Source organism: Bufo gargarizans, chromosome 2, assembly GCF_014858855.1.
Source record: "Bufo gargarizans isolate SCDJY-AF-19 chromosome 2, ASM1485885v1, whole genome shotgun sequence".
NCBI lineage: Eukaryota > Metazoa > Chordata > Amphibia > Anura > Bufonidae > Bufo > Bufo gargarizans.
The window spans coordinates 693,423,360-693,491,528 of record NC_058081.1 but is presented as its reverse complement, the minus strand read 5'-3'; the positions used below and the strand labels follow the sequence as shown (position 1 = coordinate 693,491,528).

The window sequence follows — 68,169 nt, the reverse complement described above, 5'->3', positions numbered from 1 at the left end:
GGATGGCACTGTTTAGGGGAGGTCTGTGGATGGCACTGTAGGGGGATCTGTGGATGGCACTGTTTAGGGGAGGGGAGATCTGTGGATGGCACTGTTTAGGGGAGGGGGGGATCTGTGGATGGCACTGTTTAGGGGGGGATCTGTGGATGGCACTGTTTAGGGGGGATCTGTGGATGGCACTGTTTAGGGGGGAGATCTGTGGATGGCACTGTTTAGGGGGGAGATCTGTGGATGGCACTGTAGGGGGATCTGTGGATGGCACTGTTTAGGGGGGAGATCTGTGGATGGCACTGTTTAGGGGAGGTCTGTGGATGGCACTGTAGGGGGATCTGTGGATGGCACTGTTTAGGGGAGGGGGGGATCTGTGGATGGCACTGTTTAGGGGGGGATCTGTGGATGGCACTGTTTAGGGGGGATCTGTGGATGGCACTGTTTAGGGGGGAGATCTGTGGGTGGCACTGTTTAGGGGAGGGGGGATATGTGGGTGGCACTGTTTAGGGGAGGTGGATCTGTGGATGGCACTGTTTAGGGGGGGATCTGTGGATGGCACTGTTTAGGGGGGATCTGTGGATGGCACTGTTTAGGGGGGAGATCTGTGGATGGCACTGTTTAGGGGAGGTCTGTGGATGGCACTGTAGGGGGATCTGTGGATGGCACTGTTTAGGGGAGGGGGGGATCTGTGGATGGCACTGTTTAGGGGGGGATCTGTGGATGGCACTGTTTAGGGGGGATCTGTGGATGGCACTGTTTAGGGGGGAGATCTGTGGGTGGCACTGTTTAGGGGAGGGGGGATATGTGGGTGGCACTGTTTAGGGGAGGTGGATCTGTGGATGGCACTGTAGGGGGATCTGTGGATGGCACTGTTTAGGGGGGATCTGTGGATGGCACTGTTTAGGGGGGATCTGTGGATGGCACTGTTTAGGGGGGAGATCTGTGGGTGGCACTGTTTAGGGGGGAGATCTGTGGGTGGCACTGTTTAGGGGAGGGGGGATCTGTGGATGGCACTGTAGGGGGATCTGTGGATGGCACTGTTTAGGGGAGGGGGGATCTGTGGATGGCACTGTAGGGGGATCTGTGGGTGGCACTGTTTAGGGGAGGGGGGTATCTGTGGATGGCACTGTAGGGGGATCTGTGGATGGCACCCCACATCCACAGATCCCCCTACAGTGTCATCCACAGATCCCCCTCCCCGACGCTCACAGCAGTATATTTATAAACTAATCAGTAACTACTTTAACTTTATTCATTGCTCATTGCTGAGCTCTTAACTTGGATTATTTGGATATCTCTTACTTGGTCTTCGCTCCGGTAACTAACAGCAGGCAGTGCAGGCGGCGCTCACTCACTGACGTCACGCGCCTGCGCCGCCTAGTGGGAGGAGCAGGCGCCTGACGTCAGTGACAGTGAGTGAGCGCCGCCCCCCGCTGCCTGCTGTTAGTTACCGGAGCGAAGACAAAGTAAGAGATATCCAAATAATCCAAGTTAACAGCTCAGCAATGAGCAATGAATAAAGTTAAAGTAGTTACTGATTGGTTTAAAATATACTGCTGTGAGCGGCGTGGCCCTGTATATTCTAACCCCCAGGCAAGCGTCCCCGTCACCATGGGAACGCCTGGGGGTTAGAATATACCATTGGATTTGAGTTTTTGCGATCTCACTGAGCTCGTAAAACTCAGATCCGATGGTATATTCTAACCCCCAGGCAAGGGGTTAGAATATACCATCGAATCTTCTGAGTTACTCTGTTTGGCCCCGTCCAGCTCGGGGCCCCAACCAGCTCGGGGCCCCAAGCAATTGCTTGTTTTGCCTGTCCCTTAGCGACGGGCCTGGTCATGTTTATTCAGTGCTGGATGTGAATGTGACTCCTGTTCACACGGGGACTCTGGAGACGCTGCGCTTCAGTCATTGCTAGATTGTTTCAGACTTTTTCTGAGGGAAACATATTCCCAGACACAGATGTAACAGGATGTCTGCTTCTTGTTGGGAAAAAAAGTTGTCAACTTAACCCTTTAATGACCCAGTCAGGTTTTTTTTCCCTCTCTCTTCCTTCCCACCTTCCAAGAGCTATAACTTTTTAAAGTTAAAGTTTTTGGTCATTCCAAGACTTCTCTTTTACAGGACAAGTGGTAGTTATCTATATTGGCAACATTCAATTTACCATAGCTCGCGTTGAAAAATGGCGGGAAAAAAAATATTCGTGGGTTTTTGTCAGGGTTTTTGGGTTTTGTTTTTACGGCATTCGCTTGGTGCTAGTAATGACACGATGACCTTATTCTGCAGGTCGGTATGATTAGGGTCGGGGTAATACCAAATTTATATGGTTTTTATGATGTTTTGAAAACAAAAAACCTTTAAAATTCTGTTTTATATCCGTCGACTTAGGCTACTTTCACACTTGCGGCAGTGTGATCCGGCGGACAGTTCCGTCGTCGGAACTGCCTGCCGGATTCGCCGATCTGGATGTGACTGAAAGCATTTGTGGTCGGGGCTACCCCTGAACTGGGACCCTAACCAGTAGTTAACTAAACGGTTTGATTTGTGCCGTAACCGCAACGTCATAGAGATGACTGAAGGAGGCCATCCCCTGTGGTGAGATGATGAAAAGGAGGGTGGGAAGGGTGGGTGTGTTGAGCAGACGTAGGATGTAGGGGAGGGGGAACAGAGCCTAAATAGCGTGGCATAGCCCCTCCCACAAATACAGGCCAATAAATCGGCCTTAAAACTTGTGGTCGGGGCTACCCCTGAACTGGGACCCTAACCAGTAGTTAACTAAACGGTTTGATTTGTGCCGTAACCGCAACGTCGTAGAGATGACTGAAGGAGGCCAAAAAGCAAGCTACCAGAAAACTTTATTAACGAAGCGCATTCATAGTACCAGATTCTGACAGGCGTGAGACATTTCAACGTTCGGGTGAGGTATGTATCGTGAATAACAGGAGGAGTGCCAGCGCCCTAACTTTCTGATGACATGAGCAGGAACTCGGTTCTTGGATGCTGCAGAAGCGGCGCCAATCCGAAAGGAGTGGCCGCAGACGGATGCCGGGTCTAAGCCTAGGTTGGCCACCAGGGAGCGGACATGTGAAACAAATTGGGAGCTCGTGAGGTGTGCTGCATTGAAAGGCAAAAGTGGCCTCTGAGGTGATGAACTGTCAATACTGCTTAACAACTTGTGTAACACTTGAACGGGGCACCAGCGGTGAGTGGTTGGGTAGTACGTGATCTGGGTAGGAGGGCCTGTCTGTGAAGTTTTGGTGCACACGAGCGAGAGAATGAAATTGACAGTGTCAGTCTTCAGTTGTCCGACAGTCAGATACCTGCGGCTGCTACGGGCTGAGGTAAACTCTCCTGGTCTCAGGAAGCCATAGAAAGCCAGGTATATGGCTGCTTTTATCACTAAACTTTGCTGGGCTCCGAAAGGGCTATGGTCTAACATGTCAGACAACTGACGAAATATTTGCCCGGTGACGGCCTGGCGGCCCGGCCGCGTGTTAGGATTGCATTTCTCAAGTCCCCTAAGTGTAGCCTTGACTACGTGAATGGAGAACAGTGAGGGAGCTACTGGTAGACTGGAGGCTCGGAAATGCTGCACACCGGCTAAGTAAGACTTAACTGTGGAGTGCGACAAATTCAACTCAGAGTGACAATAACCAATGAAGGCCAGGATGTAGTCGGTGAAATCAAGGACGCCTTGGGGAAATTTGTCTTGAAATTTAAGGAATGTTCTCCAACCTGTTTGATAAGCCCTGGCCGTGTTGGGTGACAGGGACTTGGCCAGTAGAGAACGAGCTGTAGCTAAGTGAGAGTTTATGTCCAAACCAGAGAAGGGAACGGAGGGACTGTGGCTCCGCTGGCGTCTGCGTCGGGAGATACCTGCGAGAAAAGGCCAAAATTAGCTCTAGACAGCGCATCAGCAGCGACATTCTTCTGTCCTGATATATGTGAGCATGTGTAGCGAAACTGGTATTGTAATGAAAGAAGCACTAGTCGTCTGAGGAAGGGCAACACCTGCGGGGATTTAGACGACCCATTGTTTAGGACATCCATAACTGCTGCATTGTCGGAAATGAACAATACCGTGTGACCGGTCCACTCATGACCCCACACATGAGCTGCTGCGACCAAGGGGTAAATTTCACAGGAAGCTGAAGACTGAAGAAACCCTGGCAGTATCTTGACTTCGTCAGGCCATACGTCCGCTAGCCAATGAGTGCCAAAAATGGCTGCGAATCCAGAACTGGGAGCTGCATCAGAGAAGACTATAGGGGAACTATTGGACACCACCGGGATGAGGAGAGAAATACCATTCCAGCTACTGAGAAAATAGTCCCACATGGCTAAGTCGGCTACTATTTGCTCGTCAAGGCAAATGAGGCTGTCTTGGGAGGGAGCTGAAGGAAGGAGAGCTAGTAGTCGTGACACGAACGGCCTACCTTGGGGCATGACTCGCATAGCAAAATTTAACATGCCTAAAAGAGATTGTAACTCAACTTTTTTAATGGTTCTGGTCTGCGTGAAATTGTGGAGGGTGAACCTAATCCTGTCCAGTTTGTCTTCCGGTAACTTAGCGACCATGTTTACTGTGTCCAGAATGATACCTAAGAAAGTAATAACTGGGGACGGACCTTCGACCTTTTTTGGGGAAACGGGAATGTCAAGTTGGTGAAAACAGTTCAGCAGCGACTGCAGTGCTATCGGATTGGACTCGGGGCGTTCCAACAACAGAAAGTCGTCTAAGTAATGAATAACAAAACTACAATGGAACTCGTGGACTAGTATCCAGTGGAGAGCCTGGGCCAGTTTGTCAAACAACCAAGGACTGCTTTTTGAACCGAAAGTGAGCTTAGAGGCAAAATAATAAAGATCTCTCCACTTTATACCATGCCACTGCCACAAAGTGGGACTGATGGGGAGTAGCTTAAAGGCATCAGATATATCAGCTTTTGACAGAATGGAGCTACGTCCTAACTGTAATATGATAGCGATGGCCTGATCTATGGAGGAGTATTTCATGCTGACTTCTTCGGAGGGTATGAGAGAGTTAATGCTGGGGGTGGAGTGACCGTGTGGGGCTGAGAAGTCAATGATCAACCTTTGTTTGTTACTGAATTTGCCTGTGACTACGCCTATGGGGCTGACTCTCCACCACGCAAAAGGAGGAGAAGAAAAGGGCCCTATTAGGAACCCCTTAGTCAACTCGATGGAAATCAGTTCATCCACTGCCTGAGGGTGAAGCTCCGCTGACAATAAATTCCTGCACTCGTGAGACGACTCAGGCAAGGCGACTAGGCCAGTGTGGAAACCTGATCTAAACCCTGACATGAGGAACTGTACGAAGCTAGGGTCGTGGTGGTTGCGTAGGAAGTGCAGCAGACAATCAACGTTAAGGACACTCAGATACGACTTATCTGCTTTTAATGTACAGACCGACTTGGGATGGGCTCTGAAACATTTCACACAAACATGTAACAGCCTACACTGACTATAATTACAGGAGGAAAAATTGAAATTATTACAGATCTGTGATCTGCCGAGATATTGAATGGGCCTTCCCAATTTGTCGACTAAACCTGAGGTATTCTGGGGATCAGGGTGCCTAGACGGCTGTGCGGGAGGGCTAATATCGGCACTTGAGGCAGCCCTGTGACACCATTCTGCTGTGTGGTAGATGGATTGACACAGAGAACAAGCGGGAGCCCTAAGACCAGCAAAGTGTCTGCAGAATATCTCAGTGTCGATATTAGCCCAATTTGTGAGAAACTGAAATTGACTGAGGGCCGCCGCAGCCTTAGCTGAGAAAGAGCAGTGATAATCATAGAACGAACTACCACCATATTTGTACCCCAATTCGGTCACCCTAAACAAATAAAGATCTAACTCTTCCCTACGGTCGGGCCGTACGGAACAAATCACGTCTCTATACAGACTGAAAGCTAAAAGGAACTCCGGGATGGTAAGCTTCCTGTTAAGCCTGAGATCGCGGCCCCTGAGTACTACTGAGACGTCACCGCACGCGATGACTTTGCTGTCAGAGAAATCCCGAGTAGCAATTAACAGGGAAGCCAAATTGACGTCCCTGCCTTCCAGAATATCTTTCCTGATGTTGGCCGGTATGAAATGAGCGGGGGTGATATTAGGAACCGAGACTGTCGTACCGGTGCATCCCGCTGCGGATGTGGACGGGATAGCCAACTCTGGACCCGGAGGAGTGAGAACAGCACCCCGGGACTCGACTGTGTCCAGTCTGGATTGGATGTCCGTGACTGATGATGTAAGATTGTTTAACATGAGATGAATCTGAGCGAGCGAGGTCTGGACTGTGGCCATCGAGACTTCCTCCTGAGGTTGAGGACTCGCAGAAGACATGAGAAGACGGTATAATTCCGCCTTTCTGGCTGATGCTGTAAATGGGATACCCCTCTTGGACAGCTCTGCCATCAACCTCGGTATGGTCCAACTCCGCAGTGACGGGATGCTACCCGCTTCGGACAACCTGGCGGTATTTTCATTGACCGAGGCCTCCACGATGTCAGAGGCATGAGACATGATCCTGTGGATACAGTACATGAGAATGAGGCACCACACGGGACCCGGGACTGGGCACCAGTGACAACCCTGCCACCGAACGACGTGGAGTGCGTAGGCATGCCAACATGAATAACGTAACCCCGTGATCAATGAATACCGCCACCGACAAACTGAGCTGACTTACCCACAGCGCGGAAGAAGCAAACAGCGAGAATGAAGAGGATATCTAAATAAAACCGTGAGATTTTTTTTATTTTTATTTTTTTACAACAAAATGAGAAGGTGAAACTACCACTGAAAACTGCCCTATACTACCTGTTGGAAATGACGCTGGACCTGAAAAGAAGCAACGTCCCTAGAGAAAAAAATGGAGAAAACATACATAAACAGACAAGGAACGGCTGAACATGACTGGAGATGTGAACGAGATTGACGAACAAAACGTGCGTACGATGCGTAAGCTACGGAGGTTTGGAAACGAAATGACGTAGTGAATGCGTACTAGAGGTGATTGAACCTACCTAATAAAGTGTGCAGGGCACTTGTTTCATCCGTGATATATATATATATATATATATATATATATATATATATATATACATACACACATATACATACATATATATACCCATACACGCACACCATTGTGCCAATTCAACCTCTTTTTTTTTTTTTTTTTTTCACTGCAGTAGCAGGAGTGACCACCAGAGGGTGCTCACTCTCAAGACCTGCTACACTTTGTGTATAGAGCTCCTCGTGCTGCATTCTCAGCTGTGGCCACCGGGGGCGAATGGAGCCAAACAGGAAGGAGCCTGGGACGCCGACTGAACTGAAGCAAGCGGCCGGTGACAGCAGGAGAGGACACCACACAGGGAGGCCACGGAGGTAAGTACAACAAATCCAACCAAATAACCTGCCTCACTAATGGCACAGCGGCCTGTGCCAGACATTTGTGAAAAAATTCGGGACCACGCTGACCCCTGCACCCTGCCTAAACTGCCGCGTGGGAGCCGATGCATCCAGGCAGTTCGCTCCGGTGCAGCGTGACTCCCCCTTACCTGGGGAGTCGGCGCTGCCGGCCGGACTTTGAGCAACGGGCCGCTGACTGAGGCGGCAACTTACCTGGGAAGGCGGGCGACCAAGTCAGAAGCGAAACGGAGTACACGGCGCACTGTGTGGATAGGGAGCAGTAGGGCAACAGACCAGACGCACACCGATATGACCACGATCTGTGTTGAGCAGACGTAGGATGTAGGGGAGGGGGAACAGAGCCTAAATAGCGTGGCATAGCCCCTCCCACAAATACAGGCCAATAAATCGGCCTTAAAACTTGTGAGACGGATCCAGATCCGTCTCACAAATGCATTGCAAGAACGGATCCGTCTCTCCGCTTGTCATGCGGACAGACGGATCCGTCTTGTATCTTTTTTCACATTTTTACCGGTCTGCGCATGCGCAGACCGGAAGGACGGATCCGGCATTCCTATGGGGAAAAATGGGGACGGATCCGGCATTCCTATGGGGAAAAATTCCTATGGGGAAAAATGCCGGATCCGGCATTCAGGCAAGTCTTCCGTTTTTTTCGACGGAGATAAAAACTGTAGCACTGAGTTCCGTCCCAGGGGCTCTATACCGTAAAAGAACTGATCAGTTTTATCCCCATGCATTCTGAATGGAGAGCAATCCGTTCCGGATGCATCAGGATGTCTTCAGTTCAGTCATTTTGACTGATCAGGCAAAAGAGAAAACTGTAGCATGCTACGGTTTTATCTCCGGCGAAAAAAACTGAAGACTTGCCCGAATGCCGGATCTTTTTTTTTCCCCATAGGAATGTATAAATGCTGGATCCGTCCATGCGCAGACCGAAAAATTATAATTTTTTGACTGATCAGGCATATTTAAGACTAATCATGATCCTGATCAGTCTTACTAATGCCATCAGTTGGCATATGTTTTGCCGGAACTGCTTGCCGGATCTCTCTGCCGCAAGTGTGAAAGTAGCCATAGTCTAACATCCATGACCTTTCCTCCTTTCGTCCACAGAGGTGAGGGGCTTGTTTTTGTAGGGCTAGCTGTAGTTTTTATTTGTGTCATATGAGTTTTTTAACATATTTTATTTAGTTTTTTTTCTCTTTTATTTTATTTTTGTGAGGCTCAAGGTGAAAAGTAATATATTTTAATAGTTTGGGTATTTTTGAATGCAGCAATACCAATCATGATTTTTTTTTGTTGTATGTAAAATTGGGAAACCCCCTTTTAAAAATGTTATTATTTAACGTGTTTTATTTAATTATTATTATTATTATCATTTTTTTGTTTCTGTACTTTTGGCGTTAGACGTCTCTGGCAGGCTGGTCCTGCCGGAGGTGTCTGCTTCCGGCATTGCCGGACGTGGCCTGATAACTGCAGCCGCACAGTGTCATATTTGCCAGGTCTCAGCCAGATCTCCGCTGGTCTCCCTATTAGTTAACGGGGCTGGACTGCAGAATGGCTGCTTTAAAAACAGGAAAACGATCAATTTTTAAAGGTTGTTTTTCTTTGGATACCTTTCTGAAAAAGAGCCATTGTCAGCCCCTGAAAACAGACGAAATTGGACATGTCCTATATTTTGGCGGCCATTATTCACTGCTCATTTAATAAAAAAAAAAAGGATGTCCATATAGAAACAAAAGACTGCAATGGTTCTGAAAATAGCCATCACATGACTGTTTTTCACATTGTGTCAATCCTCTGATCGCTTTTCCCATAGACAGCAATAGAATACTTTCCCCGGATGCCTGTCAGACTGTGCCTCGTGCTTGGCTTTTCAGGCAGCTTGCTATGACAGCACTGGGAGCCTTCAAAAGGCCGTAGGCCATGGATGGCCAACCTGAAGCTCTCCAGCTGTTGCAAAACTACAACTCCCAGCATGCCCAGACTACCTACAGCTGTCAGCCTACAGCAGGGCATGGTGGGAGTTGTAGTTTTACAACAGCTGAAGAGCCGCAGGTTGGCCATGACTTTCGTAGGCTGTCGTAGAAACTGATCTGAGCCCCCCCCCCCCTGATTTTGCTGCGGAGGACAGAGGGAGCCTTGGAATGACTAAAATTTTTAAACGTTATAGCTCTTTCTTCTTTATCCCTCCCAGACCACTATTGAGACTTCTCCTAAAGACCGCAGAGCATTCTGCAGACTCATCTTTGGCCCCTCGTTTCTGTAGCCATTTCAACCTGCTAGCAACACAACCCTGACCATCCTGCTGCCCCCTCTCAGGGTATGTTCACACAGTGAAAAGGAAACAACAGAAATCTGCTGTTCATTTGCAGATGAATTTGTGGCAGAAATCCAAGCCTAATCCTCAGATTTCTGCTGCGAATTTAATAGTTTGAAAATGCTACGGACTGGACCATAGATCATCCCCGTTCTGTTTCTGACATATCCCTTCTTGATGCTGTTCTGGTTCCAGCAGCACAGATTCTCATTGGAGAAAAACGGGAAGCGGAATAGACCCTGGAAACTCCACCGTGTGAACATGCCCTAACACCGCCATCCTTTTTTCTAGCAAAATAGACGTTTATAAGGAATGGTTTTATAAAACTCTGCTAGATTTATTAAAAAATTGTGTGTAAATTTTACACAGTTTGCACAATTTCACTTAAAAAGGCTGAAAGGGGTTAAGCTGCAGTACGTCGGTGTCGGAGACTAGTCGGTGTACGGAGCCTTCTGCTTCCAGCTTCATACACTGTATGGTGTCCGGTGCTGCAGTAGCCCGAAGCAGACCCCGACTGATCTGATAGTGTTGACCTATCAGAGGATAGGTCATCAATATCTGTAGCTCAGCGAACCCCTTTAAAATCATGGTTGTCAGATAAGTGCATGTAATCCACACTAATTGTAATGGTAATGTGTCATCAGAAAAAAAAATTTAATCACGTTTTTATTTTTAACATATTTTTAAAGATTTTTTGATGATGCTATTTTTAATTTTCCATGTCAATATCTATATTTATTCCTTTCAAGACCGGGTGATTTTCAGTATTTTCGTTTCCATTTTGAAGGAGGCACATATAAGAGGCACTATACATAAAGGGGGCACATATAAGAGTCACTATACATAAAGGGGACACATATACAAGGCCATATACATAAAGGGGTACATAAAAGAGGCACTATACATAAAGGGAACATATAAGAGGCACTATACATAAAAGGGACACATTTAAGAGGCACTATACATAAAGGGGACACATATACAATGCCATATACATAAAGGGGGCACATATAAGAGTCACAATACATAAAGGGACACATATATGAGGCTGTATACATAAAGGGGCACATATAAGAAGCACTATACATAAAGGGGGCACATATATGAGGCTGTATACATAAAGGGGCACATATAAGAAGCACTATACATAAAGGGGGCACATATAAGAGGCACTATACATAAAGAGGGCACATATAAGAGGCACTATACATAAAGGAGTCACATATAAGAAGCACTATACATAAAGGAGTCACATATAAGAAGCACTATACATAAAGGGGGCACATATAAGAAGCACTATACATAAAGGAGTCACATATAAGAGTCACTAAACATAAAGGGCACATAAGAGACACTATACATAAAGGAGTCACATATAAGAAGCACTATACATAAAGGAGTCACATATAAGAAGCACTATACATAAAGGGGGCACATATAAGAAGCACTATACATAAAGGAGTCACATATAAGAAGCACTATACATAAAGGGGGCACATATAAGAAGCACTATACATAAAGGAGTCACATATAAGAGTCACTAAACATAAAGGGCACATAAGAGACACTATACATAAAGGGGCACATACAAGTGTCCCCTTTATGTATAGTGCTTCTTATATGTGCCCTTCATGTATAGTGCTTCTTATATGTGCCCTTCATGTATAGTGCCTCTTATATGTGCCCCCTTTATGTATAGTGCCTCTTATATGTTCCCCCTTTATGTATAGTAACACAAGATAGAACCGCGCTGCTCCTCAACTAGTTCCGCTCCGACCACTTCGGCAAATGCAGACTTTCAGAAATGCACCAATCACTGTTTAAGGGTCCATTCACACGTCCGCATCCGTTCTGCAATTCTGCGGAACAGGTGCGGAGCCATTCATTTTCAATGGGGCCGGAATGTGCTGTCCACATCCGCACTTCCGTTCCGCAAAAAATTGCGGATAAGAAAAGGCATTTTCTATGAGAGTGCCGGTGATGTGCGGTCCGCAAAATGCGGAATGCAGATTGCCGGTGTCCGTGTTTTGCGGATCCACAATCTGCGGATCCGCAAAACACATATGAATGTGTGAAAGGACCCTAAGTGCGCTGATAATTGTCTCTCCTATAGGTATCAAGACTAAAAAAGCAAGAAATAGTGTAGCACCGCAGTAGATGTTCAACGTCAGCTTTTTATTATACGCACAAAGATAAAATGAACATTGGCGCATCAAATTTTTAGACCACTTTCCCGTCTGTCACCTGACCCGGGTTTCACCTTTGCTTTGTCAGGGGTGCATGTCCCGCCTTTCTAGGGCGTGCTTTTTATACAAAAAATTTTGTTCCTCCCATCATTTACATAAATATCTATCTATCTAACTATCTAGTAAACTAACTGTCTTTCTCCCCGTTTCATTCACAAGGTAACGCTTTCAATCCATGACCGCAGGTCACAATATGGCCAATTACAAGTCACTAGCACAATCCATTCACAAAAAAGGCTTTCACCTCTCTCCTCGATCACATATTTATATCCTCCAATCAATATGACCCAAATATCTTCACTTTTAGTACAATACTGCCATAAATCCAATATTTTATATCTCTCTTATATAACACGTGGTGCCTTCAAAATAAAATCATAAAATATATTGGGAACGCTTCTCTTTATGTTAAACAGGGTTTCAAATCAAAATCCATATTCAACCCAAAGGGCTGTAAAGTGCCTAGTTTAAAAATCCATTCTACCTCACGGCGGTTAATCCTGGCTATGGGGTCTTCTCCCCACCATTTATTTTCCACTCGGTCCACTCCCATAAATTTCAATCCAAATGGATTTTTATTGTGCACTTTTTTTTTTTATGTAGATTTTTTTTAGAACCGACCGATTTTTCTTTATAGCAGGGGTGCACAACCTTTTTTGGTTTGGGGGCCGCATTGTCACATCGTTCTATTTCAAGGGACCGCAAATAAAAAAATGTTGATTGGCGCTCATCTGCCTATTACACAAGCCAGTGCAAAGTGACTGGGGAGAAGTGATCGCTGCCACAGTCGTGCTGCAGATAATCGGACATCTTTCATCCTGATAAATAATGCAAATCAGCCGACAAATGAGCAATTCCTTGTTTATCGACTGATCAGCTGCAGGATTATACCGGCCAGATATAAGATATAAGCTCTCCTATGAACACTTGTTCCCAGTAATTGTCCCAAATATCGTGCTGCAGCATAACCCCTGAAACCGAAGAGTTATACTTACTTGCTCACCGCCTCTCTCGTTTTTCAAATTGCCTCCGCTGTTTACAACTGGCAGTGCATGGACATGGTCATACACCACTCCAGACAATGACTGGCTTAGGCGGTGATGTGGCCACAAGCAGCGTGTCACTTCTGAAGCTAGTCATTAACTGGAGCCGTGCAAGTGACCATGGCCATGCACTGACAGGTGTAAACAGAGCAGGAACCGGAAGATGGAGGCAGCGGGGGCAGTGCAGAGGACCAGAGCGGAGTGGAGCAGGTAATCATGAATTTTCGATTTCAGGGGCCATGCTGCAGAAACTTGTTAAAAATATTTTTTTACCAGAAAAGTGGCGACATTTCCTTCCATCCTGCCTCCTATTTCTAAATCTGCGTTTTCCTTCACTGCAGAGGACGGAGCTCACTGGTTACTACCATCTCCTGCCAATCCAGTTATAGGCGCCCTGCAGTAAGCACATTACCTTGCTAGTGGGGAAGGCGCCTATTGTTTAACGCTTGAATGACCAGACCCGAAAAGGCCTTAGGCTACATGCACACGTTCAGGATTCATGTGCGGAGAATCCGCACTGAAATCCGCAGGTGTTCACAGGCAAATCCGTGCGGTCAATCCGCATTAATTGGTGCGGATTTGCATGCGGATTTGCGTGCGGATTTGGTGCGGATTCGGTGCAGATTTTCTGCATGCGGATTTCACTAAGTGACTTAAGAAAATCCGGTCAGGAAAAAAAAAATTTATTGACATGTCGCGGATTTTAAAATCCGCACCGCAGGTCAAAATCCGCGCGGAAAAAATCCGCATCGTGTGCATTGAGAATTTGAAATTCTCATAGAATACAATGTACATGACCTACGGTGCGGATTTTCCGCACACAAATCCGCGCGGAAAATCCGCACGCAATCCTGATCGTGTGCAGGGGGCCTTAAGGACCAAACACTTTTTTGTGTGGTGTTCAAATGGTTGTAATTATCTTATTTGTTGGACTACCAAAATAATTTTTGCAACAATTTTTATTTGGGGGAAACTGTACAAAACGTTTTTAAAAAGTATATTTTTTTCAAACTATAGCTCCTTATTCTTTCAATATGCAAACTGACACCAAAATAAATTATTATAATTAGTTCTCTATTTTGTGTAGGCCATTTTGTTATATAATATGAAAAGTTTCGCGTGAATGGGGCTGTAATGGTGACTGTTTTGATTGGTGTGGGTGTTTTTTCTTTTATGTATCTTTTTTTTTTAACTTAATATATTTCTGCTACATAATATGTCCCCCAAGAGGTCATAAAAAGACTTTGGGGCACACTGTCACTAAATTTTGCACTTTTTCATAAAAAGACTGTGGTGGGACAGTGAACACTCTTTTATTAAGCACTTTTTCCTTTTTATTTAATTTTTTAATTTATTTAGTTTTCAAATTTTTTTGAATCAATTTTTAACTTTTTTTAAAATATATTTTTACCACATAATTTGTCCCCAAGAGGTCACTGAAAGACCTTTGGGAGACAATAAGTGACTTTTTTTTTGTACTATTACCACTGTAGCTGGAGCATCCAAAGGAGCCCCAGTTTTAGGGAAACCAGCCTGCTGCGGAGGCTTTGTACCAGGGCAGCGCTCCTCTGTTCCCGAGACACCCAGCGATCACATAATCGCTGGGTCCACACTGCAGAGCGCTCATAGAGGAGAAGGCAGAAGCGCTAATAAAGCGCTTCTGTCTTCTCCTCGGCTTCCCCGCTCTCACTTATAGCCGGGGACCCTTTCTGCTCCTGCTACAGGAGAGGAGCAAAACCTGTGATCCATCTGCTGTGCGGCGCTCTGTGCAGAAACACAGCTGATTGCAGGATCAGCTGTGTTTCTGCCTAGCAGGGCGGGGGCCGCAAACCATGGCTCTGGGGGCCGCATGCGGCCCGCGGGCCGCAGGTTGTGCACCCCTGCTTTATAGCATACTTAATGGGCCCCACATTACAGTTAAATTGAGTAATAGAAGAAAAACTAAAATCCCTTTCATTTTTTTTTGGTGCTCCTTCACGACTCATCCACACATCATTTTCTTTCTCTATTTCCTTCCTGCACTCTTCTAGATCTCTCTTTTGGTAACCTTTTTCCTGTATTATAGCACTCTGTTCCCTGTAGGCTTCTACTTCTGTGCCATTACAGTATACTCTTTTAAATTGCCCCCTAGGGATATTTTAAATCCACGGACCGTAATGACAACTTGTATTGTCTATATATGCATTAACATCCATGGGTTTAAAAAATGTCTTAGTTTTCAGACTATTATTTTCCACATAAATAGTAAGATCCAAAAAGTTTATGCTATCTTGACTTATAGTGCTAGTGAATTTCAAATTCCATAAATTAATATTTATATTATGTAAAAACTCCTCTAACCCAGATAGTTTACCTTCCCAGATCAACAAACATAGTTTTCCATTTTCCTGTTCCACATTTAATACCAAATCAATGAATTCTTTCTCCCACAAAGCCATGAATAGGTTTGTGAAACTGGGGGTGAATTTCGCCCCCATCGCCGTACCAGTCAACTGTAAAAATTCTCCTTAAAGGGAGTCTGTCACCACATTTGACCATATTAGACAGATCCTATAGCGTTATATGTGCCACCCAGCAGTTAAAAACGGTACCTTTGTTGCATATAACCGAGTCTTCTTTCTGCCAAAAATGAACTTTGAAGATTGTGTAAACGAGCCCTCTCAAGTGCCCAGGGCGGTGTCTCAATCTTCCGAGCCCAAGACCGGACCTCCCTAACGGCTCATAACCCTGCCCTCCTTGTGCCTGTGCCCGCCCGTTTACTCCCCTCCCCTCGCCTTTTCCATTGCGGCTGCGCGGACAAATTCGTAGCCGGCGCATGCGCAGTAGGTATTGCGATGCCCTGCCAGGACCGGGCATCGCATTGCGCATGCGCCAGCTACGAGACTTGCAATACCTACTGCGCATGCGCCGGCTACGAATTTGTCCGCGCAGCCGCAATGGAAAAGGCGAGGGGAGGGGAGTAAACGGGCGGGCACAGGCACAAGGAGGGCAGGGTTATGAGCCGTTAGGGAGGTCCGGTGTTGGGCTCGGAAGATTGAGACACCGCCCTGGGCACTTGAGAGGGCTCGTTTACACAATCTTCAAAGTTCATTTTTGGCAGAAAGAAGACTCGGTTATATGCAACAAAGGTACCGTTTTTAACTGCTGGGTGGCACATATAACGCTATAGGATCTGTCTAATATGGTCAAATGTGGTGACAGACTCCCTTTAAACCAAAAATAATTATGACTCAAACAAAAATATACACACTCAATTAGAAATTCCCCCTGCTCTTCAGAGACCCTAGAGTCACTTTCTAATTGTTACTAAATGGCCACTATCTCTTTTTCTTTTGGAATGATCGTAGAAAGTGACGTAACATCTACTGTAGCTAAATACATATTTTTTGTAAATGGCCCAAAGTTTTTTAATATTTTTATCACATTTCCTGTATCCCGCAAATATGAAGTTGTAGCAGTTGCAAAGCTTTGTAAGAAGAAAGCCACATATTCTGTTAACCTACTCGTGACCGAATTTATTCCCGAAACAATAGGTCTTCCCGGGGGGGGGGTTTATGGATTTTGGGGAGTTGGTATATGACCGGTATTACAGGATACTTTATCATCAGATATATAGTATATACAGCAGTGTACTGATATGTGAGGTATGAGGTATAAATTACACTTCGTATCTCACATGAGTACACTGCTTTATATACTGCTTTGAATGGGCAAGTCTAGCAAGGAAATTGGGGTCGGGCCAAAGTAGTATAAGTGTTGCAGAAACTGGGCATGTTAATTGGCCCATTTGCGATAATGAGTCAGTGCTCAGTCCCTTCACCATTCACCTGTCTGAATAAGCCTCAAGATATTTATCAGTGCGGAAATTTGGGACATTAAAAATATATTTTTAGACATTAAAAAATAGTATTTGAGGGTGGGCGCTCACCTGGCTATTTTCCAAGTACGCAGAAAACTCTCAACTGTGGGGAAGGATTTTTTTCCCCTTAAGTGGGGAAAATAGGCTTCTACCTCCCAGTTTTTTTTTTTTTTTGCCTTCCTCTGGATCAACTTGCAGGATAACAGGCCGAACTGGTGGACAAAGGTCTTTTTTCGGCCTTATAAACTATGTTACTATCCTATTCACACCAACACAACTGGTAATTCAGTAAAGATGAGAGGAAACAGACACTGTGTCTAAGGAAAGCAGAAATAAACTTGCCCACAAAGTTTGTCTTTCTCCGAGAATTTCTGCATAGTCTTGAAGAAATCTTGCACAGTGTTTCATTTCTTTCTAACCTCTTGCAGGCAGATGGCTGAGGGGTGTTGTCAGGACAGAGAGACTACCGTCATACACAAACGGGGATAGTGCTGCCCTACAACTTCCCAGAACCCACTATCCCTACGTACTTCCACAGTCACCCTAGACAGTGACCCCAAAACTAATTCCTACGCTAAAATACGTGCATGGACAACACACAAACAGGGAACAACTAAGAGGCAAACAGGCAAAGAGTAGGCTCAAAAACCAGACGGACAACGAAGTGCCTAAAATGCCAGAAGCAAACAAGACAACCAAAAAGTCAAAAACCGGGAGACCAATACAATACCAAATCGCCAGAAACCAAAGCGTTGTCACAAAACCAGTCCAGAAAATCACAAGCCAGAGGAGTCTTCAGAAATACCACAAGGGAACAGCAAGGGAAGACAGAGGACAAGAATATCACTGGCACCTGCACCCACAGGAGCCGGCCTTATATAGTGTGCTGGCAATCACTAGCTGCTGGCGGTCAACAGCTGAGCTAACGCCCCAACGCGGCCCTTCATTAGCCCGAGGCTAAGAGGGCTGCACCACAGATTTAGTTCCCTTGGAAACTGGGGACTGCTTTCTGGGCGGGCCTCTCTAGAGGTTTGGTTCTCCTGGCAAGCGGATGCTGCTGCCACGCAGAGGCTGTGGGTCTTACTTTAGGGGAGCAGTGTAGCATTTTTGTAAGTTGAATAATGCCATACGCCTAGTCTCATATTCTTCCTGATTCTCCCCATCGTATGTATCCCAACATGGTACTGATAAAATACTAAGCCCACCGATGGAAAAATAAAAAGTTCTATGGGTGTTGGAATATCACAAGTGGCGACACTAAAAAATATTTTCTTGTCCAGCATGGACGATCATGGTGTCACCATCTATCGAGGATCTGATACTACACACACACATATCGCACTATGGTTCCCCGAATGACCCAAACACTGGATGAGGAAATGCTTTGGACCCTGGAGGGCGTGATGGTTTTTGGTGGTTTTGGACAATTCGAGGGACTAGTCACTGATAAATACTTCTGGATCAGAGTACACAGAAGGGACGTACCAGGTTTGACTGATCCCACACCTCCCCACTATATCGACTCATTTTTAGGTTGATCCTTAAACCGTAAGTTAAAAAATATTGGATCGCTTTGTTGCATTAACTATCGTGCGTTATATTATTGCAAATTGTGTTTATCTTTATCTAGTATCTAGAACATGAAATATCATAGAGGCATCTGTGTGTTGTCTATTGTTTGAGCGTGTTTATTTCATTTTGAATAGTATATTGAATTGTATAAGGGGTGGGATAGATATTGGCAAGTAGTAAAATATGAAAAAAATTAATAAAAATAACATTTGATATTATCATAATTGTACCCAGGGGCGTAGCTATAGGGGGTGCAGAGGTAGCACTCGCTACAGGGCCCAGGAGCCTGAGGGGCTCAAAGACCCTTGTGCCACATAAAAAGACACCAGTATTATAGAAAGTGCATGCTGGTCAGGTTACACCTCTGACTGGAGGGAAGGGGTTAGGTCAAGAATGGGGGGGGGGGGCATTTAAATTTTTGCCTCAGGCAGCACGAAGCCTATGTGCTTCCCTGCCCCTGGCCACAGAGCACTGAGGGCCCATGAGCCTTTAGCTACGCCCCTGATTGTACCCATGTGCAGAACAAAGTTACCATGTTATTTATACTACAGTACATGGTGAAAGCTGTAAAAATAGAATTCCAAAATTGGAATTACTCCCTGCCCCTAAAAAAAATGATATACTGTTTGTTGTATTTACTCCAAAAAGGTGCTATTAAGAATACTTGTCCTGCAAAAGGGGAAATAAATAATCAAAGGGGGAAAAAAAGTTATGGCTTTTTTTGATGAAAAATATGATTAAACATAAAACATACTGTATATTATACATCTTCCCCTCAGTGCAGCGGTAAACTGGCAATGGATAAGAGGTCTTATCAGTTGTCTTGACTGCTACAGAAGGACAATATTTTGTGGTATGCAATTTTCAGTGGCATAGTACTGCTGAAATGAAAATGAAGACCACCAAAAATTCTAATATTGAGTTTGAAATATACCTCTTTCTGATAGAAGTGTGCCTTCAACACTTTGGCGATGCATAAAAAAAGAATTCACTTCTTTAAAGGCAGGCATTTGCAGCATCAGGAGGAGCGTGCATTTCATGCCGATGACATGGACACAGCAAGTGTTCTGACGTCATCAGGAGCAACCACGCCTACTCTGCAGAAAGATCAGCAGCTAGATCGAGGCCCATGTCTGGTAGGGGAGACAGCCCTGGCTCTATTAAAGGACCTCAGTGCTGGCTGAACATATTTTCCCTTGTTAGGGGATACTTAAAGGGTTTTTCCAGTAATAATGGCTTTTTTATGTAATGGCCACACCCTGCCTTCTGAAAAAGAAAATTCCTACTTACCTGCTCCTCGCGGGTGTGGTCCTCCGCTCTGCCTCTGCTGTGTCCATGTTCCAGTCCCTGGAGTGTTTACATCCGGTGCTCAATGGGCATGGTCACATGCTCCTCTGCAGCCAATGGCTGACTTCAGTGGTGATGTAAACACCAATGTTAACATTTCAGGGACCAGAACATGGACACAGTGGAGGCAGCTCAGAAGACCGGAGCGGCAGTGAGAAGGTAAGTACTTCTTTTACAGAAGGCTAGCTGCTGGCATTACATAAAAAGTCATTATTACTGGAAACCCCCTTTAAAGGAGTTGTCTGAGGATTTTGGCCTATCCTCAGGATAGGTCATCAAAATCAGATTGGCGATGTTCCGACTCCCGGCACCCTCGCCCATCAGGTCAAGAAAGCCAGCGGCGTGCCTAGATCATCGGTCACATGGTCTAGGACCAGCTCAATCCCAACAGCTGATCAACACATGTGACAGGTTTTGGACCGATCTGATATTCATGACCTATAGTTCATTACCAGGAAAACCCCTTATGCACAAATGCATTATTAGTATACTGGATGATGTACTGATAGTAATAAAAAGATGTCAGTACATTATAGTTAAGAAAAAATAATCAAAATTTTTAATAATAAATAAATAAAATGTAATAAATATAACATTGAATAACACCCACGTATTTCATATAGTTAAAACTCTAACAAACTCTACAGTGGATTTATAGCGTAATTTATGATGAACAGTGTATGATGTAAAAAGGAGGTAACTAAAACCTGCAAAGAATAGTTTTTAGTTTTTTTTACATTTTCCAAAAGAAAAATTAATATTAATTAAATGTTAAGGTATATGCATCAAAAATTCCACCTAAATAAATTACAACTCATTCTGCAAAAAATAATACAGTCCAGAAATATTGGGACATCGACACAATTCTAGCATTTTTGGCTCTATACACCACCACAATGGATATGAAATGAAACAAACAAGATGTGCTTTAACTGCAGACTGTCAGCTTTAATTTGAGGGTATTTACATCCAAATCAGGTGAACGGTGCAGGAATTACAACAGTTTGCATATGTGCCTCCCACTTGTTAAGGGACCAAAAGTAATGGGACAATTGGCTTCTCAGCTGTTCCATGGCCAGGTGTGTGTTATTCCCTCATTATCCCAATTACAATGAGCAGATAAAAGGTCCAGAGTTCATTTCAAGTGTGCTATTTGCATTTGGAATCTGTTGCTGTCAACTCTCAAGATGAGATCCAAAGAACTGTCACTATCAGTGAAGCAAGCCATCATTAGGCTAAAAAAACACAACAAACCCATCAGAGAGAGATAGCAAAAACATTAGGCGTGGCCAAAACAACTGTTTGGAACATTCTTAAAAAGAAGGAACGCAGCAGTGAGCTCAGCAACACCAAAAGACCCGGAAGACCACGGAAAACAACTGTGGTGGATGACGGAAGAATTCTTTCCCTAGTGAAGAAAACACCCTTCACAACAGTTGGCCAGATCAAGAACACTCTCCAGGAGGTAGGTGTATGTGTGTCAAAGTCAACAATCAAGAGAAGACTTCACCAGAGTGAATACAGAGGGTTCACCACAAGATGTAAACCATTGGTGAGCCTCAAAAACAGGAAGGCCAGATTAGAGTTTGCCAAACGACATCTAAAAAAGCCTTCACAGTTCTGGAACAACATCCTATGGACAGATGAGACCAAGATCAACTTGTACCAGAGTGATGGGAAGAGAAGAGTATGGAGAAGGAAAGGAACTGCTCATGATCCTAAGCATACCACCTCATCAGGGGAAGCATGGTGGTGGTAGTGTCATGGCGTGGGCATGTATGGCTGCCAATGGAACTGGTTCTCTTGTATTTATTGATGATGTGACTGCTGACAAAAGCAGCAGGATGAATTCTGAAGTGTTTCGGGCAATATTATCTGCTCATATTCAGCCAAATGCTTCAGAACTCATTGGACGGCGCTTCACAGTGCAGATGGACAATGACCCAAAGCATACTGCAAAAGCAACCAAAGAGTTTTTTAAGGGAAAGAAGTGGAATGTTATGCAATGGCCAAGTCAATCACCTGACCTGAATCCGATTGAGCATGCATTTCACTTGCTGAAGACAAAACTGAAGGGAAAATGCTCCAAGAACAAGCAGGAACTGAAGACAGTTGCAGTAGAGGCCTGGCAGAGCATCACCAGGGATGAAACCCAGCGTCTGGTGATGTCTATGCGTTCCAGACTTCAGGCTGTAATTGACTGCAAAGGATTTGCAACCAAGTATTAAAAAGTAAAAGTTTGATTTATGATTATTATTCTGTCCCATTACTTTTGGTCCCTTAACAAGTGGGAGGCACATATGCAAACTGTTGTAATTCCTGCACCGTTCCCCTGATTTGGATGTAAATACCCTCAAATTAAAGCTGACAGTCTGCAGGTAAAGCACAACTTGTTCGTTTCATTTAAAATCCATTGTGGTGGTGTATAGAGCCCAAAATGTTAGAATTGTATCAATGTCCCAATATTTATGGACCTGACTGTATATATATAAAATAAAAATAAAAAATAGGACCGCTGGAATGCAAAGAGGAAGAATAAAGAAATAGTTTGGCCAGGTGGTTAAAGTGCTTAGGGCATGAAGTAGTCAGTATGAACTTAATCAATCAGGGCTCATGCACAAGACCGTAGCCTGTTTTGCGATCCGCAAAACATGGATACCAGCCGCGTGCATTGCACATCCCGCCCCTCATAGAACAGTCCTATCCTTGCCTGTTAAACGCACAAGAATAGGACAAGTTCTGTTTTTTTGCGGGTGGAGAGGACATATGGATGTGGACAGCACATGGTGTGCTGTCCGCATCTTTTGCAGCCCCTTTGAAGTGAATGGGTCCGCATCCGACAGTTTTTCTCTGTGGATCAATAGGCGTCTATGTTGTTTCTGGTATGGCCACACCCCTTGCCTCAGGTGTTGCTAATGTGGTCATTTAACCGTCCTTATTTATAGTTGCTTCTCCCACAATGCCATGCGGTTTATAGCTTCAGTTTCAGTTGTGGATTGCTGGTGTGTGGAATTACTGGTGCTTCCATAGCCCCTTTGAAGTTAAGTCTTTCCTTTCCCTTCTTGCATTTTGTTTGGGTTATGTGTGTTGCATTTCCCTATTGTTTGTATTTGCCTATAGGAGACTCCTGTTTGTCCTTCCCTTTTTTTTTGGAGGAACAGGTAGTATCGTCCCTGACATTAGTACCAGGGTCCTATAGGGCTAGATAGAACTCTAGGTATTCCTGCGTATATGAACACACTTACCTCTGGGGTCTGTTCATACTGGTAGTCAGTCAGGATTCAGTTAGGGTTTTACTAGGAGGTGTCCATCTTCCTTCCCTTGTTCTCAGGCCTGAATCCCTGTTCACCTCTTCCCTCTTGCTCAGTGTGGTGTTTCATTCCCACACCGAAGCGTTACAATTGCACAGAGCTTGTATGGCTTGTTTAGTACTACATCAGTTGTGATGCAGACTTCTTTGGCCAAACCAGGATTGGATGGAATGTATCAATATTCATATTTCACTTTTCTTTAGGATCCACTCTTGAGTTTGGCTTAAAAACTGCACCAAAACTGTATTTTCAGCCTAAAAAGTCTGTGGTACAGATAAATGCATCAGTGGTTGGTCTACATGGTTTGTAGTTGACAACTGGATATTGCGGCCTCCTGGGATTTCTCCTTTTTAAGGGCCAGTGTGCACCAATACTACTCTACTCCAGCCTAATCCCTGTAACTCCAGGCTTATCTATAGGCCCTAGTTCTAGTTCTGTGCTAGGTTTATATTTTATTTGCTTTCTTCTGTTTCACGCGGCCTGCGCTGATTATATTTCACCTATCTGCTGTCAGTCCTAACCTTCTGCTGTATTGCCTGAACTCTGCCATCCCTGAACTTTGCCTATCTAACAAAAACTTTAGACAATTGATTTTCCAGGTGTCATTAGGTAGTGTAACATCAGTTGTTGCTAATGAAGAATACCTGAGTGGTTGTAACCTGCAGATTCCCTGTACAATGGTGAATACCAGGATATCCCCTTAGCGCCACTCCCAAGTTTAGCCACAAGTCAAATTCATTGCAGTACAATGGGTCCACAACCTCCCGCTATACAACCACCTTTATCACCCTCACCTTAGATCCCCCTTACTTTCCCTCAAAAGTGCCAAAATCAGTCATGGTACATTGTTTTTTGCAGATTTTTTAAAAAATGTTCTTTATTAAAAATGTATATAGTATAAAAGGAATACACAATAAAATTTAAGCTGAACATGCAACATGGTGGAAGTAATCATATTTAAAGTTAAACTTTGGATAAATGCTAAAACTCACCACACCCCAAAATTATTCTTACCCAATCTGCATTGAGCCAGAGATACATTCCTGTCTTGTCTTTTTCAGCTACCCGGCCTTGATTTATCAAGCAAGGTAAGACTTGGTGCAAAGTTTAAGGGGAGGCCAAAATGACAGGGTTTAGAAGGGCTGAAAACAATGGCGTATGTTCTCTTTCGAGCCACAGAGTACAGGGTCTAGTGTGCCCTAGTCCTAGTGGACGTATTAGGTAATGTTAGGAAGTTAGTAATGGGATGTGAGTTACAACACTATTCTTTGCCTTTTTTTATGTCACCTGTGGCGGCATGGTGGAGTAGTACTGCCGCAACTCAGTTGGGAGGGCTGATGGGACACTTGATAGGACAACTTGTTTGAGGCAAGGTGTGGGGAACGTGGTTGAAGGGGGCTAAGTAGCTGTACATTTGACTCCAAGGTGGGTGAAGATACAAGATACAAGAATGGAGAAGGAAAAAGGTAAGGAAGAGGACTCTAACAGCGGCTGCTGTGCGCGCTGTTCCCGTGCTTACCGCCGCGGTCCCGGGCGCCATGTTCAGCGGTGATCTGCTGCCAGTGCTTCCCATTCACCGCTGCAGTCCTGGGCTCTGTCTGTGTAGGTACTGTTGTTCTGGGATCCACTACACAGTTTCCTCTCAGCCCTGGCCACAGCATGCTTGCTGCTTGTTTCCTGCAGCACTTCCTTAAGTGCCGGGGCGTGTCACTCCCTGTGTTTTATGGGTTAGGTCATGTGACTTCGCTGACCAATCCTAGCCCTCCTGCACATATAGAAGTGGCTCAGCCCCTTCCCAGATGCCTCAGTGTCAAGGTCCTTGTGTCCTGCTAAGGTTTCTGTGTTCCTGACTCATACTTGTATTCCTGGACTCTGCTGCCTGTTTGATCCCTGCCTGCTTGCCTTGACTCACCTATTGCCGACCCTGATTGTCTGACCTTTACCTGTGCCGCCTGCGCTGACCTATTGTCTGTCTGACTTCGCCTCTGCCTCATCCTTCGGTCCTGCACTGTTGCTCCGGGTTACAACTCAGCCTGCTGTACCAATGCCTGTACCTCTGGTACATTTCTCAGGTACCTCCTGGTCCGCCAGGACCAGCTGTCTCGTGTGCCTATCCTCCTCAAGAGGTAGCGACCTGGTGTTCCACTCAGGAAAGTCTATCCCCACCATCAGGGGTACTATGAAGATCGAGGGGTTCACTTAGACAACGCCCTTAGAGGAGGTAGGACACATGGCACAGTGGGTTCACACCCGCTGGTTCGTGACAAGGACACTCCACACTTGGATGTTTCTCCCAAGGGCAAAGTGTATGCCCTGCAATGAAGGGCCGCTGGCCCAAGTAAAGCAAGAAGTTTAATCTGGTGGAGGTTGTATGTGGACATAGAAGGATGGCGGACAAAGAAGGAAGGAGGAGGATAAGAATAGGATATATAGATTGATCCCAAGGACCTTCTCTAAGTGGTTGCAGGCGTTCTCTATTTTAGATAATGTGGTTGGGGTAAAGGCACCAGAGAAATGCTCAGCTACTTTTTGCTACATGGACACAATTGGCAAGTCCTTTAGAGTATATATGGCGGTCAGGCAGGGCTTCAGTATGGCAGACCATTTCATCAGAGGAAAGCAGTGCATCCTAGCATACGTTGGGATCATATGGACATAAGGCTTTGGCTAAGGGTTGCAGTGCTGGTCAGAGCAGATAAGTCAGACAAGTCGAAGCCTCAATCAGGCTCTGGCCTATCTCTGTAATGTGACAGCTTCCTCAATCTCGCAGGCGTACGTGGCTCCTTCACTTTCACCACTCAGATGCCGCAGTCATTCTTGACCACGGCATCTGAGGGGTCAAATGTCTGCAATCACTGTTAGCCTCTGCTGTGTAGCGGGTGCCATATTTAAAGACCAGACATTTGCCATACGGTGGATGTCCTGAAGGGGCAGGAGTTCTCTGCTTTGGAAAATCCCTACTGTATTACCAGTTGGGGTGTGTGTCCCTGCACAGTCTGATAGCAGCAGCAGTGACTGGATAGTGTCAGACTTTGCAGGGACCCCCCCCCCCCAAATTGGTAACACTCATCTGGACCTTCAATGCAGAATGGCACAACATAGTCATAACAATGGATGCTCTAGAATTGTTATTATATGAGGAATACAAACAATTGCTAAAGCAGACATATCAAGAGAGGTACACGTCCTCCATATGGCCGTTGTTTGTACTTAAAGAGGACCTTTCATCGGTCCAAACATTGTGAACTAAGTATCATGACATATACAGTGGCGCCCAGGGACCTCACTGCACTTACTATTATCCCTGGGCGCCGCTCCGTTCTCCCGTTATGTCCTCCAGTATGTTCAGGGACTTGGTTATAGTAGGCGGAGTCTGCCCTTGTTCTGCTGGGCGTCTCCTCCTCCTAGGCTGTAGCCCTGGCCAATCACAGCGCACAGCTCACAGCCTGGGAGAAAAAAAACTCCCAGGCTGTGAGCTCTGCGCTGCGATTGGCCAGCGCTACAGCCTAGGAGGAGGAGACGCCCAGCAGAACAAGGGCAGACTCCGCCTACTATAACCAAGTCCCCGAACATACCGGAGGGCATAGTGGGAGAATGGAGCGGCGCCCAGGGATAATAGTAAATTCAGTGAGATGCTTGGGCGCCGCTGTATATGTCATGATACTTAGTTTACAATGTTTGGACCGATGAAAGGTCCTCTTTAACCTTGCGGCCATAAAAATCTACAATAAATTCACAATCATCTTTTTAACAAATAATTTGAAAACTGGACTAGAATGCATATGGGCACGGTTATCGTCTTGGTCTCTTGGCTTCTGCTCCATGGTCTGCTGTGCTGATTATTGGAGTGTAATGTAAAGCCAAGACCAAGTTTGAGCAGCAATTGCATTTTCCAGTGGACACTGCTGGTAAACCACTGGTCACAACCATTTCTAAATGTAAACTTAGTCTCGGATAGCCCCTTTAAGTCTGTGGTTAAAGGTAAAGGTTATTTTTTAATGTGTGCATGTCTTTTGGTCTACAAATTAATTGTCGAATAGGTTTTTGTTACAAATTTCTGACTTTTTTGGCTCTTGGTTTCCCTTGCTCATCTCGTGAACAATTTTCTAACCTGATTTATGACCAAAGTTTGATCTAAGGGCTCATACACATGGCCATTGCCATTTTTGCTGGTCTGTAAAACATCGATATGGGCGTGTGTGTCTTGCATTTTGCGGAACAAAACGTCCTGCCCTCTATAGAACAGTCCTATCCTTGTCCATAAATCAGACAAGAATAGGACATTTTCTATTTTTTTGCAGGGCCGCGAAACGGACATACCGATGCGGACAGTACACAGTGTGCTGTCCGCATCGCTTGCCGCCCCATTGAAGTGAATGGGTCCACATCCGACCCGACCAAAAATACGTTTGTGTGCATGAACCCTAAAGCTGTCCATAGCCTTAGACATAAATGGAACAATATTAAAGCTCAGGTACATATATATGTCATCAACATGTTTACCTCATTTCTTACATAGTGTTCTCCCGGATGTATTTGATTTGTATTAAATGCAGTGGTCATGTCCCATCCATGAACAAAGCCGACATTGAGATCTTTGAAGATGATTTCCATTATGAAATAGTGAACGTACGCATGGAAATCGCTCATTCCTTCATACTCGCTCCCCATTTCACTTGTATTCTCAGTCTTAATGATGACTTTTGTTTCTGGGCTTCTGAGGAAGAGACGTTCAATAGCTCGACGAATGTTGAAGAGTCTTCGGATATAGTGATGGACTGGGAAGAGTCTGAAGTGTACCCCGATGTTTAGTGCAATCACGGTGTGCTTGTTGCCTCCAATAAGATCGATTTCACGTGGGATAGAGCGCTCTTCTCTGAGAGACACAAAGTTCAAATTCACGAAGGGCCTTCCATGTCTTTTCCAAACAACATGTATGTTCCTTTCAATGTCCACACCTAAATGCTTCTGCGCCCACCCACTTTCATAGACGTTGAGCATTTTCAATGCTGGGAAGGTAATCAAATAAACCGTGAAAATTATGTTATAAACCATCATATTGCATATTTTGGTACATAATGTTGTTATAATGCCAGGTAATTAAACAGGAACACAGAAAGATTTCTTAAGGCTAGTTCACACACAGCGTTTTTTGGAAAAGATCTGCTGTTTTTTGTGCACTCTTTTTTAACCAAATCCAGGAGTGGCACCAAAAAAAGATAGAAAAGTATAAAGGAAAGCCTGATACTTTTTTGGATCCACTCTTATGACCTGGCAGGGAGTTGTGTGGGGAGGAGAGGATGGGAGTGGTAGTCTTACTACTGGTAGTACTGCTCATAGTGGGTACTGTCTTTCTCCCACGCTCCCTGTGATGTGCAGTGAAGAGGGGTTGCACTAGGCGTTGTTTCTCCCCCGTGTCACTCCCTGTTTGGGGTCTCCTGTCTGATAGAAGGTGCGGTGCCCTTGGTGTTGCTTGCTATGAGGTGCAAAGACAAGAGACTTGTGGAAAATATAGAAATCAGTTTAAGGGCTCATGCACATGGACGTGTTTTGTGGTCCGCAAATTGCGTATTTGCAAATCACGGATGCCGGCCAACTGCATGCTGCAGTTTTTTTTATTTTACTTCTGCAGAAATGTCCTATCCTTGTCCGATAGTAATATATGACCTTGTCATATATTACATGTGCAGTATACCATCCCTGGGAGTATCTACAAAGTTCTGGTTTGTTATGGAATGTTTGTAATGTTAATGTTATAGACACAGTTGTTCCAGCATGAACCAGGCAAGGGAAGAGTTAAACATCTGGCCCAGCTCTCCCTGGAGCTCCAGGTATGGGCTGGCTCCACCCTATAGTTCCAGAAGACTCCAGTGAGTTAGCTAATCTAGCTCCTCTACCATATTCTCCAGCTCTAAACCCTGGAGCCTTAGTCCCCTCCACAAGCTCCAGTAAATGAAAACAAGCAAGAAATAAAGGAGGAGGATTTGCATGGCTACAGCAAGAGAGAGACAGCAAGGTAACCCAGCTAAAATGCGATCCAGACCCTGCTACTGCAGAGGGATTACAAGTTAAGACAGCCCAGAATAGTGGATGCTATAGCCACGGTTGCCAGAGCACAACTATTAGCCAGAGATCCCTATAGCAGATATTATAGCCAGAATAATCTTAGGGCCAATGCCGTATTTATTTGCTTAGCGCACGCTGGGACATTTGGGAGGACATTGTGTTCAAACTACTGCTGGATGTACTACAACTTCAATCCTGCATACAATAAAGAGACACTCTTGTTAACACCACAAGCTGGCCACAGCATTCCCATCACATGGCCTGCCTAGCACCCAAATGGACATTAATACCATGGGCACCCCCAAACAACCACCATCTGAGGATGAATTGATGGATTATATCCAAGAGCTTCCTGCAGAGATGCACTTTCAAATATACTGTATGTTACTGTGTAATCCATATGTGTTTCCTTCAGCTGTGACTCTCTTCCAAGCAGCAGGCATATGAACAGGGGCCGGAAACCTTTAGACCCAGACAAGTGTTGTCATTTTGTGTGACTAGAGACTGAGACCTTTACAATACCTAGTTAAGTGCTGTAAAGTCTAATAGCCTCATGCGTTACCTTCACAGATTCCATGAGCACCCTCTTTTTATGGCTGGTCAGCCTTCTTAAAGAGAATCTATCACTTCCAGCAAGCCTAATAAGTAAAGTAATACATGTATAGACCACTTGCCGCTGACTCCAGATCAGTAATTTGTGTCAATTTGTACCCTCATTCCCCTGCTGTGTGTCCTCTAATGAGCCGTGGAATACGTTGTGCACATAATGGAGAGGTCTCCAGGAGAAGTTCTCTCTATGCATTCTACCGCGAGTTTGTGGGCACATAGTTGGTAAAAGGGGATGGGCATCGAGATACAAATTACAGCGACAGGTAATCTATACAAGTATTACCGTACATAATAGGGCTCACAGGAGGTGACAAATTCCCTTTAAATACACTGCCTGTCCAAAAAAAAAAGTCGCCACCTGGATTTACCTAAGCAAATAGTTATGAGCCTCCTATTGAATAATTACTGCAGGCGATTATCTTTCAGCTGGCAACAAGTTATTTAACCCCAATTGGTGCAATGAGTTGCTTCTCATTTCTTAAACAACCATGACGAAAAACACATCTCGTGGTTGTGGAAAAGATGTTAGTCTGTTTGAGAAGGGTCAAATCATTGGCATGCATCAAGCAGAGAAAACATATAAAGAAATTGCAGAAACGACTAAAATTGGGTTAAGAACTGTCCAACTCATTATTAAAAACTGGAAGGATAGTGGGGACCCATCGTATTCGAGGAAGAAATGTGGCGGGGAAAAATCCTGAATGATCGTGATCGGCGATCACTTAAATGTTTGGTGAAATCAAATCGAAGAAAAACAACAGTAGAACTTAGGGCTATGTTTAATAGTGAAAGTAAGAGCATTTCCACATGCACAATGCGAAGGGAACTCAAGGGATTGGGACTGAACAGCTGTGTAGCCGTAAGAAAACCACTAACCAGTGAGGCAAACCAGAAAAAAAGGCTTCAATTTGCTAGGGAGCATAAAGATTGGACTCTGGAGCAATGGAAGAAGGTCATGTGGTCTGATGAGTCCAGATTTACCCCGTTCCAGAGTGATGGGCGCATCAGGGTAAGAAGAGAGGCAGATGAAGTGATGCACCCATCATGCCTAGTGCCTACTGTACAAGCCTGTGGGGGCAGTGCTATGATCTGGGGTTGCTGCAGTTGGTCAGGTCTAGGTTCAGCAACAGTATGTGCTCCAAGAATGAGGTCAGCGACTACCTGAACATACTGAATGACCAGGTTATTCCATCAATGGATTTTTTCTTCCCTGAAGGCACGGGGCATATTCCAAGATGACAATGCCAGGATTCATCAGGCTCAAATTGTGAAAGAGTGGTTCAGGGAGCATGAGACACCCATTTCACACATGGATTGGCCACCACAGAGTCCAGACCTTAACCCCATTGAGAATCTTTGGGATGTGCTGGAGAAGGCTTTGCGCAGCAGTCAGACTCTACCATCATCAATGCAAGATCTTGGTGAAAAATGAATGCAACACTGGATGGAAATAAATCTTGTGACATTGCAGAAGCTTATCGAAACAATGCCACAACAAATGTGTGCCTTAATCAAAGCTAAAGGCAGTCCAACGAAATATTTTTGGTGGCGACTTTTTTTTAGGACGGGCATTGTATATTGGTCTACAGTCTTTCTTTGCAATGTCTCCTGGATTTCTCCCTCCATTCTAAACGAGGACTACAGCTGCTGATAGCTGCTCAAAATTCAATCATCTCAGACTAGACTCACTTCACAGGAAAGCGCCAAGCCTGGGGTTTAGGGCCTGTCCCTTGTTTTAGGCTAGTGCTACACAGCAAAATGTATTGCACCAATTTCTCGCAATTTCTTTTGTAATTATAGTCAATGGTGTTGCACTGTGACACAACAGTCGCAAAAAATCCTTTCAAGTTGGATTTCTATGCGACTGCCACAGCATGTCGCAGTGCGACACCATTGACTTACAATACAAAAATCTTTGCCCAACATGAATGTCGCGAGACACACGTTGCACTGTAGTTGTTCCCTTTTTGTCTTGTGACTTATTGTCGTGCGACACGTCGCCGTGTAGCCCTAGCCTTAGACAGTTGCCAAAAAAAAAAGAAAAAAGGCCACCATACATATTAATGTGTTCTCAACTGAGAACAGCAGCTTCGGCTGACAGTCTAATGTGTGTGCGGAGGTTGTGACGCTGAAGTGAATATTTTTGCCCGATCCTTTTTTTCTCTCTGGAGGGGCTTTTTCCGCTCTTGAATGCACTGAACACGTTGGTGTCTGGGGGAGGTGGGAGAGAAAGCTGTCAGACTAAACTAATCGCTCAGAATTTTATACTAGGATTGTGGCACAATTTTGGTGCTAAATGTACCATATTAGGCCCCTTGCAGGCGAGCGTGTCCGGATTATGTCCGGATGTGTAGTGTCCCACTAGGTAAATATGGGCACTACACAAGGGTCAATTGGGCCACGTTGTCCTCCTACTCCTAAGGGACAGTGGCAGTGTATTTCTCAGTCCATGTTAATGCATTTTAATATGTATTTATGTGTATTCTCCCCTGTTAGCTCTGTAGCAGGCCTATTAGGGTGCAGTTAATCACCCTGTACACTAGAGGGAGATATGGAGCCCCTAGTATAAATGTTCAGGCCCAGACAGGGAGGAGTTAGTCTGTAGTCAGGAGTCTGTGGAGACAGAAGTGAGAAGGCACCAGCCAGAGACAAGCTGAGGGCCTCCTCCTGACATGCAGCTAGACAGCCCAGGCTTCTAGTTGCTACCAGGAGGCTAGTGGAAGGATCCTAGCCTGCCTGAGGATAAAGAGCCAGAGTTAGCTCAGAAGATTCACCCCAAGAGAAGAGTTTTCGTCCTGGGAGAAACCCTGCAGTTCCTTCAAGCAGAGCAGAGCCAGTGTTCCAGCTAGTCAAGTAAGCTGAAGGGCAGAAGGATTATTAATTTAAAGCAAGAGATATATACCTGAGGAGGATTGCTACCAAGGATAAAAGCCAGCATTAGGGCATACGGACCTTGGGATACAGACAGCCAGGATATCGGAGGAATAGTTCAGCCTGGTCTGTGAGTGTTGATTTAACCCTCTGCGTATCTTGCAAAGAACATTACCTGCCATTGACATAAATCCTGCTATTGATTGCTGCTGCAAATTGGAACTGAATTCAAATTGTATAAAGTTGAACTGTTTCCAGTAAAGAAAAGTTTGGTTCACTATCACCTGTGTTCCTAGCTTATTGCAACTATCAAATCGGTGTGCCACCGTTACAGGCACTGGCGTCACGAACCTTAAAGGGACCTTGCCCCAGGCACATTAAACACCTGCAACATTCAGGGCACCTCATCCACCATTAGGCCTGGTCCCAAAATACAGAGTGTGCCCCAGAGGACCCCTGTTCCAACCTCTCCATCACTGCTGTACGCCTGCCCAGGGTCTCCCTACAAACTGTGAGTAACCCTTGTTTGCCCATTAACCGTGACCTCACATCGCAATACCCTGCAGGACGGCGTACTGCAGATGCGTTGCGGATGCGTTCAGTAAAACTGCACGATTTCGTAAACAAAGTCATTCAGATTTGTTTGCGATCTCGTTCAGTTGTTACGTTTTTATTGCCCGGGTGCAATGCGTTTTACTGCGTTTTGCACGCGCAAGATGAAAAACTGAATGTTTACAAACAACATCTATCCGTAAAAATCAAGCAAGCAAGTGCGGATGCAATGCGATTTTCACGCAGCCCCATTCACTATGGGGCCAGCGTTGCGTGAGAATCGCAGAATATAGAACATGCTGCGATTTTCACGCAACGCATAAGTGATGCGTGAAAACCACCGCTCATGTACACAGACCCATTTAAATGAATGGGTCCGGATTCCGTGCGGGCGCAATGCGTTCGCATCACGCATTGCACCCGCACGGAATTCTCGCTCGTGTAAAAGGGGCCTTAAGTAGAGTTGAGCGAACACCTGAATGTTCGGGTTCGAGAAGTTCGGCCTAACATCCCGGAAATGTTCGGGTTCGGGATCCGAACCCGATCCGAACTTCGTCCCGAACCCGAACCCCATTGAAGTCAATGGGGACCCGAACTTTTCGGCACTAAAAAGGCTGTAAAACAGCCCAGGAAAGAGCTAGAGGGCTGCAAAAGGCAGCAACATGTAGGTAAATCCCCTGCAAACAAATGTGGATAGGGAAATGAATTAAAATAAAAATTAAATAAATAAAAATTAACCAAAATCAATTGGAGAGAGGTCCCATAGCAGAGAATCTGGCTTCACGTCAGCCACCACTGTAACAGTCCATTGGCATATATTTAGGCCCAGCACACAGGCAGAGGAGAGAGGTCCCGTAACAGACAATCTGGCTTCATGTCAGCAGAGAATCAGTCTGCATGTCATAGCAGAGAATGAGGCTTCACGTCAGCCACCACTGCAACAGTCCATTGGCATATATTTAGGCCCAGCGCACATCCAGGCAGAGGAGGGAGGTCCCGTAACAGAGAATCTGTCTTCATGTCAGCAGAGAATCAGTCTGCATGTCATAGCAGAGAATCAGGCTTCACGTCACCCAACATTGGAACAGTCCATTGGCATATATTTAGGCCCCGGCACCCAGACACAGGAGAGGTTCATTCAACTTTGGGTAGCCTCGCAATATAATGGTAAAATGAAAATAAAAATAGGATTGAATGAGGAAGTGCCCTGGAGTCCAATAATATATGGTTAAGGGGAGGTAGTTAATGTCTAATCTGGACAAGGGACGGACAGATCCTGTGGGATCCATGCCTGGTTCATTTTTATGAACGTCAGCTTGTCCACATTGGCTGTAGACAGGCGGCTGCGTTTGTCTGTAATGACGCCCCCTGCCGTGCTGAATACACGTTCAGACAAAACGCTGGCCGCCGGGCAGGCCAGCACCTCCAAGGCATAAAAGGCTAGCTCTGGCCACGTGGACAATTTAGAGACCCAGAAGTTGAATGGGGCCGAACCATCAGTCAGTACGTGGAGGGGTGTGCACACGTACTGTTCCACCATGTTAGTGAAATGTTGCCTCCTGCTAACACGTTGCGTATCAGGTGGTGGTGCAGTTAGCTGTGGCGTGTTGACAAAAGTTTTCCACATCTCTGCCATGCTAACCCTGCCCTCAAAGGAGCTGGCATTGACACAGCTGCCTTGGCGACCTCTTGCTCCTCCTCTGCCTTGGCCTTGGGCTTCCACTTGTTCCCCTGTGACATTTGGGAATGCTCTCAGTAGCGCGTCTACCAACGTGCGCTTGTACTCGCGCATCTTCCTATCACGCTCCAGTGCAGGAAGTAAGGTGGGCACATTGTCTTTGTAGCGTGGATCCAGCAGGGTGGCAACCCAGTAGTCCGCACAGGTTAAAATGTGGGCAACTCTGCTGTCGTTGCGCAGGCACTGCAGCATGTAGTCGCTCATGTGTGCCAGGCTGCCCAGGGGTAAGGACAAGCTGTCCTCTGTGGGAGGCGTATCGTCATCGTCCTGCCTTTCCCCCCAGCCACGCACCAGTGATGGACCCGAGCTGCGTTGGGTGCCACCCCGCTGTGACCATGCTTCATCCTCATCCTCCTCCACCTCCTCCTCCTCCTGGCCCTGTCTGGCCACATTTGTACCTGGCCTCTGCTGTTGCCAAAAACCTCCCTCTGAGTCACTTCGAAGAGACTGGCCTGAAAGTGCTAAAAATGACCCCTCTTCCTCCTCCTCCTCCTCCTCCTCCTCCTGGGCCACCTCCTCTTGCATCATCGCCCTAAGTGTTTTCTCAAGGAGACATAGAAGTGGTATTGTAACGCTGATAACGGCGTCATCGCCACTGGCCATGTTGGTGGAGTACTCGAAACAGCGCAACAGGGCACACAGGTCTCGCATGGAGGCCCAGTCATTGGTGGTGAAGTGGTGCTGTTCTGTAGTGCGACTGACCCGTGCGTGCTGCAGCTGAAACTCCACTATGGCCTGCTGCTGCTCGCACAGTCTGTCCAGCATGTGCAAGGTGGAGTTCCACCTGGTGGGCACGTCGCATATGAGGCGGTGAGCGGGAAGGCCGAAGTTACGCTGTAGCGCAGACAGGCGAGCAGCAGCAGGATGTGAACGCCGGAAGCGCGAACAGACGGCCCGCACTTTATGCAGCAGCTCTGACATGTCGGGGTAGTTGTGAATGAACTTCTGCACCACCAAATTCAGCACATGCGCCAAGCAAGGGATGTGCGTCAAATTGGCTAGTCCCAGAGCTGCAACGAGATTTCGCCCATTATCGCACACCACCAGGCCGGGCTTGAGGCTCACCGGCAGCAACCACTCGTCGGTCTGTTGTTCTATACCCCGCCACAACTCCTGTGCGGTGTGGGGCCTGTCCCCCAAACATATGAGTTTCAGAATGGCCTGCTGACGTTTACCCCGGGCTGTGCTGAAGTTGGTGGTGAAGGTGTCTGGCTGACTGGATGAGCAGGTGGAAGAAGAGGAGGAGGAAGCCAAGAAGGAGGAGGTGGCAACAGGAGGCAAAGAATGTTGCCCTGCGATCCTTGGCGGCGGAAGGACGTGCGCCAAACAGCTCTCCGCCTGGGGCCCAGCTGCCACTACATTTACCCAGTGTGCAGTTAGGGAGATATAGCGTCCCTGGCCGTGCTTACTGGTCCACGTATCTGTGGTTAGGTGGACCTTGCTACAGATGGCGTTGCGCAGTGCACACTTGATTTTATCGGATACTTGGTTGTGCAGGGAAGGCACGGCTCTCTTGGAGAAGTAGTGGCGGCTGGGAACAACATACTGTGGGACAGCAAGCGACATGAGCTGTTTGAAGCTGTCTGTGTCCACCAGCCTAAATGACAGCATTTCATAGGCCAGTAGTTTAGAAATGCTGGCATTCAGGGCCAGGGATCGAGGGTGGCTAGGTGGGAATTTACGCTTTCTCTCAAATGTTTGTGAGATGGAGAGCTGAACGCTGGCGTGTGACATGGTTGAGACGCTTGGTGACGGAGGTGGTGGTGGTGGTGTTGGTGGTACATCCCCTGTTTGCTGGGCGGCAGGTGCCAACGTTCCTCCAGAGGCGGAGGAAGAGGCCGAGGCGGCAGCAGTAGAAGAGGCCGAGGCGGCAGCAGCAGAAGAGGTAGCAGGGGGAGCCTGAGTGACTTCCTTGGTTTTAAGGTGTTTACTCCACTGCAGTTCATGCTTTGCATGCAGGTGCCTGGTCATGCAGGTTGTGCTCAGGTTCAGAACGTTAATGCCTCGCTTAAGGCTCTGATGGCACAGCGTGCAAACCACTCGGGTCTTGTCGTCAGCACATTGTTTGAAGAAGTGCCATGCCAGGGAACTCCTTGAAGCTGCCTTTGGGGTGCTCGGTCCCAGATGGCGGCGGGCAGTAGCAGGCGGAGTCTCTTGGCGGCGGGTGTTCTGCTTTTGCCCACTGCTCCCTCTTTTGCTACGCTGTTGGCTCGGTCTCACCACTGCCTCTTCCTCCGAACTGTGACAGTCAGTGGCACGACCTTCATTCCATGTGGGGTCTAGGACCTCATCATCCCCTGCATCGTCTTCCACCCAGTCTTGATCCCTGACCTCCTGTTCAGTCTGCACACTGCAGAAAGACGCAGCAGTTGGCACCTGTGTTTCGTCATCATCAGAGACATGCTGAGGTGGTATTCCCATGTCCTCATCATCAGGAAACATAAGTGGTTGTGCGTCAGTGCATTCTATATCTTTCACCGCTGGGGAAGGGCTAGGTGGATGCCCTTGGGAAACCCTGCCAGCAGAGTCTTCAAACAGCATAAGAGACTCCTGCATAACTTGAGGCTGAGACAGTTTCCCTGGTATGCATGGGGGTGATGTGACAGACTGATGGGGTTGGTTTTCAGGCGCCATCTGTGCGCTTTCTGCAGAAGACTGGGTGGGAGATAATGTGAACGTGCTGGATCCACTGTCGGCCACCCAATTGACTAATGCCTGTACCTGCTCAGGCCTTACCATCCTTAGAACGGCATTGGGCCCCACCATATATCGCTGTAAATTCTGGCGGCTACTGGGACCTGAGGTAGTTGGTACACTAGGACGTGTGGATGTGGCAGAACGGCCACGTCCTCTCCCAGCACCAGAGGGTCCACTAACACCACCACGACCATGTCCACGTCCGCGTCCCTTACTAGATGTTTTTCTCATTGTTATGGTTCACCACAACAACAAAAATATTATTTGGCCCAATGTATTGTATTCAAATTCAGCGGGATATAAATTTGAGGCCTAGTATTTAGGCGCTGGGTGACCGGTATGGATTTACTAACAGAATTAGACTTGGAAATGCACAGTAGCGTGTGTGTGAAGTTATTCTGAATGACCCAATGTGCACCTTGAATATTATATACCCTTTTAGGGATAGATTTCAAATAGCTCTGATATAGCAGAAACCACTAAATTATGAAATTGTTAAATTGGGAATTGTATTTCAACCCAGAACAAAAAATGTGCTTTGACGGACACTAAATAACTTTCCCAGCCACAACAGGACAGCGGTAACGAGACATTTAGCAGGATATAAATTTGAGGCCTAGTATTTAGGCGCTGGGTGACAGGTATGGGTTTAGTGACAGAATTAGACTTGGAAATACACAGTAGCGGGTGTGTGTGAAGTTATTCTGAATGACCCAATGTGCACCTTGAATATTATATACCCTTTTAGGGATAGATTTCAAATAGCTCTGATATAGCAGAAACCACTAAATTATGAAATTGCTAAATTGGGAATTGTACTTCAACCCAGAACAAAAAATGTGCTTTGACGGACACTAAATAACTTTCCCAGCCACAACAGGACAGCGGTAACGAGAGATTTAGCAGGATATAAATTTGAGGCCTAGTATTTAGGCGCTGGGTGACAGGTATGGGTTTAGTGACAGAATTAGACTTGGAAATACACAGTAGCGGGTGTGTGTGAAGTTATTCTGAATGACCCAATGTGCACCTTGAATATTATATACCCTTTTAGGGATAGATTTCAAATAGCTCTGATATAGCAGAAACCACAAAATTATGAAATTGTTAAATTGGGAATTGTACTTCAACCCAGAACAAAAAATGTGCTTTGACGGACACTAAATAACTTTCCCAGCCACAACAGGACAGCGGTAACGAGAGATTTAGCAGGATATAAATTTGAGGCCTAGTATTTAGGCGCTGGGTGACAGGTATGGGTTTAGTGACAGAATTAGACTTGGAAATACACAGTAGCGGGTGTGTGTGAAGTTATTCTGAATGACCCAATGTGCACCTTGAATATTATATACCCTTTTAGGGATAGATTTCAAATAGCTCTGATATAGCAGAAACCACTAAATTATGAAATTGTTAAATTGGGAATTGTACTTCAACCCAGAACAAAAAATGTGCTTTGACGGACACTAAATAACTTTCCCAGCCACAACAGGACAGCGGTAACGAGAGATTTAGCAGGATATAAATTTGAGGCCTAGTATTTAGGCGCTGGGTGACAGGTATGGGTTTAGTGACAGAATTAGACTTGGAAATACACAGTAGCGGGTGTGTGTGAAGTTATTCTGAATGACCCAATGTGCACCTTGAATATTATATACCCTTTTAGGGATAGATTTCAAATAGCTCTGATATAGCAGGAACCACTAAATTATGAAATTGCTAAATTGGGAATTGTACTTCAACCCAGAACAAAAAATGTGCTTTGACGGACACTAAATAACTTTCCCAGCCACAACAGGACAGCGGTAACGAGAGATTTAGCAGGATATAAATTTGAGGCCTAGTATTTAGGCGCTGGGTGACAGGTATGGGTTTAGTGACAGAATTAGACTTGGAAATACACAGTAGCGGGTGTGTGTGAAGTTATTCTGAATGACCCAATGTGCACCTTGAATATTATATACCCTTTTAGGGATAGATTTCAAATAGCTCTGATATAGCAGGAACCACTAAATTATGAAATTGCTAAATTGGGAATTGTACTTCAACCCAGAACAAAAAATGTGCTTTGACGGACACTAAATAACTTTCCCAGCCACAACAGGACAGCGGTAACGAGAGATTTAGCGGGATATAAATTTGAGGCCTAGTATTTAGGCGCTGGGTGACCGGTATGGATTTAGTGACAGAATTAGACTGGGATATGGCCAAAAAATAACCACACTATTGCTGGTTAAATGCACTTGGTGACGGGCGCAGCTTGCCCCTGATGTAGTATATGGCCAAAAAATGAACAGACTATTGCTGGTTAAATGCACTTGGTGTCACAGCTTGACGAACCACACTACTGAGGGTTAAATGCACTTGGTGACGGGCGCAGCTTGCCCCTGATGTAGTATATGGCCAAAAAATGAACAGACTATTGCTGGTTAAATGCACTTGGTGACGGGCGCAGCTTGCCCCTGATTTAGTATATGGCCAAAAAATGAACAGACTATTGCTGGTTAAATGCACTTGGTGTGACAGCTTGACCAACCACACTACTGAGGGTTAAATGCACTTGGTGACGGGCGCAGCTTGCCCCTGATGTAGTATATGGCCAAAAAATAAACAGACTATTGCTGGTTAAATGCACTTGGTGTGACAGCTTCACCCTGATGTAGGCTTTAGCCAAAAAACAACCACACCATTGAGGGTTAAATGCACTTGGTCACAGGCGCAGCTTGCCCCTGATTTAGTATATGGCCAAAAAATGAACAGACTATTGCTGGTTAAATGCACTTGGTGTGACAGCTTCACCCTGATGTAGGCTTTAGCCAAAAAACAACCACACCATTGAGGGTTAAATGCACTTGGTCGCAGCTTGGATGCACTTGGTCGCAGCACCGCACAAGACACAAAATGGCCGCCGATCACCCCAGAAAAAAGTGACTGACAAACGGTCTGGGCAGCCTAAAAACAGTGAGTGAGCATTTGAATTTCAGCAGCTCAATGATGCACAGCTGCAGATCGATCGATTAATGAAGTGAAGTCCTTTGGAGGAGTTAATCTGCCTAATCTCGCCCTACTGTCGCATCCGCAACCTCTCCCTACGCTAATCAGAGCAGAGTGACGGGCGGCGCTATGTGACTCCAGCTTAAATAGAGGCTGGGTCACATGGTGCTCTGGCCAATCACAGCCATGCCAATAGTAGGCATGGCTGTGACGGCCTCTTGGGGCAAGTAGTATGACGCTTGTTGATTGGCTGCTTTGCAGCCTTTCAAAAAGCGCCAAGAAAGCGTCACAAAAGCGCCAAGAAAGCGACGAACACCGAACCCGAACCCGGACTTTTACGAAAATGTCCGGGTTCGGGTCCGTGTCACGGACACCCCAAAATTCGGTACGAACCCGAACTATACAGTTCGAGTTCGCTCATCCCTAGCCTTAAGCCACACCATTTCTTATAAAGTCACACCCTTTTTCTAGTAATATATGCAACCTTGGACAGCTAGGAGCTGATGATTTCCCAAAAACTAGGGGGAACATTTTTTAAGACCGCCGTTTTAGACGCCGGTCTTAATAAGCCCATGCGCTGGCGGTGGATCCTTCGACGTTATGATCCACCGCAGCTTCTAAATGTAAGCCAGCTTCCTAGCGGTCTTACATTTAGACTATTTTCTACACGTAAAACAGGCATAGAAAATGGTAACACACACTTTTTTTTAAACCTGGCGTGAGCAAGGAGAAGTCGCAGATTGCGGCGCAAAGGATCTTTACGCCACAATCTGCGCCAGAAAGTCGCCTAATTTAGGCGTATTTCTGTTTAATAAATGACCCCCTAGATTTCCAAATTTCCAAAAAACTAGATGATCCAAATTGCAACAAAAATGCCAGGTTGTGGCGCATTTTCTGACAGTGTCTAGGTGCGCTGACAATAGTAAATGTGGGACACTGCACACAGTGCTCTAAAATAACTGCGCCCAGCAAATAGTGCCCCTGACACTAAACATAACGTCCCCCAAAAATAATTGTGTTAAGCTGATACTGTGCCAATGTGGCCCCACAGTAATAGGGCTCCCAAGAGTCCCACCAATAGGAATAATTCTCTGCTAGAGCACACATGGTAGTAATAGTGCTCCTATAGTGCCCCCAACATGTCCCCACTGTGCCCCAGAAGTAATAAGCTCCCATAATGCCCGTACTAGTAATCAAGTTCCCCATAGTCCCCCAGTAGTAAGAAAGACCATCATAATGCCCCCCAGTAGTAATAATTCTCCTTTTAATAGTACAAAAAATGCCCCCTTATAATCTGTGCCAGTGCAAAATAATGCCCCCTTTTAATGCCCCCAGTTGAGCTAATGTCCCCATAGTGCCCCCCATAATGTGCTCCTTTCCCGCCTTCCTACTAGTGCCGCCCATAATGTACCAGTATAAAATGCCCTTTATAGTGCCCCAGTAGATGCCCTCAGTGTCCCCCATAATTTGCAAGTATAAAATACCCCTTCTTAGTGCCCCCATAGATGCCTCCCCAATCATGTGCCAGTAACAAGTGCCCCCAAAGCGCTCCTCTCCTGTATTGTACCATATAAAAAAAATAAACACTTATACTTACCTCCATCAGGCTGGCAGCGATGCAGGCCTCTTCCAGCCTGTTACCCACGCTATACTACTCAGGCGGCGCGATGACTTTATTGCGCCGCCTACACTGGCCTCTGATAGGCTGCAGGCACTAGGCCTGCAGCCTATCAGAGGAATGGGGAAGGGAGATGCCTCTCCCCTGCCCTGCAACATCCATCTACTGTATATCGCTGTCCTGAGGACGGCGATACAGATGGCTATGGAGATGAGCTCTTCCACAATGGAAGCGCTCACATCCCTGTGCACTGCCGCCCCCCACTTGTCACCAGGGCCGTGCCTCACCTCGCCTAATTGGCTGTGCGGCCCTATTGGCCCCCCCTGTAATTTTGCGCCCGGGGCAACGGCCCCCTGGCTCCCCCCACACTACGCCACTGGGTGCAGTGGTTTTCTCTAAAACTAGATGCTCCAAATTGTGCTAAAACGTGCCACGATGCGCCAATTGAGGCTAGATTGTGGTGCAATTTATGACAACATCTGGGAGTACTCACTTTATTAATCTCGGGCCACTGAGGCCCCTGACATTAATTGGCCAATAGTGAATATGAAATCACCACAAACAAATCTTTTTTTGTTTGTGACATTTTTCTTCGCCCTTGGTGCATTTTTTACCCAAAACACCTCATCCTGCTCTGGGGAAGTGACATCACAAGGGGGGGGGGGGCACCTACTTTACTTCAAAAAAACAAAAAAACACCAGGCATACAAACGGATCAACTGCAGTGAAGAAAAAAAAAACTATTCCTGAACGTTGACCTTGGAAGCTGCAAAACTCAGAGACAAAATGGTTTGAGTTTTAGTGTCTGTAAAACGGACATCATGTACGTGTAAATATGGCTTAAGGTCGCAACCACATTATGAGCGGTCTTCATTGTTAACGGCCGCACGGTAAGCACAATACCACACGGCTGAGAACAATGCAGACCAACTATACAGTGTGGCCCTAATCGTGTGGCTGCGCGGTGCTTGAACGCAGCACAGTTACTACGCAACCGTGACATTACCTCACCATGTGGTCGTACCCTAAGGGCTTAGGCATCCGCAAATCATGGATCCGCAAAACATGGATCCTGGCAGTGTGCATGCTGCCATTTTCTTTTTCACTTCAATAGAAAAACGGACAAGAATAGGACATGCATCTTTTTTGCGGGGTCATGAAACGGACATACGGACGCGGACAGTACATGGAATGCTGTCCGCATCTTTGCGGCACCATTCAAGTGAATGGGTCCGCATCCGATCCATTGTGTGACATTTGTGTGACTGTTTCATAATCCAGAATATCTAAAAGTTTCCCAATGAAGGAAATGTATCCCTTATCCACAGGGTAGGGGATAAGTGTTTGATCTGCAGAGATCCAACCCATTGGGGCCCCTACCGATCATGAGAGCAGGGGTCCATTCTTACCCCTTTGCATCCCTAATGCTAACCAGAAATGAGGGTAACTATGCCTTTAACAAGGGCACATTTAGGCTTAGTGGCTAGGGCAAGGGCTCTGTCTGGTAGAGCCATGTGGCTTCTCTTAATGTGAACAGAGCCGCCTGACATGTTGTCTATGTTATGTTTTCTTTACTTACTTTTTAACTTGTTTTCAAAGTATATCATCCATTGGTGCATTGTAGAATCGCCAAACATGTAAAAAAACTTCCCCTTCATACATGTGTTCATTTCCTCCATACTATGATAGGTCCTCATTGCACATCTTTTTGGGTACCAGATGTCCGCCATGACGTGTCCACTGGGATATTCTAAGCCCATTCCGGTTGTGCAGTTTTCTTTCTTCTCTAAATGTCCGCCTTTATAGAAAGAAGACACTGCTAATATTTCCTTCTATCATCACAGACATGCAGTACTTAAAGGGGTTATCCCATGATGATAATGTCAAATATTAAAATCAGACAACATATAGTACATGACAATCTATTTCTAACAAAGCTAGAACCAGTCCTGTACCTCCCATGGATCCAGAGATCTCCACATTCATTGCTCTGCTGCAGCTCAGGGGGCGTGTCCATGTTCTCCCTATCACAGCTCAGGAGGCGTGTCCATTCTACTGCAGCTCTCGCCCTATCACAACTCAGGAGGCAGTTGAAAGATAAAACTGAGCATGTGCGGCCTTCTTAATGAGCCGGTCACAGAAGTAAGAAACTAAGTGGACCTATACAGATACATTTTATTGAATAACTCAGAAGCTATACAAAATTTGTAGTTACATGCAATTACAAAAGTATTCAGATCCCGATGCTGGTTTAAAAACTGTAGAATATTTTTCGTGGGACAACCCCTTTAAGAACATGAAAAGAGTTAAGTAAATCTGGATCTGGCAGCCATGCATGTGTGATATAAATACATTTATATATATATATATATATATATATATATATATACAGTACAGACCAAAAGTTTGGACACACCTTCTCATTCAAAGAGTTTTCTTTGTTTTCATGACTATGAAAATTGTAGATTCACACTGAAGGCATTAAAACTATGAATTAACACATGTGGAATTATATACCGTATTTTTCGCCCTATAAGACGCACTTTTTCCCCCCCAAAATTGTGGGGGGAAAGGCAGTGCGTCTTATGTGGCGAATACTTGACTTTGTATACCGCCGACCGCATGCTGCGCAGCGCGGTGGCGGGTGTATTAGTGGGCATGGATGAGGGAGGAGGGGCCGGCATCCAGGTCTGTAACTACAGCGGGCCCGGTGCAGTCACTGTATTCTGCTACACCGGGCCCGCTCACTGTAGGAATCCTAACTGCAGGCAATGCTAACAGTCTTTTATGCAGCCTGTACTTACGATACTAACTTTCCGGCAGGCAGCGGGCAGGAGGCTGAACTGGTGGGCGGGCGCTTACAACGTAACTCACTATGTCACGCGCCGGCTCCGCCCACTTTATGAATGAAGAAGGGAGAGCCGGCGCGTGACATAGTGAGTTACGTTGTAAGCGCCCGCCCACCAGTTCAGCCTCCTGCCCGCTGCCTGCCGGAAAGTTAGTATCGTAAGTACAGGCTGCATAAAAGACTGTTAGCATTGCCTGCAGTTAGGATTCCTACAGTGAGCGGGCCCGGTGTAGCAGAATACAGTGACTGCACCGGGCCCGCTGTAATTACAGAGCTGGATGCCGGCCCCTCATCCCTATTGGGGGTCATTCTATGGATAGCACTGTTATGGGGGTCTGTGGACACATAGCGTAAAATGCTATTTATGTGTCATCAACAGATCCCCCATAACAGTGCCATCCACAGTCCCCAATAACAGTGCCATCCACAGTGCCCAACATAACCGTGCCATCCACAGTGCCCCCCATAACCGTGCCATCCACAGTGCCCCCCATAACCGTGCCATCCACAGTGCCCCCCATAACCGTGCCATCCACAGATCCCCATAACCGTGCCATCCACAGATCCCCATAACCGTGCCATCCACAGATCCCCATAACCGTGCCATCCACAGATCCCCATAACCGTGCCATCCACAGATCCCCATAACCGTGCCATCCACGGACCCCCCATAACAGTGCCATCCACAGACCCCTATAACAGTACCATCCACAGATCCCCATAACAATGCCATCCACCGACCCCCCCATAACAGTGCCATCCCCAGATCCCACATAACACCATTAGGCACACCTTTTGGTTCCAATTTTTTTATTTTATTTTTTCCTCCTTAAAAACCTAGGTGCGTCTTATGGGCCGGTGCGTCTTATAGGGCGAAAAATACGGTACATAACAAAAAAGTGTGAAACAACTGAAAATATGTCATATTCTAGGTTCTTCAAAGTAGCCACCTTTTGCTTTGATTACTGCTTTGCACACTCTTGGCATTCTCTTGATGAGCTTCAAGAGGTAGTCACCTGAAATGGTCTTCCAACAGTCTTGAAGGAGTTCCCAGAGATGCTTAGCACTTGTTGGCCCTTTTGCCTTCACTCTGCGGTCCAGCTCACCCCAAACCATCTCGATTGGGTTCAGGTCCAGTGACTGTGGAGGCCAGGTCATCTAGCGCAGCACCTTATCACTCTCCTTCATGGTCAAATAGCCCTTACTTTCAAAGTTTTCCCAATTTTTCGGACTGACTGACCTTCATTTCTTAAAGTTATGATGGCCACTCGTTTTTCTTTACTTAGCTGCTTTTTTCTTGCCATAATACAAATTATAACAGTCTATTCAGTAGGACTATCAGCTGTGTATCCACCTGACTTCTCCTCAACGCAACTGATGGTCCCAACCCCATTTATAAGGCAAGAAATCCCACTTATTAAACCTGACAGGGCACACCTGTGAAGTGAAAACCATTTCAGGTGACTACCTCTTGAAGCTCATCAAGAGAATGCCAAGAGTGTGCAAAGCAGTAATCAAAGCAAAAGGTGGCTACTTTGAAGAACCTAGAATATGAAATATTTTCAGTTGTTTCACACTTTTTTGTTATGTATATAATTCCACATGTGTTAATTCATAGTTTTGATGCCTTCAGTGTGAATCTACAATTTTCATAGTCATGAAAATAAAGAAAACTCTTTGAATGAGAAGGTGTGTCCAAACTTTTGGTCTGTACTGTATATATATTTTTTTTTTTTACAAATTTAAATGCCAGAGTGCCGTAAAAAAGCTTATCCTCTAAAGCTCCTGTTCTGATGCTTGCTGGATGATAATATAGCATTCGTCTATTGCAGGGGTGCACAACCTTTTCTGGGTGGGGGCCACACAGTCAGACTGAAGGAAGCCCAAGGGCCGAAAATAAAAGTTAAAAGGGTATTACCAATTGATATATTATATTTATGGCATATTGTCCATACAGTATATACTATAAATGTCTGGTTACACCTCCAGGACTTCCATCTAATGGGAGAATACATGAAAGATATATGTGAGCAGCCACAAGACATAGACATACATGTCTGTAACCAGATGTTGGGGGCCGCACAGAATTTTATCGAGGGCCGCATGTGGCCTCTGTGCAGCAGGTTGTGCACCCCTGGTCCATTGGGACATTTACAAAATAGCATGTGCTCTACCTCCCGGAGAGGGTCTCCATAACCCTGCCCTCAGTTCCCCCTGGATTCAGTCTTGGCTCCTGCTGCACTGTGATTGGTAGAGGAACCCAAAGACCAGGGGCAATGGGACCAACGGGCTGGGCTGCCTTAACCACCTCAGCTCCCCTAGCTTAAACACCCTTAATGACCAGACCACTTTTTACAATTCTGCACTACACTACTTTCACCGTTTATTGCTCGGTCATGCAACTTACCACCCAAATGAATTTTACCTGCTTTTCTTCTCACTAATAGAGCTTTCATTTGGTGGTATTTCATTGCTGCTGACATTTTAACTTTTTTTGTTATTAATCGAAATTTACAGAAATTTTTGCAAAAAAAAGAAATTTTTCACTTTCAAAAAACCGACATCTATATATACATTTTTCTCTAAATTTATTGTTCTACATGTCTTTGATAAAAAAGAATGTTTGGGTAAAAAAAAAAATGGTTTGGGTAAACGTTATAGCGTTTACAAACTATGGTACAAAAATGTGAATTTCTGCTTTTTGAAGCAGCTCTGACTTTCTGAGCACCTGTCATGTTTCCTGAGGTTCTACAATGCCCAGACAATAGAAACCCCCCACAAATAACCCCATTTCGGATACTAGACACCCTAAGGTATTCGCTGATGAGTGAGTTCATAGAACTTTTTATTTTTTGTCACAAGTTAGCGGAAAATTATGATTTTTTTTTCCTTACAAAGTCTCATATTCCACTAACTTGTGACAAAAAATAAAAACTTGCATGAACTCACTATGCCCATCACGAAATACCTTGGGGTGTCTTCTTTGCTGGGCGAGACATATCTCGGTCAAATGCCAACTTTGTATAAAAAAATTGGAAAAGTTGTCTTTTGCCGAGATATTTCTCTCACCCAGCATGGGTATATGTAAAATGACACCCCAAAACACATTGCCCAACTTCTCCTGAGTACGGCGATACCACATGTGTGACACTTTTTTGCAGCCTAGGTGGGCAAAGGGGCCCACATTCCAAAGAGCACCTTTAGGATTTCACAGGGCATTTTTTACACATTTTGATTTCAAACTACTTCTCACGCATTAGGGCCCCTAAAATGCCAGGGCAGTATAACTACCCCACAAGTGACCCCATTTTGGAAAGAAGACACCCCAAGGTATTTCGTGATGGGCATAGTGAGTTCATGGAAGTTTTTATTTTTTGTCACAAGTTAGTGGAATATGAGACTTTGTAAGAAAAAAAAAAAAAAATCATCATTTTCTGCTAACTTGTGACAAAAAATAAAAAATTCTAGGAACTCGCCATGCCCCTCATGGAATACCTTGGGGTGTCTTCTTTCCAAAATGGGGTCACTTGTGGGGTAGTTATACTGCCCTGGCATTTTAGGGGCCCTAATGCGTGAGAAGTAGTTTGAAATCAAAATGTGTAAAAATGCCCTGTGAAATCCTAAAGGTGCTCTTTGGAATGTGGGCCCCTTTGCCCACCTAGGCTGCAAAAAAGTGTCACACATGTGGTATCGCCGTACTCAGAAGAAGTAGGGCAATGTGTTTTGGGGTGTCTTTTTACATATACCCATGCTGGGTGAGAGAAATATCTCGGCAAAAGACAACTTTTCCCATTTTTTTATACAAAGTTGGCATTTGACCAAGATATTTATCTCACCCAGCATGGGTATATGTAAAATGACACCCCAAAACACATTGCCCAACTTCTCCTGAGTACGGCGATACCACATGTGTGACACTTTTTTGCAGCCTAGATGCGCAAAGGGGCCCAAATTCCTTTTAGGAGGGCATTTTTAGACATTTGGATCCCAGACTTCTTCTCACGCTTTAGGGCCCCTAAAATGCCAGGGCAGTATAAATACCCCACATGTGACCCCATTTTGGAAAGAAGACACCCCAAGGTATTCAATGAGGGGCATGGCGAGTTCATAGAAAATATTTTTTTGGCACAAGTTAGCGGAAATTGATTTTATTTTTTTTCTCACAAAGTCTCCCTTTCCGCTAACTTGGGACAAAAATTTCAATCTTTCATGGACTCAATATGCCCCTCAGCGAATACCTTGGGGTGTCTTCTTTCCAAAATGGGGTCATTTGTGGGGTGTTTGTACTGCCCTGGCATTTGAGGGTCTCCGCAATCATTACATGTATGGCCAGCATTAGGAGTTTCTGCTATTCTCCTTATATTGAGCATACAGGTAATGAGATTTTTTTTTTCCGTTCAGCCTCTGGGCTGAAAGAAAAATGAACGGCACAGATTTCTTCATTCGCATCGATCAATGTGGATGAAAAAATCTCTGCCAAAAAAAAAAAGGAGGGGAAAGGCGTCTGCCAGGACATAGGAGCTCCGCCCAACATCCATACCCACTTAGCTCGTATGCCCTGGCAAACCCGATTTCTCCATTCACATCAATCGATGTGGATGAATAAATCATTGCCGGGATTTTTTATTTATTTTTATATACAAAGTGTTTGCCAAAGCATATGAACACCGCCGCCCCCTCAGCTCATATGCCTCGGCAAACGTATCTTTTACTGCAGAGGAGAAATCTCGTCTTGCAGCGCCGCATACACCGACTTTTGTGTAATCTGACAGCAGCGCAATGCTTCTGTCAGAATGCACATCAGTGCTGCAGCTAGTCGATCGGTTGGTCCACCTGGAAGGTAAAAAAAAAAAAAAAGAAAAAACAGGCCGCAACGCAATAAATTTATTAACTTTATAATAACATTTGAACGGAACATATAAACTTTATTTAACTTTTTGAACAGAACGTTAACTTTTTTGCTTACTGGTGATTTTTTATTTTTTACCTTTATAGGACAAACCTCTCCTTCCCCATGGGACAATGTGCAAAGCGCAAATCGCCCAGAGATGTGGCGAAGTACATTATGCACTTTGTCCCAGGTGAAAGGAGAGGTTTGCAGCAGCTGTGTGAATGGGCCCTAATAGCCCTGTGTGCCTGTCCTGTGAGATGCAATCCCTATGCTAAGTGTACCTGTGTGTGGTACTTCCGGAAACACTCCCCTAAGCATAGGGCAGGGTGGTCAGGGCAGTCAGGACAGAAATAGCGGGTGTCACGCCTTATTCCACTCCTGCTACAGACACGACATCTTTTTCGGGGTGACGGTTGGGTTGAGGTACCAGCAACGACATTGGGGAAATGTCGCTCGTGTAGACGGCTCACTACACTGGTGGATGGGGCCACGGAACCTCCTGGATACAGGAGGTTCTCGATGATCTCTTCCTGAAATTTGAGGAAGGATCCTGTTCTCCCAGCCTTACTGTAGAGAACAAAACTATTATATACAGCCAATTGAATTAAATATACAGACACCTTCTTATACCAGCGTCTGGTGCGTCGGGAAACTAAATAAGGAGCCAACATCTGGTCATTGAAGTCCACCCCTCCCATGAGCGAATTATAGTCGTGGACACAGAGGGGCTTTTCAATGACACTGGTTGCTCGTTCAATTTGTATTGTCGTGTCTGCGTGAATGGAGGAGAGCATGTAAACGTCACGCTTGTCTCTCCATTTCACCGCGAGCAGTTCTTCATTACACAAGGCAGCCCTCTCCCCCCTTGCAAGACGGGTGGTAACGAGCCGTTGGGGGAAGCCCCGGCGACTAGGTCGCGCGGTGCCACAGCAGCCAATCTGTTCTAGGAACAAATGCCTGAAGAGGGGCACACTTGTGTAGAAATTGTCCACATAAAGATGGTACCCCTTGCCAAATAAGGGTGACACCAAGTCCCAGACTGTCTTCCCACTGCTCCCCAGGTAGTCAGGGCAACCGACCGGCTCCAGGGTCTGATCTTTACCCTCATAGATCCGAAATTTGTGGGTATAGCCTGTGGCCCTTTCACAGAGCTTATACAATTTGACCCCATACCGGGCGCGCTTGCTTGGGATGTATTGTTTGAAGCCAAGGCGCCCGGTAAAATGTATAAGGGACTCGTCTACGCAGATGTTTTGCTCAGGGGTATACAAATCTGCAAATTTGTTGTTGAAGTGGTCTATGAGGGGCCGAATTTTGTGGAGCCGGTCAAAAGCTGGGTGGCCTCTGGGACGGGAGGTGGTGTTGTCGCTAAAGTGCAGGAAACGCAGGATGGCCTCAAATCGTGCCCTGGACATGGCAGCAGAGAACATGGGCATGTGATGAATTGGGTTTGTGGACCAATATGACCGCAATTCATGCTTTTTGGTTAGACCCATGTTGAGGAGAAGGCCCAGAAAATTTTTTAATTCGGAAACTTGGACGGGTTTCCACCGGAAAGGCTGGGCATAATAGCTTCCCGGGTTGGCGGCTATAAATTGAGTGGCATACCGATTTGTTTCTGCCACGACTATGTCCAAGAGCTCCGCAGTCAAGAACAGCTCAAAAAATCCCAGTGCCGAACCGATCTGAGCTGTCTCAACCCGAACTCCAGACTGGGCGGTGAAAGGGGGAACTAATGGTGCGGCTGAAGTTGGGGACTGCCAATCAGGGTTTGCCAGCACCTCAGGGACTCTAGGGGCTCTACGGGCCTGTCTGTGCGGTGGCTGCGACGGGGTAACTATTGCACGTGCCACCGTACCAGCTTCAACTGCCCTTCTGGTGCTCGCCACTTCACCATGTTGTACGGCAGTGCTGGTACTAGGTCCAGGGTGGGCTGCGCTGCTGGTGTATGCCTCACCACGTAATCCGACAGCGCCAGCCCCACTCTGCTGCCCTTGAAGCGGATCCTGCGCAACCTGTGGTGTAGCAACACGGGGCCGGGTACGCCTGGTGGTATCAGGGACCTCAACCTCCTCGTCCGAACTTTGGGTCAGACTGCCACTGCTTTCTACAGGTTCATATTCTGACCCGCTGGATTCGTCAGATGAGGGTTCCCATTCCTCATCCGACTGGGTCAGAAGCCTGTAGGCCTCTTCAGAAGAATACCCCTTGTTTGACATTTGGACTACTAAATTTAGGGGGTATTCCCTGAGACTACCCAAGAAAAAAAGCAAGCCTGTCTTACAAATGGGAGGCTAGCGAAGTACCGATGCCGCTGCGATTGATACAAAATATCAAAACTGATTATGTTTTTTATCGCCGCAGCGCTTGTAAAGTGATTGTGCAGTGATAAAAAACGCACGTGTGGGCGACCGATCAGGCCTGATCGGGCAAACACTGCGTTTTGGGTGGAGGGCGAACTAAGGTCACACTAATACTATTATAGATCTGACTGTGATCAGTTTTGATCACTTACAGATACTATAAAAGTACAAATGCTGATTAGCGATACGCTAATCAGCGAATAAGTGACTGCGGTGCGGTGGGCTGGGTGCTAAACGATCGCTAACTACCTAACCGAGGGGCCTAAACTATCCTAAAACCTAACAGTCAATACCAGTGGGAAAAAAAAGGGACAGTTTGCACTGATCACTTTTTCCCTTTCACTAGGTGATTGACAGGGGCGATCAAGGGCTGATCAAGGGGTTAATTGGGGTGATGGGGGGGTGATCTGGGGCAAAGTGTAGTGTTTTCTGTGTACTCACTGTGATCTGTGCTCCTCTGCTGGAACCAGCCGACCAAAAGAACCAGCAGAGGAGCAGAGAAGCCATTTAACACCTTATATTTATAAATATAAGGTGTTATATGGCTTGTGATTTGTTTTTTTGAAAATCATCAGCCTGCCAGCCACGATCATTGGCTGGCAGGCTGATGATGCAATACCCCTCTAACTTTTGCCGGCCCGCGATGCGCATGCGCGGGCCGGCTTTGAGCGTTATCTCACGTCTCGCGAGATGACGCGCCAATGCGTGACTCTGCCTGAGACAGCCGCCTCCGGACCGCGATCCTGCGTTAGGCCGTCCGGAGGCGGTTAAAGTGTCACTATCTTTGAAAGTTTTTTTTTTGCAATATGTAGAGGAAGTGACTAGGAAAATTTTTATAATATACTTTATTAAGTGAATTTGTACATTTGTATGAAAAAAATGGCTTTGAAGTATCCCATAGCAGCGCTCTCTAAATGAGCTGAACTGTGGCTCACAGTTTCTCAGGCTGTGTAGCTGTGCACAGCACTGGTGGGTATAAAGCATACTACTATTTGTCTATTGTAACAGAATTAAAAAATTGTTCCCGATTCACCATCTATTGGCGTTTTAGTCTTGTGTCCACACATAGAAAAATTACATTGCCAAGTTGTGGCAGAATCTGCACGTTGTTACGCTCGTCGTTGGGTGATCATATCTTTTATGCGACACAAACTCATCATTTGTGGGCAGCACATCATCATTTGTAGAGGCAGTAGTGATCATTCCTCCCCATACAGATGGGAAAATGTAGCCATTATCTCTGCTCAACGATCAGGCAATTATCGGGAATAAACCATTCATTCCCAATAATTACCTTGTGCATTGACTCATGTAAAAAGGCCTTAAAGGAGTTGTCCAGTCCCTTTGACCATGAATATCTGGTTAGATACACAGTTCCATCCATTGTGTAGTGGACAGAGCTGGTTACTCCGGTGCTGCTCCCACCTACTACAGCTGTGTAGTTGCAGGGGTCAGAGTTACTCTACAACAGCCGATTGGTCGGGGTGCACGGTGCTGGACCCCGCCAATCAGATATTGATGGCCCATCCTGAGTATATAAATATAAAAGGAGTGGACGACCCCTTTAAGATGGTTCTCTACAAATATTTGATAGATAAATACACATTAATATTTGTAACCAATAAAATATTGGCGATTATTTAATTACTGTTTTTCAATGAGTTTTGACTACTGTCAGATTTTCTTAGAATTTTTTTTTTTTAGTAGAGCCGAAGAGGGTTAACCTTCCAAGCAGTTTATTAAGAACTCTGTAGAGCGCCCTCATTCTGGAAAAGGTCGAAGATCATGAGTGTGGCCTTCTCACACTATGATATATCGGTTCATACTTACTGTTACAGAGAACTACATTTAGGGCCTGAAAATGTACTGGGATTTCCACTCTGACATTTGACCTAATGGAAAAAAAAAGCCATTTTAATTTAGCAAATATAATTTCACAAATAATTTAACAACCATTTCCTAGATTTCAACAAAAGATTTGTAGGGTATGGAAGATGTCCATAAACTACAAGCTGACTTGGAATCGACCAGACAAATGAGATTTAATGTGGAGAAATGTAAATTTATGCATCTGGGTACAAATAATCTCTGTGCCAGGGGCGTAGCTATAGGAAAAGCAGGGGAAGCGGCTGCTTTTGGGGGTCCTGACCCAGAAGGGGCCCTTCCAGGAGGAGGAGGAGTAAAAGATTTTGTCAGGGCCCCCTCAACAGTATTACACAATGAAAGTATATACAGTGGCAGTATAGACAGTGTAGAAAACGGATGGAACAGCTGCCGGCCTGGTCTGAGAGAGCGATCTTTACTAGCCACAGCAATGGGGGCGGCATGAAAGGAAGTGGTTGTGAAAAAATTGCTGGGGGAGGGGGGCCCCATTCAAAAATTTGCTGTGGGGCCCAGTCATTTTTAGCTACGCCACTGCTTTGTGCATCATAGGGGGAGTAACACTGGGAGGGTCACTTGTAGAGAAGGTTTCTCTGTACTTGTAGATCATAGACTAAATAACAGCACAATGTCAATCAGCAGCTTCTAAGTCAAGAGGGATATTATGTTTATCAAACAAAGCATGGACCAACGGGACAGGGATGTAATTTGTCCCTATGACACTGGCTGACCTGTTGCATGTGCGCTTGGCAGCTGAAGACATCTGTGTTGGTCCCATGTTCATATGTGCCCGCATTGCTGAGAAACATGAGGTTTTATTAGATGCAAATGAGCCTCTAGGAGCAACAGGGCGTTGCCGTTACACCTAGAGGCTCTGCTCTCTCTGCAACTGCTGCACCCTCTCTACTTTGATTGACATGACCAGGCAGTTAAAATGTCATAATGTCTGGCCAATCAAAGTGCAGAGAGCGCAGCAGATGCAGAGAGAGCAGAGCCTCTAGGTGTAACGGCAACACCCCCATTGCTTCTAGAGGCTAATTTGCATATATAAAACATCATTTTTCTCAGCAATGCGGGCACATATGAACATGGGACCAACACAGATGCCTTCAGCTGCCAAGTGCACATGTGCACAAATCTGCTGACAGATGCCCTTTAACAAAGCTTTGGTCTCATTTGGAATATGCAGTTCAGCTCTGGGCACTAGTCCATAGAAAAGATGCCTGGGAGCTGGAAAAGTACAAAGGAGAGTGACTAAACTGATAAGGAGCATCAAGGAAAACATATAAGAAGTAAATGTATTTAGCCTTGAGAAGAGGCTATAATCCAAACTATAAAACATGCCTATCAATGCCCGGGCCCCTCAAATAGGTTATACTTACCCGGCTCCTGGCACTCGCATCGCTCCTGCTCCCCGCACGGCTGCCACTGCATCTCCCCGTCGTGCAGATCAAAACATCCGGCGATGGGGGACAGCCTATAGTAGGCCGCGACAGGGACGAGCCTCCCTACCGTCAACCGTGATGCTAGGGAGGCTCGTCCCCTGCTATTGGCTGCCCCCTCCCTGTTGCCGGATATTTTCATCCGCCAGATGGGGAAATTCCGCAGCGGCCATGCGGGGACCAGGAGTGACGCGGCTGCCGGGGAACAGGGTAAGTATAATTCATATGAGGGGCCCGGGCATTAGGGGGCATGTTTTATAGTTTGGATAACCCCTTTAACTTATACAAATATATTAATGGGCCATACAAAAAATATGGTGAAAAGCTGTTCCATGTAAAATGCCCTCACAAGACAAGTGGGCACTGCCTCCAAATGGTGAAAAAAAGTTCAGCCTCCAGAGGCAACAAGACTTCTTTACCATAAAAACTGTAAGTCCGTGGAATAGTCACTTCATAACATGGTCCCAACAGGAACAGTGGACGGTTTAAAAAAAAAAGTCTTAAATGAATTCTTAGAACTAAATAATAATTAATGCTCTTGTAAACGTGTAGAAGTCAGGTTCTTTTTTCCTAAAATTCATTTTCCCTCTTATCTCTTGATGAAATTACGTATTTTTTCAACTACTATGTAACTACAGAATGTATTCATAAATTCCTAAAAGTTACAAAAGTTGGATAACTTTTTTGAAGGTATTTTGGCATTTGCAACCATTTATTGTGTTAAAGGGGTTGTGTCACTAATAATACTTATTGTGGATAGGGGACAAGTGTTTGATCACCGGGGGTCCGGAAGTTCCACCGAACTACCCCATGAAAATGGAGCGGTTGTGTGCCTGTGCATCCTGTGCTCCATTCAATCCTGTGACACTGCTGTGTGTGCTGTACTGAGCAGTGCAAAGAAGTGAATAGAGCACAGGATGCACAAGAACACTGCCGCTCCATTCTCATAGGACAGTTAGACGGCACTTCCAGACCCCCGTCCATGTGATTACTGGGGCCCCCCAGTATCCTGTAGATAGGGGATAAGTGTTATTAGAGGCACAACTGATACCAAGCACAGCCACTATTCAATGGACATGTTGCATCAAAGGATGTTTGGTGAACAGTGTATAAAAAGTTTTACAAAAATTTCTACAATTTCTTCCGAAATAAAGCGCAAAGTAAAATACAATTTTTGTGTAGTTCAAAATTCCTTCTAAAAACAAAGACCTCATTTAGCTATGTAGATTGTGAAAGAATATATATTAGCTCTGAGGTGAAGAGGTAAATACTTTATATGGTGCTGTCAGCAGTTCTGAGCACTAAAAATTGTTGACAGACTCCCTTGAAGGGGTTGTCCACATTCAGAGGCCTTTCAACCTTACCCCTTCCTTGTTGCAGACAAAAACATACTTACCTGCTCCCTGCCACTGGGTTCTGGCTCCTTCGGTCCTCTGCTGCCACTGACGCACTTTGGTCCTGTGTGTCAGCATCCGGTTTTACGTTGGTCATGTGTACCACTGCAGCCAACGAATGGCTGCAGCGGTGACATGTCCTCCATGCATCATGTGACCCTTGGATGTATTGCATTTGGGTACAAGTCACAGACTGCTGCAGCACACTTGACCCCCATCAAACCAGATGTTGACCGCAGTTCATCAGTGGCAGCGTCAGGGCTGAAGGAGATAGGACCCAGCAGCGAGGAGCAGGTGAAATATGCCTATCACTGGGGTCAGGTCAAATTGCCCCCAAATGTGGATAACACCTTTAGTCCTCATGCATATGACTGTATTTACTTTGTGGTCTGAAAACCGCAGATTCTCAAAATACGGATAACGTCCAGACATACGGATGTGGACAGCACATACATGTGGATAACATGTGCTGTCTCCATCCATATGTACGTTCAGCAGAATATAGAACATGTCCTATTCCGGTCCACAAAATGCAGTCCATGGGACCAATGAAGTCAATGAGGTCCATAAAAAAATGCGGGTGGCACATGTACTGTCCATGTAGACTTAATGAATGTGTCACTTACCTTGTAAGGAGACTGTTTTCCAGTTTGGACAGCTGGGTGGCAAGTGTTTTCCAATTTTTAAACTCGGTATATGTTTCACAGCTGAAATTTTGAGGTTTGACACAATAAAAGTATTCTTCATTTTCGTGGTCAGCATATTCACATAGTTCATCTTTTTTATTGAGATCATATCCACACTTTGTCACCATTTCCTTGCCTTTACTTGTGAATTTTCCTAAGTAAGCTACATTGCCGTACCAGCTGTTCCTTGACCTCCAGAGGGCAGAAACTGCTTCGCTTGGGTGCATGAGAAATACGGTCACCACCACTTTACCTTCCCAGAATAAAGTAAAATGAATATGATACGTTCCGTTGTTTAAATCTTCGATCCTCCCACAAGCCCCCGCTTTCGTATCTGGGTTGGAAATTCGAGCTCTTAGATAATCTCCTCCGTAGGTTTTTCTCTTTCCCAGATAATCATACACATCAACCTGTACGACTAATTGCTCCCCGACACAGTAACGGTTTTGGGGGGTTTTAATGAACACCCTGCTGTTTGTAGCACTAGTTGTATTGTCTTTATGGATAAATGTTACTTTAGGCATCTTCTGGTCTATCTGATTGAAGATTTCATTGATCCGCTTTTTAATTTCTGTAGTTTTCTCGGTGGTGCCATTAATTAATACAATATGAGTCTCTTCATTAGAACACTATCAAACAGAAGAAAATAGTATTATTAGTAGCTAAAATCAGTGCCCTGGCTTTATAAAATAGATCCACTTGTGCGGTAAATGTGAAGTATGTTTGTGTTCCCCTCACCAATCCAACTTCCACCCCTGTCCCAGTGCCACGGCTAATTTGGATAGACATTACCTTCAGCACTGCCAAATGAACAGGAGTATACAGCACTACATACCTCATACATCTGGTGATGTCTTCTCTGATTATGCAAGTTCTCCTTCCTCATCTTCTTCCATTCGGCCCAGACCACGATGACAACTTCTTTTAGCCATGTCTCGTCCCTGCAGTTTGCCACACAGAAATCTTAGATTCATCACTTTTCCATCATCCTCCCCCTTCTGATGCCCCAACAGTGTTATCCTGCTGCTCCCCCAAATACTGTGCCCGCTGTTCTTCCCAATGCCCCTAAATACTATATTGAAGAAATAACAGTACAATACAGATAGTCTCCCCATAATAATTGATAGTGCTCTCAAAAGTCCCGCCAATTATAATTCTCTTTCAGAGTGCACTTTACTAATCATGCCCCCTACAGTAATAATGCTCCCAGAGAGTGCCCTCTATATTGTTCCCAATAATAATAATGCCACCCACAATACTCCCAGTAGTAATAATGCTCCTCAAAGTTCCCCCACTAGCAATAAGGTCCCCCTGTAGAGCCTGCAGTAGTAATACGACCCCTCATTAGTGCCCCCAGTAGTAATATCACCCCTAATTAGTGCTCCCAGTAGTAATATCACCCATTTTTAGAGCCCCCAGTAGTAATAAGGCCCTCTAAAGTGCCACAAGTAACACCCCGTAAAGTGCTTCCAGTAGTAATAAGCACCCTAAAGTGCCCATATTAGAAATAAGTCCCCATAAAGTGTCCCCATTAGTAACAGGGCCCTTCCCTATGGCCCCATGTAGAGCCCTAAATAGTAAAAAGGCAACTCTATTGTGCCCTAAGTAGTTCTAATGCCCCCTATAGTGTGGCAGTAGTTAAAATGTCCCCTTTTGCGCCTCCAGTATTTATAATGTTCCCCTATATTGGCCCAAGTGATTGTAATGCCCCCCCCCATATTGCTCTAGTAGTTATAATGCCCCCTTTAGAGCTCTCAGTAGTTATAATTCCCCTTTGTATTGCCCCGGTACAAACAATGTCCCTCTGTAGTTATATTGTTCCCCTAGAGTGCCCCCAGTAGGATATACTGTCCCCCTGTAGTAGCTCCAGTGGTTATATTGTCTCCCTGGAGTGCCCCCAGTAGTTATGATGTCCCTCTGTAGTGGCCTCAGTAGTTATAATGCCCCCTGTATTTCCCCAGGAACTCTAATGTTCCCCAATAGTACCCCCAGTAGTTACAATGCCCCCTGTATTGCTACCAGTGCTTATATTGCCCCCTATGTCGCCCCAGTACTTATATTGTTTTCATGTAGCGCTCCCAGTAGTTTTAATGCCCCACTGTATTTCCTCAGTACTTATGATGTCTCTCAATAGTGCCCTAAGTAGTAATAATGCCACCTGTTTTGCTACCAATACTTATAATGCCCTCCTGCATTGCGCAGTACTTATAATGTCCACCTGTAGTGCCCCCCTACTGTGCTGGCCCTAAAGTGACAGAAAAAATTACTTACCTCACTCCCGTTCCATGCTTCCGTCTGCGAAGCACAGGCGCTGCAATGAAGTCATCATGCCTCTTGCGTCCAGGCATGATGACATCATCACTCCACCTTTACTGGATATTTTGAATGTTGGTTTCCATTCCATGATACGGAGTAGGTTTAATTTTTTTGGGGGGGCCCTGTTGCCTATTCGCTGCGGCTTATAGGGTTTTGTCAACCAGTGAATGCTGGTTAGACGAGGTCTTACAGTTTTACGTTTTGCAGATACGATGGCAATTTTATGGCGTATGTGGTTAAATTGCTGAATGTTTAATTCATGAACACTGACCTATTTTCATAATTAAGTTGTCATTATTTGTACAGTATATATTATTTATGGTCAGGGCTAGGAAAGACGTCGGCGTACGCAGAGAATCCTGCCCTGAGCATGGTGGCTGAATTGTGCCGGGAGCCACGGGCGACGGTACACCAAGAAAAGGGGGCAAAAACAACAGTTAGGTACAACACTTTATTATGATAATAACAAAGCCAAGGAACAAAAGGCACGAGATATCTCTGCTTGAGGGTTGGGGATATATCTGGTGGAACAGGAGGACCGCCACCACCCACTGCACCGAATGACATGAGCTGGCACCTGATGCCGAGATGCTGCTGAGGCCGCCCCTATGCGGAAAGAATGCCCCGAAATTACTTTGGGGTCATAACCTAGACCTTGGGCCAGGGCACGGATATAGGATATGAACTGCGAGGTGTTGAGAGGTTTGCCTGCGTGTGGCAGGAGCGGGCTGTCTGGAAGTGAGTCCTGAATATGTAATAATAATTGTGTCAGCACCTGAACCGGGCACCAATTGTTTGAAGTCGGGTAGAATTTGACCTCCGTGGGGGGACCCGTCTGATTGGTTTTGGTGGAGGGTAGGATTAGAGTATAATGACCAAGGCCCCATGACAAATGTTGCTTCAAAAGATGGCCCTGACGGTTTGGGCCGGCTGGAACTTCCCCGGGCCTAAGGAACCCATAAAAACTGAGATACATGGCCGCTTTCAGGATCAGGCTAGTGGAGGGCCCAAAAGGATTACCGTCCAATGATAAGGAGAGATCCCTAAACAACTCGCTAGACACTGGTTGCCTGCGGCTCACGGACCCCTTACCTTCCTTTTGAATACCCCGAAGGGTGGCCTTAATAGCCTGAACGGAGAAAAAGGACCTGCGATGAGGATTAGTCAGCATGAAGTGATGTTGTAGTCCGGCTAAATAAAGTTTGATGGTATTATGCGACAGAGATAGTTGTGAGTGACAATGAGCTAAGAAGGCCATGATATAGGAGGTTTTGGAATGATGACCCCTTGGATGACTCTTGGAGAATTTATCAAAAGCTCTCAAGCCGGCCTGATAATTCCTTGCCGTATTGCGTGACAGGGATTTTCTGACCAGACCCTTGGCCTCGTCTATGAGGGAATCTAGTCCAGAATGAGGGTGCTGAATTGAGGCAGGGGCGCGCCTGACTGATCCGCATTGGGCATTTCCTGAAGGAAAACTGGAAAGTTAAAGCGGGAAAGAGCGTCCGCGGCCCTATTCTGTTCGCCTGAAATGTGGACACATCGCATATGAAAATTGTGGCAGAGGGACAACCAAACTAGTTTGAGCAACAAGGCCATGATCTTGAAGGAATGGGCCCTGCCTTTGTTAACAATGTCCACCAAGGTCTGACTATCCGTAACGGAGGTCACAGAAGCGTTAGACCAATAGTGACCCCAAACCTAAGCTGCTGCCACGACGGGATACAGTTCCAGAAGGGGAGAGGATTTGAGAGCTGCTAAGTCTGAGGCTAATTCTGGCGGCCATTCGGCAGCCAGCCAGTGAGACCTGAAAATGGCGGCGAACCCGGAGGAACCTGCGGCGTCGTAAAAAACAATGGGAGAAGAAGAGTTCCACTGTGGAACGAACAAAGAAATGCCATTCCAGTTGGAGAGAAAACTGTTTCACATGACAAGGTCCGCGATGGCCCTTGCTGTCCAGATGGACGACAGAATCCTGCTCTGGGGCAGAGGGCAGAAGACATAACAACTTGGAAAGAAAGGCCCTGCCTTGAGGCATAATTCTAGTGGCAAAGTTAAGCATCCCCAGAAAGGATTGCAGCTCCACCTTGGTCAGAGAGTGGGACCGCACCGCCTGGGAGATAGCTGAGCGGATCCTGAGCAACTTTTAGCTGGGGAGGCTAGCCTCCATCTTGACTGTATCCAAAATGATGCCCAGAAAGGTGACCATGGTGGCCGGACCCTCAGTCTTGGTGGCAGCTACAGGGACCTGAAGACGGGAAAAAATGTCCAGCAGTGTGCGGGGAATGGATGGGACCTGTCTGGGCCTTTCAACGATAAGGAAGTCGTCCAAGTAGTGGACGACCATGGGTAAACCGCCGTGATGGATGAGAATCCAATGCAGGGCTTTGGCAAGTTGTTCAAAAAGCCAAGGGCTACTTTTAGACCCAAAAGTGAGTCGGTTGGCAAAGTAGAATTTATCCGCCCACTTGATGCCATAATGCTTCCAAAGCTGCGGATGGATTGGAAGCTGCTTGAAAGCATTGGCGATATCTACCTTGGCCAACCAAGCCCCAACCCCTGCTTGCAGAATGTACTGAATGGCCTCATCGACTGAAGAATATTACATCGAATATTCCTCAGAGTGAATGAGCGAGTTGAGACTGGGGATGGAAGACATATGAGGCGCAGAGAGATCATAGATGAGACGCTTTTTATTGGAAGATTGCTTTATAACAAGGCCAATGGGATTGATACTCCATGACTGGAATGGAACCTCTAGAAAAGGACCAATAACAAACCCTTTGTCGACCTCCGATTGGATGAGGGTAGTTACTGCTTCAGGGTCACTGGAAGCGGATAACAGATTGTGGCCTACCCAGTAAGTGTAATGGGGAAGTGTAATGAGGCCGGTGTGGAAACCCTCTCTGAACCCATTCAACCAGAAGGTGACGAAAGGGCGGTCGGGGTGGTCCCGCAGAAGTGCAGTCAGTAATTCCAAATTAATGTCGGATAGTCAGGAATCCTTGGCTGTCTTCCTGGGACAGGAGGGACGGGGGTGGGCCCGAAAACATAGAGAACAAATATGAAGCGCTCTGCAAGCATTGAAGGCACAGCCCTTAGCATTGAAATTATTGCATACCTGGCTACTACCGAGGTACACAATTGGCCTGCCCAGCTTGTCTAAGGAAGATGAAGACCTGGAGGACCCGGAAGGACCTGTCAAGGGCGCTGACTGCGGGGCTTGCACCAGATTAGGGCACCACTCAGTGGAATGAAAAATGGACTGGCAGATTGCACAAAGAGGGGCCTTGAGACCCGCAAAGTGTCAGCAAAACAACTCCATGTCCAAGTCTGCCCAGTTTGAAACGAACTGAAACTGGTTATGGGCAGCAGCGGCTTTGGCAGAAAAAGAACGATGATAGTTGTAGAAAGCCGAGCCGCCGTATTTGTGCCCCAAATCCGTAATCCGGTACAAATAAGTGTCCAACTCTTCCCTGCGACTAGGCTGAGCGGAGCACACCACGTCCCTGTAGAGGCTGAAGGCCAGAACGAACTCGGAAATAGATAAATCCTTAGCCTTCAAAACACCAGAAACCTCTCCGCATTTGATGACCTGATTCTCAGAAATATCCTGGGAGGCAATAAGAATGGACGCCAAATTCACGTCCTTGCCTGCCAGGATATCCTTTTTGATATGCTCCGGAACAAAATGAGAAGGAGCAATTTGAGGAGTGGCAGAAGGCCTACCTGCAACGTCCTGAGGAATGGCAGGGGTGACTGCCAAACCTGGATATTGCGGCGAGGCTGCTGGCCTGGTTTCCAAGACTGCTACCCTAGCCTGAATGTCCGTGACCGAGCTAGCAAGACCACTGATGGAAGACTGGATCTGAGCTAGGGCCAGCTGTATGGAATCGAGGTTGGACTGCTCCGCTGTCGGACCCAGGGCCGTCATCAGCAGGCGATATAATTCAGCCTTGTGGGCAGATGCAGGATGCCGAATCCCCCTGCGATTAAGCTCGGCAATCAGTTTCGGCACCGTCCAATTTCTCAAGGATGTGCCGCTGTTGTGCCCTGAGACGGAAGTTCCTGGCATGGAGATGTTGTCATCCATATCGAACATGTGGGACATGCTTGACCTGAGAAAAAAAAACGAATTATGGCCACCTAGAATAACGGAAAAAGAAGTACAGACGGATGCGGAGAGAGCGGCCGGGAGAATGTGAGAGACTAGAGGCGTGTGAAAATGACTATCGGATGAAAGACCTACCTGGCAGGACACGAACGGATTTGGAAGCACGGCTCCAAAACCCCAATTGTTTATGTTCAGAACTAAAGATGGCTCATTTATAACAGTTTTAATATAGGTAAAGCTGCATTTACACAAGCCAATAATTGCCCAGATTATCAGGAACGACCGTTTTTGCAAAGGTCATTCCCGACAATCTGCCCGTATAAATGTGCCGCCGATTACCCAATGGTCTAAATAGCGATCTGCTGCTCAAAAACCATGATTCTTTATGAGGATGATAAATAGCGATCCCTCGTCTTCATACAGTGAAGGAGATCACTGCATGTAAATGCGCGGTCTCCTTCACTGCACAAGCAGCCGATTGTCGGGAAGGAATACTTCCTTCCCAACAATCGGCTGCAGAACCATCCAGTTTAAATCCAGCCTAAAGCTGCACATCTAATACTTTACCCCATGCTGCCGTCTCCACCTAAAAAAACATTTCTCGTATCCGCTCCTTCCTCATCCTTTAGTCAGGAAAAAAAGTGATTACTGGGGACTGCACTACGGAAACTCCAGTAGCACTGAATCTCTAAAGTTTCTCATAAGTGTCTTACTCCGAATCCCGGTATATTTGCCGAGTAGCAGCCGTATCTTTGCTGTACCACAATATACAGTTGAAACCAGAAGTTTACATACACTATATAAAAAGACACGTGCATGTTTTTCTCGATATCCGACATGAAATCAGAATAAACCTTTCCTGTTTTTGTACAATTGGTATTACCATAATTATTATTATTGCCAAATGCCAAAATAATGAGAGAGAGAGAATATTTTAACACATTTTTATTACTTTCTGCAAAGTCAAAAGTTGACATATATTTCATTAATATTTGGTACCGTTGCCCTTAACCCCTTTAACCCCGGGCCTGTTTTCACCTTCCTGCCCGGCTGAAAATCTGACATCTGTGACTTTATGTGGTAATAACTTTAAAACTCTTTTACTTATACAGGCCATTCTGAGACTGTTTTCTCATCACATATCGTACTTCATGACACTGGTGAAATGGAATCCAGAAAATTATTTTTTATTTATAAAAAAAATACAAAATTTACCAAAAATTTGGAAAAATTTGCAAATCTTAACATTTTTAACAATATTTCCAAAACCCAATTTTTTCTGGATCAGTTCAGTTATGAAATCACTTTCTGGGGCTTACATATTAGAAACCACCCATAAATCACCCCATTTTAGAAACTAAACACCTCAAGGTATTCAAAACTGATTTTACTAACTTTGTTAACCCCTTAGGTGTTCCACGAGAGTAAATGGCAAATGGAGATGAAATTTCAGAATTTCACTTTTTTGGCAGATTTTTCATTTCAATCCATTTGTTCCAGTAGCAAAGCAAGGGTTAACAGCCAAACAAAACTCAAAATCTATTAGCCTGAATCTAGGGTTTACAGAAACACCCCATGTGTGCTGAAAAACTGATGTATGTGCGCACAGCAGGCTTCATAGTGGAAGGAGAACCATATGGCTTTTGAAGAGCGGATTTAGCTGGAATGGTAATTGGGAGCTATGTTGCAGGTGAAGACACCCTGAGGAGGCCCTACAGTGGAAACCCCCAAAAAGTGACCCCATTCTGGAAACTACACCCCTCAAGGAATATTTCAAGGTGTGTAGTGAGCACTTTGACCCATCGGCGTTTCACAGAATTAGGAAACGCTTGGCTGTGAAAATGAATTTTTTTATTTTTTTCCATAAAAAGTTGCTTTACACCCACATTTTTCACTTTCACAAGGGGTAACAGGATGAAATTCACCCCACATTTTGTTCCCCATTTCCCCCTGAATAAGCGAACAACCAATATGTGCTCATAAAATGATGTATGGGTGCATGGCAGGGTCCAAAAGGGAAGTAGCGCCATAGGGCTTTTGGAGGACAGATTTTGCAGGATTGACTTTTGGGAACTATGTCGCATATAAAGACACCCTGAGGTACCGCTAGAGTGGAAACCCCCAAAAAGTTACCCCATTCTGGAAACCACACCCTTCAAGGAATATTTCAAGATATGTAGTGAGAACTTTGTCCTGAAAGGTAAAACGTGGAATTGGCTGTGAAAATGAAACATTTAAATTTTTTCAAGAAAAATGAACTTTAGCCCCAAATTTTTCCCTTTCAAAAAAGGGAACTGGAGAAAATGTACCCCCTAAATTATTGCCCATTTTCTCCTGATTACAGCAATACCCCATATGTGCTTGTATACTGCTATATGGGCGTACCACAGGGGTCAGAAGGAAAGGAGCACCAAATGGCTTCTGGGAGGCTGATTTCACCGGAATAATTCACAGGCGCCATCTTGCAATTGAACACACCCTGAGGTAACCCTGGAATGGAAACCCTCAAAAAGTTACCCCATTCTGGAAACTACACCCTTCAAGGAATATTTCAAGATATGTAATGAGAACTTTGTCCTCAAAGGTAAAACATGGAATTGGCTGTGAAAATGAAACATTTACATTTTTTCAAGAAAAATTGACTTTAGCCCCAAATTTTTCCCTTTCAAAAGAGGGAACTGGAGAAAATGTACCCCCTCATTTGTTGCCCATTTTCTCCTGATTACAGCAATACCCCATATGTGCTTGTATACTGCTATATGGGCGTACCACAGGGGTCAGAAGGAAAGGAGCACCAAATGGCTTCTCAGAGACAGATTTCACTGGAATAATTCACAGGCGCCATCTTGCAATTGAACACACCCTGTGGTAACCCTACACCCACATTTTTTAATTTCACAAGGGGTAGCAGGACAAAATGCACCCCACATTTTGTTTCCCATTTCCCCCCAAATATGCCAACACCCAATATGTGCTCATAAAATGATGTATAGGTGCATGGCAGAGTCCAAAAGGGAAGTAGCGCCATAGGGCTTTGGATGACAGATTTTGCAAGATTGGCTTTTGGGAACTATGTCGCATGTAAAGACACCCTGAGGTACCCCTAGAGTGGAAATCCCCAAAAAGTGACCCCATTCCGGAAACTACACCCCTTCATTGAATATTTCAAGGTGTGTAGTGAGCACTTTGACCCATCAAGCGTTTCACAGAATTAGAAAACGCTTGGCTGTGAAAATATAAAATGACAATTTTTTCCAGAAAAAGTAGCTTTACACCCACATTTTTCCCTTTCACAATGGGTAGCAGGACAAAATGCACCCTGCATTTTGTTCCCCATTTCCCCCCGAATACGCCAACACCCAATATATGCTCATAAAATGATGTATGGACGTATGGCAGGGCTCTAGATACAAAAAACTATATATGGATTTTGCGGAACTGAAATGGCAGTTCCTGAGGTCCCCAGAAATGAAAAATCCCAAGAAGTGACCCCATTTCGGGAATAGCACCCCCGTACGAACATTTTAAGTGGTGGAAAGGGTACTTTTTACCAAATAGGTGTCTCACAGAAGGCAGAAATACTAGAGAGAGGATTTTAAAGCACACATTTGTAAAAATGAAAAAGTACTAGCAGACCCCAATTCTTCACTTTCACAAGGGGTTAAAGGAGAAAATGCACTCCAGTATATGTTCCCCATTTTCTCCCCATTTTGAAAACACCCCATATGTGCTCGTAGCCTGCTGTATTGGCGCACAGCAGGCCGCTACAGGCAAAGTGCAATTTGCAGGCCTGAATTGGCAAACATGGATTTTAGATGCCATGTCACATTTAAAAAATTTCCAGAGGTCCCCAGAAATGAAAAACCCCAAGAAGTGACCATATTTTGGAAATAGCACCCCCGTACGGACATTTTAAGTGGTGGAAAGGGTACTTTT

General features: G+C 45.6%; 1 protein-coding gene across 1 annotated transcript; it reads right to left on the bottom strand.

Moving 5' to 3' along the window:
* Window positions 1-27,623: 27,623 nt before the first annotated feature.
* On the bottom strand, window positions 27,624-60,151 carry LOC122926315 (NXPE family member 4-like). The gene is made up of 7 exons (XM_044277688.1): window positions 60,075-60,151; window positions 58,639-58,744; window positions 57,744-58,432; window positions 54,227-54,292; window positions 52,842-52,852; window positions 43,878-44,084; window positions 27,624-28,162 (listed from the first exon to the last, which is right to left on the bottom strand). The coding sequence occupies exons 1-7, from the start codon at window positions 60,149-60,151 to the stop codon at window positions 27,624-27,626; spliced, it is 1,695 nt and encodes a 564-aa protein (XP_044133623.1).
* Window positions 60,152-68,169: the final 8,018 nt, after the last annotated feature.

Excerpts from the sequence above, each read along its gene's own strand:
- LOC122926315 (XM_044277688.1), bottom strand. The coding sequence starts at position 60,151 with ATGCCTGGACGCAAGAGGCATGATGACTTCATTGCAGCGCCTGTGCTT. Across the intron at positions 58,745-60,074 it reads AAGCATGGAACGGGAGTGAG|GGACGAGACATGGCTAAAAG; the intron begins GTAAGTAATTTT and ends GGCAAACTGCAG. Across the intron at positions 54,293-57,743 it reads GAAAACAGTCTCCTTACAAG|GTCAAATGTCAGAGTGGAAA; the intron begins GTAAGTGACACA and ends TTTTTCCATTAG.